Source organism: Pinus tabuliformis, chromosome 2_1, assembly GCF_031772625.1.
Source record: "Pinus tabuliformis cultivar Carrire ecotype Pingquan chromosome 2_1, CPIR1, whole genome shotgun sequence".
In the NCBI taxonomy this organism is placed as follows: Eukaryota; Viridiplantae; Streptophyta; class Pinopsida; order Pinales; family Pinaceae; genus Pinus; species Pinus tabuliformis.
This window is the reverse complement of record NC_142299.1, coordinates 201,042,278-201,114,366: the sequence shown is the minus strand read 5'-3', so window position 1 is coordinate 201,114,366 and position 72,089 is coordinate 201,042,278. Positions and strand designations below refer to the sequence as shown.

At 38.9% G+C, this 72,089-nt stretch overlaps 1 long non-coding RNA gene across 6 annotated transcripts; it reads left to right on the top strand.

The window, feature by feature from the left end:
* Nucleotides 1-11,812: 11,812 nt before the first annotated feature.
* On the top strand, nt 11,813-50,212 carry LOC149199431 (uncharacterized). Of its 6 annotated transcripts, XR_016253776.1 has the most exons (8): nt 28,611-34,570; nt 34,768-34,840; nt 34,944-35,011; nt 46,665-46,716; nt 48,396-48,470; nt 49,331-49,432; nt 49,693-49,792; nt 49,893-50,212. It is a non-coding gene; the product is annotated as an uncharacterized LOC149199431 (long non-coding RNA). The 6 variants fall into 6 exon arrangements; XR_016253777.1 differs by lacking the exons at nt 28,611-34,570; nt 34,768-34,840 and adding an exon at nt 11,813-12,252; XR_016253779.1 differs by lacking the exons at nt 28,611-34,570; nt 34,768-34,840; nt 34,944-35,011; nt 49,331-49,432 and adding an exon at nt 11,813-12,252.
* Nucleotides 50,213-72,089: the final 21,877 nt, after the last annotated feature.

The window sequence follows — 72,089 nt, the reverse complement described above, 5'->3', positions numbered from 1 at the left end:
ACAATTTCAGGAGTCTGCTCAGTAATTTCCTTGTCACTGTGGCCTTGTGGTTGTACCATAGAAGTTATATTTAATAAGTCTAGAGGAAGTGTTTCCAATCTCTGCGCCTTGAGCTTATAGAATTCCTCTAGTCCTTATATTCCCAATTTGATTTTGGCCATATGTTTGACTTGAGAAAATACTTCTGAAGAAACAAACAAGTCATCGAAGCTATCCTCCTCATGATCAAATTTGGCGATTTTAGCCTAAGAGGTAACATTGTAGGCAACCTTTCTAGGATCATACTGCCTTTTTGGGATAGTGGCAAGTTTTAACAACTTTATTTTCTCGGCCTCCTTCTCTGCATGTTTAAAATCATGCAGGGTAAAAGCTCCACATCGAAGGGGAAATGTCGGCCACATGTGCTTTTTAGAGTCCCTAAGGGTCCTTGACATCCCTTCAACTGTTATTTGATGTGCTAATTCCCTGGCCAGCAGTTTATCAGGGATGTACAGAGGAAGAACATGAGGGTTGGCAAGGCTGATGAAAAGTCTTATATAGGTGAATCTTTCTTCTCCAAACCAACTGCCAATTGCAGTTAGGTTGACTGATGCTTCCTCGGATAAGCTAGGAGCAGGCTTATTGAATATGGCATAATACACGGGAAGAATAAAACCATGAAAAATTCTATACAGATGATGCTTATAATGGGATTTCCATAGCTCCTTATGATAGATGTGAATGGGATTGGGATTCTGCGGAGTCCATTTCCATCCAAGAACAAGGTATTCAGAATTAAAACAGATAGTTTCCATGATATGGGCACTCATGTAAAAGGGAGGTATCACCCAGGTAGACACAAACCTATTTTTCCTATATTCAAGTATCTCGGTGGCCATTTTATCAGACAGAATATTTGCCTAGTCCATGATATAACCATTAATTGCAGCCTCCATTAATGGGACCATATCTATAGAGAATTTAGCATAATCATGGACTTCGAAGAGTCTACACATCATTACACTAGCATAACAATAAGGAGAAGTCAATGATTCTACAGAGTACATACCCAATGTCTCGTGCTTGTGTTTGGTCGGAAAATGGCTCCATTGTCTAATAGGGTCAAATTCAATGTCGTTCTCCTTGGAAAAAGCCTCCAAAAATGCTTTGTTATACCACTTCTCTAGCTGAGGTAAATGGTACATTTGTCTAAGATCCTCTGCTCTAAACGACCCGAACACTTTTCCATCAGCTGTAGAGAATGTCCTATCTGTGGTCGCAATTCTTTCAACAATCCACCTGACCACATCATTATAGGGTAAAACCTTGGCACGAGTTGTTATTCTGTGTAGATATGAACAGGCTAGTTCCTTAAGAGTATTCCCTTATTTTCTCTTGGAATCTGCTGTTGCTTCTTCTTCGATTTCTTCAGGCTCCTCTGCTTCCAGCAAATTGTAGATACTCTCCCAACTTGCTTTCCCTAAGCTGAGGCAGGTAGTATCTGATATCAACCCTTTCTTATTTGGTTTTGGTTCTTTGACTACGACAAGGGCCTTGGTTTTCTTCACCTTCTTTCCCATTTTCTCTGGATTCATCAGCTCAGAGTAGCTCTACACAGACAATGAAAAACATAACAGAGAAATATACCCGCTTAAAGCTAATATGAAATGAAAAGAGTTAAGGTAATTCACGCATGATAAATGAAATGTAATTAAGTATTACCACAGGTGAAATCCTCGAAGGATTCACCCTTAACTGCGAAATTAATGACCACCATAACCACCAATCGTAGTTAATAAATGTAATAATTATCCGTCGCATCGCACATATGCTTGATGGTCCTTTAAAACGTATCTTTTGATCTTCCCGATCAGTGATCAGCGATAAATCGCAAATCACAATCGGGAGGTTCATCGGTCAGGCTTAACGTTTTGGGCTGATAGCCCCGATTGCGATAAAGGAATATAATAAGGCGGAGGACTAATCAACAGATCGTTTGATTTATTGCTTTTTCATTTATTATTCCTTTTAAGATTTGCACTCGCTAATAATACCCTTTTACGGTCTTTTCTTGAAACGTGCGCCTTACTTTATGATATCGCAATCGGGGAAATTGAAAGGGCTTTCGCTATATGTCATGTGATATGTGTGATCGCCGATTGCAATTACGTTATCGGATCGGAGGTTAAGTATAGACCTTTCGGGATGCATCCTTGTTTAACTTTGCGATATGCAATCTCCGATCGCATTATCGCATCAAAGATTTGCTTATGAGGGCTTCTCAAAGAAGGATATATCATATTATATTACATTTCAACAAAAGGTTTCGAATATTATTTCTATCGAGTTAGACCGTTTGAAAAGGATTTCCATGTGTTATATAATTAAATCCAAGCATGCGATTATTATTGAATCATTGAATTTAACTAAGTCTTAAAAAGGGACCCATTTCTATTTGAAGTTTTTTGATAAAAATTTAGAAATGGGGGGTTGTTGTACAGCACAACACACCTGTAGGTTGCATATTTACTAAGTGTTTGAAAAAATGTCTGTCATGCCTGGTAGGGGTCTAGTCAAGGTCTTAAACAAGTATTTTCTTTAGCACTATCATTTCCATGTTATTTTACTGATTTGAAGAGATGGTTCAATTATGGGTAGTGACCTAGGCTCTGGGCCTGAAAAAGTGGCTCAAATCTCGGAGTCATTGGCATAGCACTAGAAATTTAGGTCTTTGGTCGCTACCAGGCAAGCCTGTGAGAGTGACTATAGGGTTACAGTCACATGCATGCCTTGTCATGGGAGTGACTTTGGGTTTAATTCATCTAAATGCTAGGTTAACTCAAGGGTTGGGCACCTGGAGTGGTGGATTAGCTCCTGGGGGTCCTGAAGCACCTAAGGGAGGTATGTGTGTTGTGTTTCCATCGATTCCATTTCCTTAAGGTTACCTAGGAGGTTGAATAATATCATATTATCCTCTTGTCGCATATTTACCCCGGCTGGCTAGTTGCTTGGGTATATGTGGTAGGAGGGTGTCACAATAGTCCTCTGAATTCTTCTCTAACTTTCATTGAATGGATTTCATCAGATTTGGTGACATCTTCTATGTATACTTCTTGTTTGAGCGCTGGAAAATGGAACAACTCTGAGAGATCATTGTCTACCAGAACAACCTTTTCGTACTTGCCATAGAGATTCTCAGTTTTTGTAATTATTAAGTCTGGTTCAATGTCTGGAATGAATATTATGGTCTTATTTATGGTTGTACTGCGACGATAATACACTGGGAACATGAGAGGCTTGAACTTGGGTTGGGAACAGGGGAAATTTGATACAGACTCCATACTAGGTAATTCGACCACCTCGGCTTTTGATACTGATAAGATTATCATTTCCATGTAAATTAAATAGAAAGGATCGACATGAATTTTTTTATTAGATCACTTAACGAATTAATACGGTAACATCCCTACTCCATCCCAAACGTGGAAGTAGTAATGATGCCTTAGTTGGACCTGACTCGGATGATGCAAAAACTGAAAAGGAGGGTGGAAATAATGGGTGATTATGGTGTTATGATGGTAGGTGCCTAGAAGTTGATGAACGGATCGTGCCATCGATATTACGGGAGATATTTTTCCCAAATTAGAACTGAAACAGGGAATTATTACTAATTATTACTGATATGATGACTAACATGTGCGACTCCCTGACTAAGGGGTGAAGCTACTTCTGCAACTAAAAGGAATTGATGAAAATTTATTCATGGTCGAATTTGACTAGAACAACCGATTAATTAACTAATGCAACTGAAACACTAAAAGAACTAACCAAATCTATCTAGACCTACCTATGATCCCCTTCCGGAGATCAAATTATTTTGATGTAGAACTAGTTGAGTCATGGGAAGGTTTCAATTGTGCGTCATTCACCCATCTAGGAATTAGGACCCCATCCAATTGTGCGAGCCTGAAAACTCCTAATTATTTCACTTTTGCAACTATGAATGGTCCTAACCAATGCATATTCAACTTTCAAGGATGCTTTAATAACTTACAATCATATAGAAGAACATTTCCTCCAACTGTAAAAGATATCCATTTGATGTGCTTATCATGCTGGCATGAGTTTTGCCTCTACTTCTTGACAGTTTGGTGGAAGTCTTCCAGAAACCTAGCTTTTTCCATCTCCCAGAGTTCTTCCAACCATTTTGGAATTGATTCATCCAATGTCATGTGAGTGGTCTGTGTAATAAAAAGGTTGGGGATGGTAAAATCAACAGGTAATACAACTTCTCATCCATAGGAAGGGCGTATACTTGTGTAAGCGCTTGAAAGTTGTATGATAATCCCATATTGTAGCTAGCACCCATTCGTCCTAATCGTCTCTATTAGTCGAACATATCTTGGTGAGTCTCCTCTCTAAGATTTTCTTAAAAGATTCCACGACACCATTTTCTTGAGGGTGATATGGGATGCTCTTATGGTGTTGTATCATGAAGTTTTACTGTAGGTTTTAACCCCGTACAGAAATTACTTGCATATAAATTCTAAAACACAGAAAATAAACAATGCGAGAGCATAACATATATAACACATATACACAGAGATTTTCCCCTGGATCCCAAAACCGGGACTACCAGCTTGATTTTTCATTATGTTCCTTTCAATGTTATAATACATATTTATACATGTCAAAGCATCCAATACCATGGACCGAAAACGTTCACGTCCAATACCATGGACTGAAAACCATCGCGTCCAAAAACATGTGCGAAAATCATGCACAAAACCATAGGTGGGTCCGCCAACCTAACATAGGGTCCAAAACCAAAATTTTCTGGGGCGTTGCCTTGGACCCCATAAAGTGGGGTTACGGGTATGCCTCAAACCCCTTGTGACCCCCCCGCTACATAATCGGTGCAACAAAGGGGGGCTTCACCCCCCCTCTAACCCCCAATTAACTACGTGGGCTAGTCGTGGAAAGAATATAACACAACCCAACATTCTCCCACTTGTTGTATTCTTTCCACAGGGGGCCACAAGAGATCTTAGTCATTTTTCCAGCCCTGAAATGCCCATTGTCTCTCTACACCAAAAGAACTTCTCAGAGCTCACAAATTTTGTCAATGCATCTGCAGTATTCTTCAAAGTGTCCACCTTTACCAGCAACACCTTTTTGTCTTCTATCATATCCCTCACAAAGTGATACTGAACATCAACGTGCTTTGTCTTTGAATGATGTGCGGGGTTCTTTGCCAAGAAAATTGCACTTTGGCTGTCACAGTCTATCCTTATAGCTCCCTGTACTAACCCCATACTTGAACACAACCTCTGCAACCAAACTGCTTCCTTGCTTGCATGAGTGGCTGCCATGTATTCTGCCTTTGTAGTTGATAGTGCCACTACAGATTGTTTCTTACTCATCCAACTGACTGCACAACCAAATAGGTTAAACACATACCCACTTATAGATCTTCTTTGATCCAGGTCTCCAGCCCATTCTGCATCAACAAAGCCACGAATATCCAACATTATGTCCAATCCTGATCTTCCTTGGTAGCACAAACCATAATCACTAGTGCCACACAAATACTTGAAAACCCGCTTCACTGCTGTCCAGTGCTCCTTTCCTGGTTTTGACATAAACCTACTCAATACTCCCACTGCATGTGCAATGTCTGGTCTAGTAGAGACCATTGCATACATCAGGCTACCGACTGCACTTGCATATGGAACACGGGACATGTCCTCTTCCTCTTCTTGTGTCTTGGGACACTGTTTAGCATATAACCTCATACCTACAGGAATAGGAACTTTCACTGGTTTACTATCCTACATATTAAACCTCTACAGTATTGTCTCGACATACTTCCTCTGGTTTAACCAGAGATTCCTCTTTGCCCGATCTCTTTTAATTTCCATGCCCAAAATACAGTTTGCAGCACCAAGATCTTTCATGTCGAATTTGGAGGACAATTGGGTCTTCAAATCCTAGATAATTTCTTTGTCATTTCCAACCAACAACATATCATCCACATACAAGACCAGATAAATAACACGGTCACCAATTAATTTAAAATACACACAGTGATTTTCTTTGCTTCTAGTGAAGCCAAGTCCCCGTATAAATGTATCAAGTTTCTGATATCACATCCTTGGTGACTGTTTTAACCCATACAGAGACTTCTTTAACTTGCATACCAGTTCTTTCTTACCTTTCACCGCAAAGCCTTTAGGTTGCTTCATGTATATTTCCTCTTCTAGATCCCCATGAAGAAATATTGTCTTTACATCCATTTGTTCTACCTCAAAATCAAAAGAAGTAGCAACAGATAAAAGTAATCTAATAGAAGTTACCTTGGCAATAGGAGAAAAAATATCACCAAAATCAATTCCTGACACCTAGGAATAACCTTTTGCTACCAACCAAGCTTTGTATTTCTCCACCTTTCCTTCTGCATTTTCTTCTTCTTGAACACCCATTTGCTGCCAATGGGTTTCCTTCCAGTCAGCAACTCCACCAGATCCCAAGCCTCATTTTTGTGCAAAGATGTCATTTCATCAACCATGGCCTCTTTCTAGAGTTTTCCATCCTCTAAATCTATTGCTTCCTTCACAATTTTGGGATCATCGTCAGTAATAGATAAAGCAAAATTTGAACAAAAAGCAAATGGACTATACCTTTCTAGCTGCCTTCTTTCTCGAACTGATCTTCTCACACCCAGAGTTTGTGGCTCTTCATCTTCTGATTCTTCCTCTGCTGTAGAGTCTAATTCTTCCTCCTTAAGCTCAAACTCTATCTTCTAAGGTTTTTTGTTTGGACTTCATGTTTAATAACATCTTTTACCTCTCTGAACATCACATCTCGGTTGTACACAAATTTCCGTGTGACTGGGTTCCAAAGCTTATAACCCTTTAAACCATCCTTATACCCAATAAAGATGCACTTTTCAGATTTACTATCCAACTTGGTTCGTTTCTCCTTTGGAACATGTATATATGCATCACATCCAAATACCCTCAAATGTGAAAGAGAGGGTTTCTTACCAGTCCATACCTCTTGTGGAGTCTTATCCTCCAACTTTGATGAAGGTGACCTGTTAACCAGGTAACATGTAGTGTCCACCGCCTCTGCCCAGAATTCCTGTCCTAACCCGGCACCACTGAGCATGCTTCTTGCCCTTTCCATCAACGTCTTATTCATTCTTTCTGCAACTCCATTTTGCTGAGGTGTATATGGAGTAGTCTTTTGTCATGCTATACCACACTTCTTACAGAATTCTTCAAATTCCTTGCTGCAAAACTCTCCACCATTATCTGTCCTCAGCACCTTTATCTTCTTCTCTGTCTAATTTTCCACGAGAGCCTTAAATTCTTTAAACCTGTCAAAGGCTTCAGATTTCTTCTTAAGGAAATATATCCATGTATTCCTTGAGAAGTCATCTATAAATGATACATAGTACACAGACTTACCCAGTGATGGAACCTTCATAGGTCCAAACACATCACTGTGCACAAGTTCTAATATCTGTTTCGCCTTCTTACTACCAGAGGGGAAACTCACCCGATTCTGCTTCCCATATACACAATTTTCACAGAAATCAAAATCCAGAGAGCTATTACTCATGTCTTCTACCATACCTTTACCATGAAGTATTTGAAGGCCCTTCTCTCCAATATGTCCAAGCCTTTGATGCCACAACATGGTCTTCTCTCCAAAGACCACTAGATTTTCTGCTCCACTTTCAGGAACCACAAAACTATGGCACCCATCAAGAATAATGCTACCTTGCAGCTTGTACAAAGTTCCAATTTGAACTCCCCGCATCAATACCAGTGCTCCCCAAACCATTTTGGAGGTACCCTTCTCGAACACTATTTTTACACCTGCATCATCTAGCTTGCTTACATAAATTAGATTTATGACCAATGCAGGAATATGCAAAACACCTGGAAGTGTTCTAACTCTTCCACCTTGCAACTTCAACTTTACTTTTCCACGACCAATGATTCTAGCCTTCCTATCATCCCCTAAGAAGACATCACCACCATCATATTTCTCATATTCGCAGAACCACTCTTTATGGGGAGTGAAGTGAAAGGATGCACTTGAGTCAATCAACCATGCCTCATGATCTACAAGTGTACTTGAAGAAGCCAAGTACACATCCACACCTTCATCTAAGGTGGTTTTCACCTCTGCAGAAGGAGCATCATCAGATCCCTTTCCTTTATCAGGAGCTTTAGATTTACAATCCCTTTTGTAGTGCCCTTCCTTTCCGCATTTCCAGCACACCACCTTTACAGGTTTTCTTGGAGATTTTAGATCTCCCTCTAGATTTAGATCTCCCACTCGATGACTTATTTTTGTTTTTGTTCTGGGATCATCCTCGTACAGATAAGGCATCACCATTCTGGCTCTCCATATTTTTTCGTCTCATCTCCTCCGTCAGCAAGGATGAGACTATTTCATCAAACTGCAAGACAGTTGCATTGCTACCTATTGCAATAACGAGACTATACCACGAATCTGGTAGAGAACACAACAAATTGATGCACTTATCTTCATCTGAAATTTTAATATCAACAAATACTAACTGACTTACCACAATATTAAATGTATTCAGATGCTCTGTCACCGAGTCTCCATCTTTCATCCTCAGGTTATACAAATTTTTCCGCAGGAACAATTTATTCACTAGAGACTTAGATTGGTACAAATTCCTTAATTTGTCCAACAAAGCCTTCGCTGTAGCTTCCCCTGATACATTCAACAATATTGAATTTGAGACACACAATCGTATTATGCTCTTTGCCTTCCGATCCAACTTTTTCCATTCTTCATCGGACACTTCCGTTGGTTTAGTACCCGGATCTACTGTGATCCACTGATCTTTATCCACCAACAGATCCGCCATCTTGAGTTTCCACAACTCAAAACCCTGACCATTAAATTTCTCGATCTCTATCTTTCCACTGCTCACCATCTTCTTTCACCACCAGAATCGATCTCACAGATCTCCCACTGAACAGGGTCTACCACAGGCCCGAGCGAAACCCCTCAGCAACAAAGGCATCCCCTTGAAGCCAAAACTGCTTTGAAACCAAATGTAGGTTTTAGCCCCTTACATAAATTACCTGCATACAAATTCTAAAACACAGAAAATAAACAATGCGAGAGCATAACATATAAAACACCTATACACAGAGATTTTCCCCTGGATCCCAAAACTGGGACTACCAGCTTGATTTTTCATTATATTCCTTTCAATCTTATAATACATATTTATACATGTCGAAGCATCCAATACCATGGAACGAAAACCATCGTGTCCAATACCATGGACCGAAAACCATTGTGTCCAAAAACATGTGCGAAAATCATGCACAAAACCATAGGTGGGTCCACCCAACCTAACATAGGGTCCAGAACTAAAATTTTCTGGGGCAATGGGGTACATCTCAAACCCCCTGTGACCCCCCCCGCTACACAATCGGTGCAACGAAGGGGGCTCCGCCCCCCTCTAACCTCCCGGTTAACTACGTGGGCTAGTCGTGGAAAGAATATAACACAACCCAACATTTACATCAATTTAATTGACAATCTCATTAATGAAGTGAGTCCCCTAGTCAGTGGCGAGGCTTCAGGGGAACCCAATCGAATGATAATATTCTCAAAGATGAATCTAGCGGTAGTGTTTGCAGTGAAATCTTTGACTGGCATAGCTTCATCCTATCTGGTAAGATACTATGTTGCAGTAATAATATATCTAGCATGTGAGTGACACATTGATGGGTTAATAGGTCCCATAAAGTTGACTACCCATTTCTCAAAGATCTGAAGTGCTTGTACTGGTTGCAAAGGAATTTCATCCCGGTGTGATGTCTTTCCAACCCTTTGACAAACGTCACATTTCTTTGTGTACTTCTTTGTGTCTCAGAAAAGTGTGTGTCGCCAAAGTCCTGCCTGCAACACTTTCCTCATGGTGGCCTTTCCACCAATATGCCCACCTGCAACTCCTGAAAGAAATTCCCACAATACTTCTTGCCTTTCATGATAAGAAACAGACCTTCGCAATATCTGATTAAGGCCCAACTTGTACAGCGATCCTTTGATCAACTGCTAATCTACAACGCGAACCACCATGTGCATTCATTGTGTTGTTATGTACCCCTCTAGGCATTTACCTATGACTAGAAATACTATAATATCCTCCAACTAGTCTAGAATGGCTTTGACCCTAAATAGGTCATCATATGGCAAATGATCATCTAATGATCCTCCCACTTCGCCTGACTCCCACTGGGAAAGTTTTATCAGGGTCCATGTTTAGTCTTCCTAGCTTGATGATTACATCAAATGTGAACTCTTGGAAAATGGAAGCCATATACAAATCCTTCCTTCAAGTATAGGCTTCTTCACCAAGTACTTCAGGGATGAATGATCAAAGAAAAATTTCAACAGACCCCCCCAGAAGATAGTGCCAAAACTTTTGTAGCAAATACACCCACTAGTAGAAAATGAGAAATTAGTGACTAGGTGACTAAAAATGTTAGTCACCACAACTTTTGCAAGTGAAATACTCAAAAAATGAGCAATCTTAAGTGACCCAACTAAAAATGACTAACATAAATGACTAATTTAGTCTTGAGTTAAAATATATGACTAGCCAATAAGTAATACAACTAAAAATGACTAACATAAATGACTAAGTTAGTCTAGGAACAAAAATATGACTACCTAATGAGTACTACATTAATATGAATCAATCATTTATGTTAGTCATTTGAATTGTGTCACTTCAACAATCTAAACTTACAAGTGATAGGAGATCCAAATGTTGTTATAGATTAGCTGAAAGGTTATAATTCCTTAAACACTTTTTTATTGGATAAGTGGATGATTAGAGTTATGGAGTTGATTAAAATCTTTAGGGTTATATCCATTGATCACATTCATGGTGAATTAAATTCAAAAGTTGACACATCATCCAAAATGGAATTAGTGGGCTTACAACTGGGTCAAATACATTATGAAGAATACCTACAAGGAGAAGTGTTGTCTAATTAGGAGATGACATATTTCCTTTAGTTGAACACTTAAATTTTCATGCATATCTACATTTTTTATTATCAGGGTCATATCCATTGAACTTACGATACCAGTTTTTAACTTGGATATCAAGTTGTTTATCTAGTAATTTGAATGTACATTATGAACATAACAGTACTAGACTTTTATGAAACTGTTTTGAATCCTATGACGTGATTTTGATATCACGTCATATATGTGAAACATATTTAATATATTTTTGATGCTTTGGCTATAAGTTCTAAATTGAATTGTTCCATAGTATTTCATAATTTTACTCAAAAATGTGTGATTTTTATGATTTGGTTATATATTTGGTGATTTGAATAGATTCTACACATAAATGTTATTGTATCCTTTATTTCCCACCAAAACATTTCCACTCTACCTTGCATTTTTTGACGGGAAATGAAATCTTATTTACTAAACTTGATGGAGTTAAAAAAATACATAACTTGATGGAGTTAAAAAGATACATCATAATGAAGTCTAAATATATAATAATTTATTTTAATTTTTGGCTTTCGACCAAGATACCAATTCAGTGAATTTTTTTAAGGAAATATGCTCCAATGGCAACTTTAGATACATAGAAGTGTAAGTGTGCGTAAGTGGAAATGGGTATTTTTTTGTTTTTATTGGGCTCTCATATATTTGACGTTTCAATTATGAAACATTATATTCACATCCTCTTAAATGTAATCATATGAAACATCTCTTCCCCATCCTGCTTGACGATTTGGTTTGGAAATAATGATCTTGTTGTGCAATAACAGTCACATACGTTTCAATTATCTATATTCACATCCTCTTAAATGTAATCACATGAAACATATCTTCCCCATCCGCTGGTTGGCGATTTGGTTTGGAAATAATGATCGTGTTGTGCAATAAGTCACATGGAGGGAGCTATCGTATCACTCATCATTGCTCCTTCAAAAAGTTCATTTGTTGGTATTACATAATTCGAAAAACATCTGTTAGGGTTCAGCGTTTTATCAAGATCTGATGGTTGCAGGTTCAAAACCTTGGAGGCATCTATTCTCTTGTGGTTGGCAATATCTGTCTTCCTGAAGGTCTGATGGTTGCAGGTTCAAAACCTTGGATGCATCTATTCTCTTGTAGTTGGCAAAATATGTCTTCCTGAAGCAGTTGTCCTCCTTTCGATATATTCAAAACCTGGTGAGTCCGTTCCCAACTTTTAGTTCATCTTTAAAAGCGTGAGACTACCATTCTGGTACAGATTAAGGTTTTCTTTAGCCTCTAAAAAAATTCCCATTCTCTCTTCGAGACATGAAGCCACAAATAAATATCAGAGATCACTTTTGTACATTCCATTTGGAGCTCAAACTGGCACTCTCCACTATGATCCATACGGCCCGAGACCTCTTCTCTCTAATAAAATCCTCAAGTTCGCTGAAGGCATTACTATCGCCTCCCCGGAAGAGCGAAAGAAAATTGGTCCCTGCCTGAGGGATAAGTTGAGGGTGCCCCGCATTGAGATGATGTTAGTAGAGGCTTCCGTAGAAATCCCTCAGGTGCATCTGGCCTTTGGTGATCTGAAAACCAAGGAAAAGAAGCCCGACAAGACCACATTCGATATCAAGTTGGAGAAGTTTGATAACATGGTTAGTTCTGAGACATATTAAACGATTGGCAGCAACTTTGATTGTTTTCGGAGATTCAACGGTAGATTTCATTACTACCCTAGTTGGTTTTCCCTTCTTCGTGGACATTCTTTCCATCCTAGTGGGATTTTATTTTTGTGCTTATTTCTGAAGATCTGAAGAGAATTTTGGCACAGAGATTATTGGAATCATAATCTGATTTTACAAGTCTAGTATTCCTTCCTCAACGAAGCACGAGTTTCACTGTTTCCCAAGCCAGAAATAAGTCAAGTTTGTGGGTCGACTTCCCTGAGTTCTGTAGAGGCAGAGATTAGGAATGAAGGGGATCACATTCCTTGCTTTGATATAGAACGTGGGTTGTTATCACTTGTTGGAGGATTCCTAAGGGTGATCGAGTTGAATCCCTTGCCAATACCAATGTTGTGGTAATTTTCTCTTGCAATTGGACATATTTTGGGCATAAAGGAAACGTCCCTCTCTGCCCTAACTAAGTTTAGGGACACCCACAGTGTTGAGTAGTATATAGACACCAATGCCACGAATTTATCAATTTCTGGGCCATCTAGAGCTGCAAATTATTCACCATGGGATACATCTTCTATCTTCAAATCCTTCATAGTGAAAGTAAACTTAGGCCACAACTCCTTCTTACTCTTCCTTAAAGTCCTTGTCACCCCGTGCAAATTTGTCTCCAAAATAAACAAAATGACTGGTATGTATTTCGACAATTTATGGGGAGCAGTAGATACCCTATAGATCCTGATATAGCAGCTTTCTTCTTGCACATACCAATCCCCGATCGATTTCATTACTTTAATATCGAATTGACTAAAAATAATGGACATTCTTCATCATAAATACTTTCATGCAGGAGAGCTAAAACATAGGTACAGATGGCAATATACTCTCGCAAATATTTGGTTTTCCACAAACTCTGGTAATCTACATGCATTGGCTCAAATGTAGGTTCCTAGGTTGGTTTGAAGCCTAAAAAACTAACTGCACAAGCACATATGCAAAACATGAGATATGATGTCATGTAGAAACAGGTTGTTTCACCCTTCCCAGTCACCTTGTCTTTCGGTATATTCCAGCAAGGCTGCTCATAATTAAATCTGCCCAGTTGAACACAATGTTCGTGTTTGAGGACCTCATACATAATTGATATCGAACTCACCCATATGTATCGAGTGTTTGGAAATTCATGCATCCAGTTCATGAGCACCGCCAAGTCCCTCACCTCCTCTTACAAGATTTTCACTAGATATACTCTAATGGTGATTCTTTTTGAAGGTTTGGATGGGATCCACCATTGGCTAACAACCTGATGTACATAATTTTCTTCCACAAATCTGTATGCCCAAGCAAGCTCTGCTCACATAGATTGTGGTCATCGGTCATTTCTCAATAGAAAAGAAAACAAAATGGAGATCAACAATAAAACAATGCTTTCTCTTTCCAATGAATAAATATTTGCCTACTCTTTACTGAATTCACCCATCCACTATTGCACATAATACTTTTATCTCTGCATTGGCCTTGGACTTTCAGTGGTAGTAATAATGACCAAACGAAATTGAAATCCCAGGTGGGCTTCCTGGACATCAAGAACTGTGAACTAGCTCTAAGGATGACATCGCTCTAGTGACTAATCCGGCTCTTGGATAGATATTAATTACAAAAAAGAACCATGACATGGAGCCAACCCCCTTGAAAGTGTTGAACGCATGCATTGAGATATGAAAGATGGGTCGGGATGCAGGAGATCAACCGGTTACCTTTTACTCTGCACTGAAGCAGTGTTAAGAATTCTGGGTGCACTTAGACAGTTTGTGGGCAAAATTTATATGTCATATCAGCCTCAAAGGAAGGGCCACGAGTTTCCCATCTGTTGGATTACAAATCTGTTAATTGTGAACCATTGAAATCCTAGTACCCCGAGGGAATAACACATAGAATATTTCCTTGCTAAAGTTTATGATGTATTGTTGGTCGCATCCCTTCTTCAACTGCCACTCTAGAAGCACACTGTGAGATAGAGGTCACAGGTTCCTTTATTTTCTTATGTCTTTGTGTATTTAGTTGGTTAATGTGAAAGAAGCTCCTCTAGTTTATTTCTCTGTGATGTTCCAGCTATATACGTATGTAAATTTCTGAACTTTCATAAATCTATGTGAGCGCTTGGAGTACTTTATTTTGGTATGCATGTTGGTTTTTATGCACATTTAATTGGGTGAAATTTGTAAAGGTGAACCTATGGCTAAACGTGGCTAATTTGTTGCTAGAACACGTCACTAAACCTCACACACACTCAGAAACCTATTGAAAATTTAAGGCTTTTCCGGAAAGGAACATTACAGTGGTATCAGAGCCTTGGTCTTGGCCAGCTGTGGGCCTAAAGACAAGTGAACTAGAGTTAGAATTCAAGGTACCATGGGAGAGAAGGAGGGGCTAGTAGTTGTTGCTAAAGAAATACCAAGGCAACAAAGGACAACACATGAATTGTTTGAGCAATTATCTACAAATTTCTTGAGGGTGACAGAGGTCATGGAAGCGTGGGTATCATCAAGATGGCAAGGAAAAAATGAAAGTATATACAGGTCTGAAGATGATGATATAAGCAGAACTAAAGACCTAGTGGTGTATACCAAGGCAGGCATAGATGAATACTTGAAGACTGCCAAAGATCAAGGAGCCTTGGAAATTACATCTGAAGGGAGCCAGAAGAAAAGTGATGAATCAAACAAAGGATATGGAGAAGGATATGAAGATCACTTTTCCAGAAAGCATCCTCAGGGCATCAATGAAAATGATTATTTGACAGGTAACAAAGGACCAAAAAAGTCCAAACCTAGTTAGGAAGATTATGGTGATATTGGCCATTCTATAAATAATGTTGGTGATAATATCAATAAGAAATATTCTACCACTGTTGGGCATGGAATCTCCCCACAGCATGTTTTGGGGCTCAAAGCCCAAGTTTTGAATAATATTATTGCAAAGATCCGCGGAGTGCGGGCATGAAGCGCGAATTGTATGTTAGAGTCATAGGGCTGTCCGCCCAAAAGTTTTGAATGTAGTGTCGGCCTACCCATGGTCCGCAGACCATGGGATTGTATAAATAGAGCGAGGCTCTATGTTGTGAAGAGAGATAGACATGGAATAGATTGATTGGATGAAATCTGATGGTTAGCAAAGTGTAGAGGAAGAATCTAAGTGTCTTGGGTCGTAGTAGTAGGAAGAGGCTCTGCAGCTGAGTGCGCAGAGGCCTAGTAGAGTCTGCAGCTGAGTGCGCGGACCCCTGCAGCTGAGTGCGCAGGGTAGAGTCGAGTCTGTAACCGAAGGAAGAAAATAATAAAGAGAAGTTTTATTTGAATTGCATGTATATGTTCTTAAGTTATTTCATGGTTGATATCATTGGCAATTATACTGTTTGTTTATTGCATGCACTTATATGAATTGTGAATATTGTTAAGTATAACTGAAAGCATACACATAAGTTAAGTTAATCAACTAATCTTGGACTGCGAGTAGGAACTTGGGTAATAAATTTGTTTGGGCCCTGAATAGGGCTGCGCGAAGGCAGCATCTCAGGCTGCAAGGTAAGAGTAAGTGTGCGTAGCGATGTGTGCGCTGGGTCAAACCGCGGACCACTTGAAACTATCAGACATCTCCAGGGTGCGGAAACCTGGTTCTAGCACCCTCCCATACTACTTCGGGTGAGACCTCAATCCACGCTCCACGGATTGTTGCCGAAAGGGCTAGTAGTACTGGGATTTGTTTGGCTAAATCACTTCTGAACCTGGGTCAGGCCCCACTAAGCCAACAACCACTAGCAAGGAACAACACATTGAGTTGTCCATCAGATGACTTGGAGTCTTCTTAGAACACGTTAGACGTCAACGGAAGATATTTGAGAGGGATAATCCAGCTATCCCTAATACTCTTAAAGAAAATATTATGGATGCAACATAGAGTAGCAGGACCTTGGGTTTATTGCCATATGTGATTACTTTACAAGGAAGAAGCATTAAATTTACCCAAAGTTCAAACAAGGATAAAATTATGAAGGAGACTCTTTTAAACCAAGGTTGCACGAAACGGGGAAACGGGTACGAGTTTCCGAAACGGGAAGCGATACGAAACGCGACCTCCCCAAATTTTGGAAACGGGGAAATGCGAATATATATATATATATATATATATATATATTAGGAATTTAAGAAATATGTGCAATCATAAAGCATATATGATACATTCTAATTTATTATATTATGATAAAATTGTCAATTGTCAATGCATAGACTATAAGTATCTAAATTTACATCACATTTACTCATGAATAATCACATAATGAAAATAGAAATATCCAAAATCAGCCACGAGAAATTTCTAATTTTTTGTCTCGTGGTTGATTGGGAGTCTCCTCTTACATAGTCGAATGACCTTAGTGCTCTTGATTAAATACAAGTTTCATACCCTAGTACCCTACATTCTCTTGATTATTGGGAGTCTCCCCTGCATAGAGGGCTTTGTTCTCTCGATTAAATACAAGTTCCATACCCTAGTACATGATAAAATCCAATGGAAACATTGAAATCCCCCCAATCCTGAAATCCTGAAAAACAGATAAGTCTGCTGGATTTTGAGTAAGATCTAAAATTCTACTTTCTCCATATGAAATCCAATGACGGCGAAACCACTCTCAAACATCCTGAGTCATTTCATGGTAATGTTAAAAATTTAAGTAAAAGGATGAAAATGAAAAATAAAGGAGAATATCACTTTTACTTTAAGAATTTAACATTACCATGAACTGCATATCAACACTAGGGCAAACAAATGTAAGAGATCTACATTAGAAAAATAAAATAAAAAAACAAATGTTTTTTTTGGGGAAACGTGGCCCTTACGGCCTGGAAATGCGTTTCTGGCCGTACGGCCACGTTTCTGTTTCGGGAAACGTGGCCGTACGGCCGGAAACGCATTTCTAGGCCGTACGGTACGGGGAAACGCGTTTCGTTTCGTTTCCCCTGGCGAAACGCCCCCTAGGGCCACGTTTCCTGCAACTTAGTTTTAAACTCTTGTAAAATGGCAGGTATTGAATTGGGGGATATGTATCATCATCGAGATAGCAACAAAAATACCTCCACTCAGTTACCCAACAACATAGTTATAGTCTTTGATCGAGGTAAGGGGACAATACACCAGAAATGGTGCAGTTCCTTTGGGAATGGCCTAATTGAGAAAATGGTCCATTGGCATACTTTCAATGAATAAGTTGCGGAACCATATCCTCCACTATTTGTTAAGGAAATTTGTAGGCCATAGGGTATTAAGACTTTAAATATGGAAACATCGTTAAAGGAAGGTGTTCTATTACCTTTTTCCCCTTCTCAAATGAATATGATTATCAGTCAACCAGTAGTCTGTCTCCTTTTGAGGCTTTGCAGATTTTGAAATGCAAACCTCGAAAAACCTTGAAGGAATTAGGTGTGACGACTTTAGTAATACAACCAGGTGCATTTATTTTATATTACCTTCCTAAATGTGCACTAATTTCTGATATGACATTTACGCTGAAGAGGATTATTGGTGCCTTTGGAAAGGTCAAAGAATCAAATTCCAGTGGAGCTAAATTCTTGTTACATAATCTATATGTATCAGCTTTTGTGGGTAGGTTCCATTCAATCTCTTTAGGGTCTGCCCCACTCGATGGAGTTATTCAAGAAGAACTTACAATCTATAACCTTGGAGAGTTAGTTGCACATTTGCATAAAAGGAAGCGAGATGATGATCTTTCTTAATATAGAGTTATTTCTCCCTACAAAATCTTCAAGGCTCTATCTGTAGAATGCCTTTTGAGGCATTGGGCTTGCCACCCTTTGAGAAGTACTGGAGAAATTAATGCTATATAAGAACTCATGGCTTGTCTAGAAATTGTTGTTATGGGATTTTGGGGCTCATCAAATAATTTTGGTACCCTTGATGGGGAACATGAAATTTGATCAAGTTTACAATGTTATCAAAAGGCTACAAGATGAGATTGAAGGACCTCCAAAATTGTGCTTGTTGTGGGAAGCTTCAACAGTGCAAAATATAAGTAAGGCTAATACAATACTCAATCGATTGGAACTTATAATGAAAAGGCATTTCTCTTTCAATATGTAATCCCAGAATGTTGCATTTTCCTTCCCGTTGTATAGTCAACTTGTTGAATTCACTTATTATAGAGACACCATGGTCCACACAGTTGTACATGATTTGAAACTTGCTATATATAGAGGTGATGAAAGTGTCAACAAGTTTATCACAAACCACACAATGTTATCATGCTCAGATTTTTAAGTTATGGTATGTTCTATTCTTAGAACAATTTACTTCTTTTCTTCTTATTAACCACTGATTAGCAGTCACATATGCATTAAGTAAAGTGCAGATAGAACATTAAACGATCGACAAAAAACAAGCCAAGACAAGAGACACAAGATGTGGCGGCTAGCCAGGGACAAACCCTAATGTGGGGAAACCCTTTGATCAAATCTTATTTTATCTTCAATAGTTCAGTAGAGAGAAATAGTACAAAATTAGAATTCTGTAATTTTATATCAGTAGCAAACCCTAAATCAGCAACAACAAAATTAGTCAAATGGGATGAAATTGACCTCCAATATGCTTGGTCAATTTCCCGGTCAACTAGTCTTTGAACAGCCTGAAGAATCAACCCTTAAACAACCCTAAATACACAGTCAAAGTCTAGTTGATTGAAGTCAACTTGCTACCCCAAACTAGGGAAGTCAACACTGGTCAAACTTGTGGTTGGATTGCCTTGATTTTCGTGCCAAAAACTACAACTTTCCTAGGAGAGGCAACCACACCAAAACCGCACTTTTCTGAGGTCAATGCTGGTCAAAGAGACCTTTAGCAGCCTTGGTCAAACTTGGTCAATGCAGTCAACTATTTATGCGTCCTTTTTTCCTGCGTCCTCTTACTTCCCACGTGAGAGAAATCTTCTTCCTTGTGTGTACCCAATATGCAAGGAGAGAGAGACGAATGTGAGAGATGAGATGAGTTGAAAATGAATCAACCTCACTTGTATTTATATGATTAGCTGGGCATGTGTGCCACACATTTAGTTGCTCGCCGACCTTGACAATTTGTCAAGTAAATACAAATAAATTCATATCTCCATAAATACTTGTCAGAATCGGATGATCTTTAGATCAATCCTACACCTCTCGAAAAGAGGAATGTATGAAAAATATCAACTACCATAAATGAGATGACCCACATGGAGTTTGGCCTTAGTTGTCAATTTTAACACTCCCTCTCAACTAGGGAAAGCTCCATCAGCTAATCTGCTTGACCGTAGGTACTGTCCCAATGATCAAATGCACAGCCTTGTGTTGCTGGCTCTGCTCTGTTCTGCTCTACTCTGCTCTATTTTGCTCTGCTCTACTGAACTATGAAGAAGAAGAAATGATCAAGGATATACCATCCTCCACTGGCTCGAAGTTAGTATCAGAGTGTGTCATACCACTCTCGCTGATCCCAGATCAGTATCATTGATCCCATATCAGTGGAGGTCATCCTAGCATAGGGAGTACAGTAGATACAACGATGCGTCCATCGATAGTACTACTAATGGTCTCTAATCCCATTTCCCTACTCATTGATCATATGAGAGGTACTTCCCATGAGTCCTAGACTACATGGGTAGGATGCCTCGACAAGAGAACTAATCATCCTGTCCACATGAGAACAAATCATCCTATCCAATAGTCGTCACAGGAGAACTAATCATCCTATTCATAGTCGTCACAGGAGGACTAATCATCCTGGCCCACGGGAGAACTAATCATCCTGTCCTATAGTCGCCATGAGAGAACTAATCATCCTGGCCCACAAGAGAACTAATCATTCTCTCCTACAGTCGCCACGGGGTGTCACAGGGGAAGGTTGAACCGTTCACACTGTACATAGTGCACCACGAGGGGATGGTGAATCACTCTATGGTCGCATGTCGCTCCAAGAAGTACCCCGCGCCCCCCTAGAGCTCCCAGAGCTCAATATATGCATCATACATGACCCTCATAAGAGGGCCTCTCAATGACACCAAGTCGTTCTCAGAAAGTGAGGAATTTGACTTTTCCCAAGGGCTTCGTCAAAATGTCGGTGACATGTTCATTTGTATCGATATGTTGGAGCCTTATTGCTCTCCGCTGTACCATATCCCGGATATAGTGGTACCTGATATCGATGTGTTTGGAGCAATCATGAAATACGGGATTCTCTGATAGATGAATCCCACTCTAGTTGCTACACAGGATCACGGTAGTATCCAATGTGAATCCAAACATCTCACTGAAGAGCTTTTGCAACCAGACCGCCTCATAAGAGGCCATACTAGCAACAATTTACTCTACCTCGGCGGTGCTCAAAGTCACCGACTTCTACTTCCTGCTCATCTAGGATATCGAGGTAGATCCCAAAGAGAAACAACACCCGGAAGTGCTCTTTCTGTCCACTACACTGCCTGCGCAATCAACATCGGTATATCCAAGTAGTCTCACATCTCCGACAATGTATCTCAACCCATGAGTGATTGTGCCACGAAGATATCTCAACAGATTCTTGGCACCAATCCAATGTGTGTTGTGAGGCTCAACCATGTGTTGACTCAACGTGTTGACTGCAAAGCATATATTCGGACAGGAGTTTGCCAAGAACATTAATGCTCTGACGAGTTGACGATACTCGATAGCATTTCGTAAAACAAGTCCGGCAACACTACCGCTTAACTTCTTGAAGTCAAGCTCCATCGGGGTAGTCACGGGCTTGCAGTCCACCATACCGAATCTCTCCAATATTTTCACCACATATTTTCCTTGAGATAGGAAAATCTCCCCTGGTTTCTGCTAGACTTCCAGTCCTAGGAAATAGTGCATCAGTCCTAGGTCTTTCATTTCGAACTCAGAAGCCAACTCCCTCTTACATTTGAGAATGAGAGGGTCTACACCTGTTAGAAAGAGGTCGTCAACGTACAACACCAGTATGAGAGGTTTTTCATCTTCAACCTTAAAGTAAAGGTTAGGGTCGACTTCACTCCTAGTGAATCCCAGCTTCATCAGGTAGCTATCGATCCTCTCATACAATGCTCGGGGTGCCTGTTTAAGCCCATAGAGGGATTTCTTCCAATGTTGCATTAATCGTTATCGGGATAATATCGGTGCGAGGAAAAAATCAGAAAAAATCGTAATTATCGGGAAATAATCGTTTGGTACAAAAATATTCATTTTTTTCAAATTTTTTAATATATAAACCATCTACAACATAAAATAAATACATTGACACATAAATATGATAAAAGAACTAATATATAAGATGTTTAATATCATTTCTAGTGCTAAAATCACACATAACATTAAATCATGTCCTGAATAGTAAGTCCTGACTCCTGAGTCCTAACTCAGCCTCAAAATATCAACAAAAAATATGATAATGTATCTCATCATGTCATAATGTCATATACAATAAAATGACGAAAATAACTAAAGTCTAATCCTATTGATTTCCTCTGCCCCTCTTGCGAGAAAATGCCACAACTTTCCCTTTCCCTTTAGATGTAGATGTTGGTGCTCGTGCTGGTGGATATGGCAGTGGAGTCTGATGTGCTCTAGAAGCTGAAGAACTAGAAGTAGGAGCTATAGGAGGTAGACCACGTCCTCTACTAGTGGCAGTGGTAGCCCAGACAGGTGGTGTCACCTCCTCCTCCTGTTCCTCCTCCTCCTCCTCCTCCTGCTCTTCCTCCATTACATCTTGCACTAACCAATCATCAACAGACTCCATGAGAGGCCTCTCGGCCCCAACCCTCCATGCAGCAGTGGTGTCAATCCCATCCAATGAGATGGCATCCACATCAGGTGTCCTCTCAAGTTGCCTCAACCACAATCGAAGATTGTAGTAGACGTAGACCATGTCATTAAGTCGCTGGGACTCCAACCTGTACAAAGATCATGAAATAATAATTAATAATTAAAAAAAAATATTGTTTAATGAATTCAAAAATTTATTTGGAAATTTGCAATATTTTAAATGTTTAAGTGTTAACCTGTTGCGCTTCTTGTTGTGTATTTTTTCAAATACACTCCAGTTGCGCTTACATCTTGAGGAGCTACATGTTTGGCTGAGGATATGAATGACAAGCTTTTGCAGAAGGGGTACCTTGCCACCATACATTTTCCACCATGCATCTACAACAAAATTACAAATAAATTTTTAAATAAACACAAGAAAAAAATGGAATTTGAAGAGACAATGAAATTTGAAACAAAGTTACAAACTAAAAAATACCTGGCATTTTAATCGTTCTATCAATGACAACCATCTCAAAGCCAAATGTGCCACCTGCCATCCTATATGTCTCAATTTGTTTAGAGATCTTTATACGTTGTTCTGGAGATCGCACCATCTTCTGGACACAGGATAAGAATCCATCCATGATCTCGGCATCAAAATCAAACCCACATGCGTAAGAGAATGCAGGGTTCAGGAAAAGCCTAGCAGTATGAATGGGACGATGGAGTGTGTTGTTCCATCGCTCATCAATCACTCCCCATTAGAGGAGTTGTCTCTGAAACCCATCATCTCCCTTACCATCATTGTAGGCCCGAATGGCTTCTTTGGCCCTGTCCATGACCTCGTACAAATAGCCCATTGCGGGCTTCTGACCATCAACCAACTGAAGAACCTTTACCAAAGGTTTAGTAACGGCACACACCTCCTGCACTCCCGCCCAGAAGTCTTCCTGCTATGAAACTAGTTTGCATACGGCCTCTCCCTCTAGTTTGTGGCTCATTGGCAAAGCATGCCACTCCTTTGAAAGAAACATTCTCTTCACATCCCACATAGAATTCAAGAGGGATTGAAGAGATATGAAACTGGTGGCAAACCGTGTAATGGCGGGGCGCACCAACTCTTTGTTGTTGGTGAATCTTCTCATCAAACTAAGCACAAATGTATGGTTATATATAAATTTTGTAATGCTTTTGGATGAATCAACAATATTTTTGACAAAGGGAATTTTCCCTATGTCCTCCAACATCAAATCAATACAGTGTGCAGCACAAGGTGTCCAAAATAAAGTAGGTTGCCTGTCCATAAGCATCCTGCCAGCAGCAACAGAATTTGCAGCATTGTCCGTTATGACTTGGACAACATTTTCTGCACCCACCTCCAAAATAAACACATCTAGCAAATCTGATAAAGTTCTTGCATCTTTGATTTGTGCAGATGCATCAACAGATTTGATAAACATAGTCCCCTTGGGACAACTAACCAAGAAGTTTATAAGGGTTCTCCCCTTTTGGTTAGTCCAACCATTTGACATAATAGTGCATCCTGTTTGTGCCCATGATGCCCTAAAATCCTCCAATTTTTGGGTGCAGTCACGCTTTTCATTTTGAAGAATCCGGCCTCTGAAATCATGATAAGAAGGGATTTTGTACCCTGGGCCAACACTTGCAATAGCATCAATAGCAGGTTGGAAAAATGGATTATTCCTTACAATGCTGAAAGGAATATCACTCCAGAGTAGAAATTTTGCTAGCAACTTGTCAGCTTGTTCTTTCTCAGTTCTTTTTAGCATTGAACTGATAGATCGCTGTGAACCAAGTGTGGTTCGAGGAACAAAAAATGATGTGGCGGCTATCGGATTGGTTGATGCTGCAGTAGAACCAGTGCCACTTCCTTCAGCTGACCTTTTTAGTTGCCTTTTGATTTCTTCTTTGGCCTCTCTAGTCTGGTCTAAATTTTCCAATGCTCTCATGGCTCTTTGGATGAGTTCAGGATTTGTATTTGTACAAGGCCCCACATCTTTTCCAGGGATTTATGCAAGGTGATACTTCAACTTGTACACCCCCCCGGACATAGGGTGGCCACACAACTTGCAACTCAAGTTTAGTCTATCATTCGAAGCATTAGGTTCACCATATTCCCAGAAAGGATCCAATTTCCTTGGCATGTTTGTTTTTGAACTTTGAAGTTGCAAACTTGAATGGTGTTTCGGTGCAATTGTGAACCTATGGGAAAATAAGGATTACAATTTAGTATTTACAAAATTACAAGTTACAAATTTACAATTTAGTATTTTAATTTTTAATTTTTACATTGTACAATGAAAACCCAAGTTACCCAACCAAAAACAACCATTCCAATGCTCAAACACAAGTTATCCAACCATTCCAAACCCAAGTTACCCAACCAAATGGCAAAAACAATGAAAAAAAACATAAACAATGTTTAAAAACAATGAAAACAAAAAAAATTGGTTCCCATAGTCATACCAAGTTACCCAACCAAAAACAATGAAGAAATACAAAAACAATCTTTAAAAACAATGAAAAAAAAATAAAAATGGTGCCCATACCAAGTTACCCAACCAAAAACAATGAAAAAATACAAAAACAATGTTTTTAAACAATGAAAACAAAAAAAATTTAATCCACATACTGTTTCTATGGAGAAATCAGTGGTCTCCTCTTGATTTTCTCCTCTAAGCACTTCGAATTAGCTTCAAACCCTCTCCAGCTTAGTCTGCCAGCTCTCCTCTGCCCTCCGCACGTGATTGTCCAAATGAATTCATAAAAAAAACCAAAAAAACTATATAAAACCTCGCTGCTGCGAAGCTTCGCGATTTTTTCGGTTTTTATCACGATAAATTTGAATTTATCGTGGTAATTTTAAATTATCGCGATAATTTCATAAAAATCGTGCAAAAAGAATTACCCACAATAATTTCGTATAAAAATCGCAATATTTTCGGCTTATCGAAAAAATTGTGATAAAACGATAAAATCATGATTTTATTGCGATAAAACGATAAAATCGCGATTTTATCGGGATTTTCACAACACTGATTTTTCCAACCTGCACATGTGAGATTCCCAATCATGAATCTCAGATCCTTCAGGTTGTTCCACATAGACTTCCTCTTTGATCGAACCATGCAAGAACGGGGTCTTGAAATCCATCTGATGTAGGTTCCATCCTTGCGAAGCAGCAAGGGCTATGATTGAGCAGATGGTGGTATATCGGGCAACAAGTGCAAATATCTCGTCATAGTCTATTCCTTCCTTCTGAGAGAAGCCACGAGCGACAAAACGAACCTTATACTTTTCAACACTTCCATCAACTACATGCTTTATCTTTTAAAGCCATTTTGAGGTGATAATTGCTTTGTCCTGGGGTTTGGGGACCACATCCTAGACATTGTTTTTCATGATGGACTCATATTCCTCAGTCATAGAATCCTTCCATACTTGGTGCTTGATAGATTCCGCAAATGATGAAGGCTCATTTTGGATGATCGTGCTCATGATGGTCAAGTATCCCTGAGACCTGACCGACTTCTTACTTTCCAGGAAAGTCCCTCTGGGTGCAATGTGTCCTTCAGAATCATCAAGTGTCCCCCTAAGCCATGAAGGCCTTTTCCTAGAAGAGGAAGACTCTTGCAGAGGGGGATCAATAGGATCCAAAGGTTCTTCCACATCGGACATGATCTCATCTTCCTTTTCCTTTGGTTCCCGGGGGTCAGCTTCTTTAGATCCCCTTTGAGTAGGAAGATTGTCAACTTTGCTAAGAGCCACATCTTCGTCAAAGGTGACATCATGGGTAATCTCAATTTCCCTTTGACCAGGCACATAGATTCTGTAGCCCTTAGTATTTTCGCTATAGCTCACGAAGATCCTTTCTTTCCAAATGCACCCAATTTATTCCTTTTCTCCTTCGGAACATGAAAATATACAGGACTTCCAAAAATTCTAAAATGAGATACGTCAGGTTTCTTACTAGTGAACATCTCTTCGGGAGTCTTGGAACCCAATGCTTGATGAGGGCATCGGTTTTGCACATATACGGTGGTATTCGCATCTTTGGCCCATAGAAACTTTGGAAGTCTTTGATCATGGAGCATAGCATGGACAACTTCCACAATCGTCCGATTCTTCCTTTCCACCACACCATTCTGCTCAGGATTATATGGTGTTGTAGTCTCCCTCTTAATGCCAGCCTCTTTGAAAAAGTCATGGAATTCATTGGATTTATACTCAGTCCCATTATCATTCCTTAAGATCTTGATCTTATTTTCGGTTTGATTCTCGATCAAGGCTTTGAAGTGACGAAACCAAGTGAACACTTCATCCTTCTTTTTCAAGAAGTATATCGAAATATTGCGAGAATAATCATTTGTAAAAGTGAGGTAATATAAATATCCTCCCAAGGAGTTCATAGGCATCATACCAAATATGTCTGAGTGAACCAACTGCAATATATCGGAGGTCTTGCTTTGGATTGAGGGGAATGGTCCCCTTTTTAGCTTCCCTTCAAAACATCTAGGACATACACCTTCTTTCTCTGCTCGGAACTCGGGCATCCCTGTCACCATTTGTCTTGCATTGGGTAGAGATTTATAATGAAGGTGAGCAAACCTCCGATTCCATAGTTCAGACTGAAGTGATGTGTCACAAGACATGACACCCAGTGGACTTCCTCCGACCTAATATAATGAATCAACTCGAAACCCAAGAGTGAAAGCTTCTTTAAAATTCTTTTTCCATACACGTACCTTGCCATCGATGAAGGTCACTTTGTAGCCTTTGTCTTCCATTGCCTAAACGGACACCAGGTTCTTTTTGAGATCAGGTACATATATGACTTCTTGCAAATGAATTGTATTACCTTGATTCAATTGAAGAGTGAAATTCCCTATACCTTTCACGAGATATTTTGCGTTGTCCCCAAGGACAATTTCCAGGTTGGTCTCCTTCTCTATCAGATTAGAGAGATCTTCTTTGTAACTAGTGAAGTGCCTTGAGGCACCACTATCAATAAGCCAATTTCCCAGCGAGTCCGGGGGAGCAGTAGTAGAGAGGGCCACTGGTAGACAATATTCATCTTGGTTATTGTTAACAACGTTAGATTCATACCTGGAGTTTCTTGCCTTCTTGAAGGGTTGTCCTTTTCTTTGATTTCCGGCATTTCTTTTACCTTTTCCATTTGACCTGTCATTTCTTTGATTGCCTTGAGAGTGATTTTGATCATCGTCATGGTGTGAGTCCCTTTTATCTAGGCACTCCCTCGCATAGTGGCCCATTTTGTTGCAATGGTAACATCGTCCCTTTCTTCCACCTTTCGGTCCAACCTTTCTTTTGGATTCAGCCCCAGAATGGTTTCTTCTTTTAGCATGAGAAGAAAAGGCAGAGGGATTGCCTTTAAGTGAGGGCATTTCTTGCTCTTCCTTCCTTGTTTCTTCTTGAATACATCTAGCCATCAATTCCTCAAATCCTGGGATGACATTATTGTTGAGAAGAGTAGTCGTGAATATATACCATTCAGGTGGCAGTCCTCCAAGAGTTGTGATAGTCATTTCCCTGTCAGGAACTACTTCCCCAGTAGATAAGAGATCATTCTTGATCTTGGTGATCCTTAAGAAATATGCTTACATACTCTCATCTTTGCCCTTCTTAATTTCATTCAACTTATTTCTAAGGAACAAAACTTGATTTGCATCATTAAGTTTAAATAAACTCACCACTCTATCGTAGATTTCCTTGGTGGTGGTCAGCTTGGAAATATAGGCCACCAGGCGCTTGTCGATAGAGTCGCGGATGATCTTCTTTGCTTTGACTTTTCCCTTGGTCCACTTGCTTCTGGCAACAACGGATGCATTTGATGGAGGCGCAGCAATATTGCCTCTCACATGGTCCAACACTTCCTGATCTTCTAAAGTCAGATCGAGAGACATCTTCCATCTGTGATAGTCAGACTTCTCACGGAGCTTGTCTTCGGCGGGGAAGAGTGTTGAGGACCCCATGTAGTTTTTAGGATAGCCTTGCCAACCTTCGGTGATTGCTCTTGCTTGGGATTTGTCTTCACCTTAGCTTTGATACCATGTTAAGTTATGGTATGTTCTATGCTTAGAGCAGTTTACTTCTTTTCTTCTTATTAACCACTGATTTAGCAATCACATATGCATTAAGTAAAACGCATATAGAACATTAAATGATCGACAGAAAACAAGCCAAGACAAGAGACAGAAGATGTGGTGGCTAGCCAGGGACAAACCCCAATGCAGGGAAACCATTTGATCAAATCTTCTTTTATCTTTAATAATTCAACAGAGATAAATAGTACAAAATCAGAATTCTGTAATTTTATATCAGCAGCAGTAAACCTAAATCAGCAATAGCAAACGTAGTCAAACAGGATGAAATTGACCTCCAATATGCTTGGTCAATTTCAACTAGTCTTCGAACAGCCTGAAGAATTAGCCCTAAATACACAGTCAAATTGCAGTTGACTGAAGTCAACCTGCTGCCCCAAACTAGCGCAGTCAACGCTGGTCAAACATGTGGTTGGATTGCCTTGATTTTCGTGCCAAAAACTGCGGCTTGCCTAGGAGAGGCAGCCACACCAAAACCGCACTTTTTTGAGGTCAAAACTTGGTCAACGCTGGTCAAAGAGACCTTCAGCAGCCCTGGTCAAACTCGGTCAACGTAGTCAACTATTTATGCGTCTTTTTTTCCTGTGTCCTCCTTCAGCTTGCGTCCTCTTACTTCCCACGTGAGAGAAATCTTCTTCCTTATGTGTACCCAATATGCAAGGAGAGGGAGAAGAATGTGAGAGATGAGATGAGTTGAAAATGAATCAACCTCACTTGTATTTATATGATTAGCTGGGCATGCGTGCCACACATTTAGCTGCTGGCCAACCTTGACAATTTGTCAAGTAAATACAAATAAATTCATATCTCCATAAATACTTGTTGGAACCGGATGATCTTTAGATCAATCCTACACCTCGACAAGAGGAATGTAGGAAAAATATCAGCTGCCATAAATGAGATGACCCACATGGAGTTTGGCCCTAGTTACCAATTTTAACAAGATTTGGTGAAATGCCTCAAGGAGAAAAGCTTAAAATTAGATGTTCTTGTTGTTTGTGCAGTACAGGTTGATGATGTTTCTGAGATTACAACAACATTATTCTACCACTATCAAGGAACAACAAGCTGAGTTGTCTATCAGACGACTTGGAGCCTTGTTAGAACACGTTGGACCTGAAAGGAAGATATTTGAGAGGGATAATCCAGCTATCCCTAGTACTCTTAATATTATTGATCCAACCCAGAGTAGCAGGACCTTGGGTTTATTTCCATGTGTGATTACTTTACAAGGAAGAAACATGAAATTTGCCCAAAGTTCAAACAAGGATCAAATTATGAAGGAGACTCTTTTCAACTCTTGTAAAATGGCAGTTATTGAATTGGGGGATATGTATCATCATCGAGATAGAAACAAAAATACCTCCACTCAGTTACCCAACAACATAATTTTAGTTTTTGATCGAGGTAAGAGGAGAATACACTAGAAATGGTGTAGTTCTTTTGGGAATGTCCTAATTGAGAAAATGGGTCATTGGCATACTTTCAATGAAGAAGTTGCAGAACCATTTCCTCCACTCTTTGTTAAGGAAATTTGTAGGCCATAGGGTATTAAGACTTTAAATCTGGAAACATCATTAAAGGAAGGTGTGCCTAGTACCTTTTGGCCCTTCTTAAATGAATATGATTATCAGTCAACCAGCAGTCTATCTCCTTTTGAGGCTTTGTAAATTTTGAAACGAACACCTCGAAAAGCCCTGAAGGAATTAGGTGTGACGAATTCAGTAATACAGCCTGGTACATTTATTTTAGATGCCTTCATAAATGTGCACTAATTTCTGTTATGACATTTACGCTGAAGAAGATTATTGGCGCTATTGGAAAGTTCAAAGAATCAAATTCCAACGGAGATAAATTCTTGTTACATAATCTATATGTATCAGCGTTTGTGGGTATGTTGCATTCAATCTCTTCAGGGTCTACCCCAATCGATGGAGTCGTTCAAGAAGAAATTACAATCTATACCCTTAGAGAGTTAGTTGCACATTTGCATAGGATGAAGCCAGATGATGATCTTTCTTACTATATAGTTATTTCTCCCTACAAAATCTGCAAGGCTCTATTTATAGAAAACCTTTTGAGGCATTAGGCTAGCCACCCTTTGAGAAGTACTCAAGAAATTAATGTTATAAAAGAACTGTTGGCTTGTCCAGAAATTGATGTTAACAGATTTTGGGGCTCATCAAATAATCATATGGTACCCTTGATTGGGAACAGGAAATTTGATCAAATTTACAATGTTACCAAAAGGCTACAAGATGAGATTGAAGGACATCCAAAATTGCGATTGTTGTGGGAAGCTTCAAGGGTGCAAAATATAAGTAAGGCTAATACAATACTCAATTGACTGGAACTTATAATGAAAAGGCATTTCTCTTTCAATATGGAATCTCAGAATGTTGTACTTTCCTTCCCATTGTATAGTGAGGTTGTTGAATTTTCTTATTATAGAGATATCATGGTCCATACAGTTGTGCGTGCTTTGACACTTGCTATATATAGAGTTCATGAAAGTGTCAACAAGTTTATCACAAGCCACACAATGTTATCATACTCAGATTTGGTGAAATGCCTCAAGGGGAAAAGCTTAAAATTAGATGTTCTTGTTATTCGTGCAGTATAGGTTGATGATGTTTCTGAAATTGCAACAACATTATTTTCTATAGTTAAAGAAATCAGAGATGACCTTTATTACTAGAGTGACATAATTTGTGCCAGTATTTCTAATTTGAGCAGACCGATGACACATAATTTTCTTCATTTACTGGTTTTGAAAGATTTGCTACCATCCCTTAATTTATCTCTTCCCAAGTTGAGCACTCTTACATTGTTGTATATACCGTCTCGTCTTTTACAAGTGGTCAATAACAAAGAGTTGGTGAATAATATTTCCACTATTTTTGGTGTCCACAAACATTGGCCACTACAACCTTCAACCTTGAGTGCAATGGTCATTTATTTGTTGGAGACTTGCTAAATGAGAGCACAAAGGTAGCTGCAGGATCTGGAATTTCTATGGTCAGCACTAGTATTCGAATTGAAGAGCAACAAAGTCAGGGAAATGTTCTTGGAACTTTGGAAACACAATTTATGAATATTACACTTCTGGATACAAATAGAAAGACAAGTTCAAGTGGATTGCTATCCTTTGTTTTTTGTGGGAACAACAAATTGGTGTTGGCATCTCCGAGCTTGTTGGGTTTCCAATTGCAGAGTGAAGAACTGGATAATTCATTGTTGGATGTACTGGGTATTCTTCCTCAAAGAGTGCAACATAAGCGCTCACAAGGTGACCCTAGTAAGGAACTAGTATCTAGCGAGAGCATGCCAATGTGCCAGATTCTTGACACACTGATAAGGCTTCTCTGCTGGAGACCTTTGTGTACAGAAACAACATATCATGCAGCCTGGTCTTTTCAAAATCTACTTCCATACAACGAAACAAAATTTAATGTTCATAATTTTAATGTTGCTTATGAGAATGCTCGTGATGATCTTATGAAAGAAGTAAATAGTTCATGTTGTGATCCTATTCCAAATGTTATTTTAGAGGAATGGAAACACTGCAAGAAAGCCTTAGAGATACCCACACATTAGGAAGATTTCAAGTTCATTCTTCTACCTGACTCTTGGCCACATATTCCAGATGGTGACAATTCTTCTTACTTTATCAAAGGAAGGAAGTTGGCAGCAGAAACAAAACATCTGGAAGGTAAAAATTTAATTGGTGAAGGCAAGCATGTTGATTTTGCGGCCTATTCCATGGAATATGGTTGTGTTAGTTTGGAGGGAATTGGGGACTCTAGCCAGAACTGCAATGTTAAGTCTGAAATTCATTATTGATGGACACACATTGCTCTGCCTTAATGGGAATTCACTTTAAGTTTTCAACTATATATGGAATATTTTTTGCTACCTTTCAGGTAATAAGGAGAAGGAATGTGAACTAATTTTGAAGAGAACTTCGGATTATATTTTTCTCTCTGCAGTTCATCCAAATACTACAACATCTATTATTTTGCAGGTAATCCATTGTTGAGAAAAATGGCTGTAAGGTAGCCGTTGGATTTATTATATTTCTAGCCAAAATAATTTCCTGTTTGTCCATTTGACATAAAAAAATTTACTGCAATTTCTTTATACAAGTTATATCCAATGTCCATTTCTTATCTTATAGTCAAGTTATGAAATAAGCATCAACAGTCACCCAACATCCACTTGTTTTTAAACTAATCAACCAAAGTGTTATGTTCATGCTCAACATTCTTGTCATGCACAAACAAGTGTTCTGTCATATCCTTGGTTGTTCCTTTTCCAATTACATTCATCTCAAAAGGTCGGGTTTGTGCAAAGCTTGTTTTTTAGTACAAGTTCATGCTGAATGTGCAAATTATATTTTCCTTTTACATTTAGGGTGGCCTCTTGCACAATAGCATGGAAATGTTGATTTGTTGAGGGACCTGTTCACCCTTTTGGAAGTTAGTTGGCCACTTTCTTTACATTATATGGTCAAAGAAATTTTACATCTCTCATGCTGAGGTATGAACGTTGAGCAACCTTCTTGCTGCTAATATCTCGTCTAGGAAACAAGTTAAGAGCTAACTCTAAATTGTGCATAACAAGAGGTTGGTATCTTACTTCAGCTAAGCTAACTGCTTTATTAAGTCTGAGGCCCATCTTTTTGTCCTCTCCAAATGTTTTGATGTCTTTGATCAGTGGAGTAAGCTAACCCCTGTATCAGCTCCATTCCTATAAACTAGAAGTTATCAGTCTTTGCTTCTTCTCAAAATGTGCATTGCTCAGTCCTGAGAGATAAAAGCTATTAGCCTATTATGAACCTTTGTCATATTCCTATATATATTTTAATTTTAATTTTAACTTTTTTCAAACAAAAAGTGGTAAACTTTATTTGTAAAAAGGATGAGGCTAAAGCGTCCAAAAGATAATACAAAAAGTAACCCATAGATTGCACCAGTGATCTTGAAACATAGTGGCTGAGTAGACATAGAACCCATATAATCTCTTTAAAAAAACAGATACAAATTTCATATCCAGATTGGTACTCGAGAACTAAAAGGAGACTATAAGTTTGCTTATTGACGCCTTCCTTGATCCATGACTATGGGATGGATTGAAATTTTAATGTCATTAATCACCAAATCCCAAAAAATTTCAATGTAGCTTGATTTGCAAAGTGATCAGTGTGTTCATTGTTTTGTCTAAGAACATGTATCCATCGTATGGACTCAATTTTTTGCAAGGGATTTAATTTTAGCCAGGATGACATTGAACCTGTTATCTTTTGGAGAGTTCCCTTTGTGCATAAGCTTGATTATTAAACTGGAGTCTCCACTAACATTTATTTTTGATATTTTACCAGTGGCAGACCTTGAAAACAGGCATAAGCCTCTGCATGATTGTTAGTCTTGCTTCCAAGGTTCCATGCATAGCTGCATTCTAGAATTCCTCCATGGCTATAGAAAGCCCCTGCCGCACCTGCCGTCCTTGGGTCGTCTTCATATTATTTCAGCATTCATTAACGTTGTCTATGTAACACGTCTATTCAAAGACTTAAACGCATTACTAGAATTTCGAGTTCATTCCTTTGTGGTCACCACTATCACCTGCCATGCATTGGATTTTCAAGTTGCAACTTTGTGCCTAGAATATTGATCTGTGACCTAAGCTTAGGCTTTTTGTAAGAAATTGTTACTAGTTGTTTTGTTGTTTGCCTTTTTTGTCTTCCTAAGCATGGAGTAATACAGCTAGTGCTTTTGCTGTCAAGTACATTTATACTTCCCCACTTGCTCTTGATTCTCAAATATGCACTTTTTGATTCTATATTTTGCAGGTTGTCAATGATGATGGACCTGTATTTTTATTTGCTACTATTTCATTATCATTTTTTATAAGTTTTTTCAATTATGATTTGATGCAGCAAGATGAAGGTTATTCTTTTAGTTTAGTTATGGTCTGTGTTATATTTTCATCAAGGATTAGTTTCTTCATTGAGTCACAAATCAAACTAAATATTTGAAAAATAAGAATTCCTTGACAAAGTGAATTCAGTTGCTAGCACGTGTTATCAATGCAGCATGCACTGCTTTGGTGGATGTTGGAATTCCTTTGAGAAACATTATTGGTATTGTTCCTTATTTTCTAAACCGTAAGTTGAATTATGGTTAAAGGTGTTGTTTTGCCTCTGATTTCCACTCCCTTAAAAAAATTAAGTTGTTTTTAATTAGCTGCAATTTGTTGCGACGTGAGAGACAATGGAGAAGTTATTCTTGATCCGACAAAGGTGGAGGTGCAGGTAAGAATTGATATCTTTTATTCAAGATTATAGATCAATGGAATTTTTCGTGTTTTAACTTTTAACTACGTGCTTATCTGATCGAATGACTATGTTCCATTGAACTCGGTTTGTATCATTCTTCTGCTTTGCATTGTGTGACTGTTTGTAGTGGTAACACCTGACAAGGATCCAGAGTAATGGTGATGGTTTATAAATGGTACATGAGTTCAGTTATTGTTAGTATCTTTTGAGGAGAGAAGGATTAGATATGATACTCAAGCATATAAATTTAACATTTCAAATATTTCCATGCCCAAACATTAGAATGTAGTTTTTTTTTTCAATTTTTTTCAAGAGGTTGGTTGATCTTCACTTTGCTTTGATATCAGAAAGTTCTGGCACATGTAAATCTAGTTTTTCCAAGTCGTCCTCTTACTGTGCTTCCCTAGGGACCTCCCACTATTGACAATGAGCCTTTGGAACATGGAATAATATCATTCATCACTTGTGGGGCAATGTCGGGTATTTTGAGAGATTTCTAGGCTATTATTATCCTGGATAACTAGAATTTTATTTGCTTATGGTTCATTGTTGGGTTCTATGATGAGTTTGGGGGATCCAAAATTCATATTTACTCTACATGTTTTGTAGTTGATAATTACCTTGCTTGTTTGGAGTGTGGTCATGCTGCTTGTTCAAAAATTTCAAAGTTTGTAAGATCAACTATTGAACAGGGCCAGGTTAGTTACTATTCCTTCTCCATCACAGTAACCATTGCCTACTTGTAGAATGCCTTTTGAGGGATTAGGATCGCCACCCTTTAAGAAGCACTGGAGAAATTAATGTTATAGAAGAACTACTGGCTTGTCCAGAAATTGATGTTAAGGGATTTTGGGGCTCATCAAATAATCATCTGGCACCCTTGACGGGGAACAGGAAATTTGATCAAATGTACAATGTTATCAAAAGGCTACAAGATGAGATTGAAGGACCTCCAAAATTGCGCTTGTTTTAGGAAGGTTCAAGGGTGAAAAAGATAAGTAAGGCTAATACAATACTCAATCGATTGGAACTTATAATGAAAAGGAATTTCTCTTTTAGAATGTTGTACTTTCCTTCCCATTATATAGTGAGGTTGTTGAATTCACTTATTATAGAGACACCATCGTCCATACAGTTGTACATGCTTTCCCACTTGCTATATAGTATATATAGAGGTGATGAAAGTGTCAACAAGTTTATCACAAGCCAAATAATGTTATCATACTCGTATTTGGTGAAATGCCTCAAGCGGAAAAGCTTAAAATTAGATGTTCTTGTTGTTCATGCAGTACAGGTTGATGATGTTTCTGAGATTACAACAACATTATTTTCTATAGTTGAAGAAATCATAGATGACCTTTATTACTGCAATGACATAATTTGTGCCAGTATTTCTGATTTGAGCAGACCGATCACACGTAATTTTCTTTATTTATTGGTTTTGCAAGATTTGCTACCATCCCTTAATTTATCTCTTCCCAAGATGAGCACTCTTATATCGTTGTATATAACATCTCGTCTTTTACCAGTAGTCAATAACAAAGAGTTGGTAAATAGTATTGCTACTGTTTTTTTGTGCCCACAAACATTGGCCACTACAACCTTCAACCCTGAGTGCAATGATCATTTATTTGTTGGAGACTTGCTAAATGAGAGCACAGAGGTAGCTGCAGGATCTGGAATTTCTATGGTCAACACTAGTATTCAAATTGAAGAGTAGAAAAGTTAGGGCAATGTTGTTGGGCCTTTGGAAACACAATTTAGGAATATTACACTTCTGGATACAAATAGAAAAACAAGTTCAAGTGGATTGCTATCCTTCATTTTTTCTGGGAACAACAAATTGGTGTTGGCATCTCCGAGCTTGTTGTCTATCCAATTTCAGAGTGAAGAGATGGATAATTCATTATTGGATGTACGGGGTATTCTTCCTCAAAGGGTGCAACATAAGCACTCGCAAGGTGACCCTAGTAAGGAAATAGAATCTAGTGAGAGAATGCCAATGTGCCAGATTCTTGACACACTGATAAGGCTTCTCTGCTGGAGACCTTTGTGTACAGAAACAACATATCATGCAGCCTGGTCTTTTCTAAAACTACCATACAATGAAACAGAATTTAATGTTCATAATTTTAATGTCGCTTATGAGAATGCTCGTGACTATCTTATGAAAGAAGTCAATGATCCATGTTGTGATCCTATTCCAAATGTTATTTTAGAGGAATGGAAAGACTGCAAGAAAGCCTTAGAGATACCCACACTTTAGGAAGATTTCAAGTTCATTCTTCTGCCTGATTCTTGGCCACATATTCCAGATGGTGACGATTCTTCTTACTTTATCAAAGGAAGGAAGTTTGCAGCAGAAATAAAACATTTGGAAGGTAAAAATTTAATTGGTGAATGCAAGCATGTTGATTTTGAGGCCTATGAGGCCTATTCCATGCAATATGGTTGTGTTAGTTTGGAGGGCATTGAGGACTCTATCCAGAATTGCGATGTTAAATTTTGCAATTCATTATTGATGGACGCACATTGCTCTGCATTAATGGGCATTCACTTTATGTTTGCAACTATACATGGAATATTTGTTGCTATGTTTCAGGTAAGAAGGAGAAGGAATGTGAGATAATTTTGAAGAGAACTTTGGATTATATTTTTCTCTCTACAGTTCATCCAAATACTACAACATATATTATTTTGTAGATAATCCATTATCGAGAAAAATGGTTGTAAGGTAGCCATTGGATTTATTATATTTCTAGCCAAATTAATTTCTTGTTTGTCCATTTGGCAGAAACATTTTACTGAAATTTCATTATACAAGTTATATCCAATGTCCATTGTTGATCTTACAGTCAAGTTATGAAATAAGCATCAAGAGTCACCCAACATCCACTTTTTTTTAAACTAATCAACCAAAATGTTATGCTCATGCTCAACATTCTTGTCTTGCACAAACAAGTGTTCTGTCATATCCTTGGTTGTTCCTTTTCCAATTACATTCATCTCAAAAGGTCAGGATTGTGCAAAGCTTATTTTTAACTACAACTCCATGTTGAATATGCAAATATATTTTCCTTTTACATTTAGAGTGGCCTCTGGCACAATAGCATGGAAATATTGATTTTTTGTGGGATCCGTTCACCCTTTTGGAAGTTGGTCACTTTCTTTACATTATATAGTCAAAGAAAGTTTACAGCTCTCACGCTTAGGTATGAACATTGAGCAGCGTTCTTGCTGCTAATATCTAGTCTAGGCAAAAAGTTAAGAGCTAGCTCTAAATTGTGCATAGAAATACGTTGGCATCTTACCTCAGCTAAGCTAAGTTCTTTATTAAGCCTGAGGCCCATCTTTCTGTCCCCTCCAAATGTATTGATGTCTTTGATTAGTGGAGTAAGCTAACCCCCGTATCACCTCCATTACTGTAAAGTAGAAGTTACCAGTGTTTGCTTCTTTTCAAAATGTGCATTGCTCAGTCCTGAGAGATAGAAGCTATTAGCCTATTATGAACCTTTGCCATATTCCTATATATATATATATTTTCTTTCAAACAAAAAGTGGTAAATTTTATTTATAGAAAGGTGTTGAAATTTGGTACCGGAGGACAGGTGGTTCCCTTAGGCTTTGATCTTTGGCTTAGGGAAAAGTGTCCAAAAGAATTTAATTTTTCTCCTAAAGTGACTTTATAATTTTATAAAGTTAAATCTAATTTAAAAGTGACTTTAAATGATAAAGTTACTAAGTCTAATTTTAAAGTGACTTTTATAAAGTCAATGAAAAATTAGAAAGGAAAAGTGACTTTGGAAATAAATGACTAAGTGAGTCTTTATTAAAGTGGGGTGAATTAAAAATAAAAAGTGAGATTTAAATGAGCATTTAATCTCAGCCATTGATCTAAATCTATTTCAGCCATTGGATTTAGAGATCACCCAAAAGTCACTTGGGTCACCCAAAAGTCATTTGGAGTTATATTAAGGGAGGAAAAGGAGGAAAAAATCACATTCAATTCAATTCTTTCATGAGTAGATTGGGAGAAGGAGAGCAAGAGAGATTTCTGAGCAGGGAGGAGAAGGAGACAGTAGCTTGGCACACATTCCAAGGCAGCAGTTGAGCAGATTTGTACAGCTGATTCAGCACACAATGAAAGGCAGATTTTGGCACGATTTTCGAGAGGTTTGCACAAAAATCGAGGAGTAATTTGCTGGTTTTTATGCACGCAAAATGAGGGCCATACAGCAGCATTTAATGCTGAAAGTGGGCACGAAAATCGAGGAGACCGTACAGCATTTATTGCTGTCATGTTTGCTGTAATTTCCAGTTTGTTGTGAAGCATGGGAAAATAGATAAGTTGTAAATTTGCTTGCTGATTTTTTGCTGAAAATTTCTCACTGTAAAAGGCAATTTTCAGAAATAAAGAAGAGTTCTCAAACTGGTTTTCCCCAAGAGTTGTAGGGGGTTTTTCCAGGGTCACATTGACCAAAAATCTCAGTGTTTAAATGTGTTTTAATGGCTGTTTATTACTGCTGATTTTTATTTCTGCAATTTCCAGCATTTTGTAAAATTTCCAGAATTTGTGTTTTCAGCAAATTTATTTTTTTTCAGCTTGTTAAATGTATAGTTATGGGAAAGGGAATTTAATTATATGGGAGAAATAAGGAGAAACTGAAAACCGGGGTGGGAAAACAGAAATTTCTACATGGTATCAGAGCTTGAATGCTGAAGGACAGTTTGGGACAACAAAAGGAAAAATTACAGTTGCTGATTTTTCACTTAGAAAATTCCAGCAAGCTGATTTTTTCATAAACAACAGTTTTATCTTTACCACAGCAGTGCTATTTTTCAGTTTTAGGACAGCAAGATGTCATTGGGATTGAGGGTGGAGGATAGGTTGGATGGGCATACAAATTACAGTGTTTGAAAGGAGAGAATGCAGAGTATCTTTGAGGAGGCAGAAGTCTGGGATATCATGGTGCATACCGCACAGAACCCTCCTGTTGTGCCCACTGATGTTACTCAGTTGGCTGAGTATAAAAAGAAGAACAATAAGGGTAAGAGGCTGATTCTAGACGGAATCAAAGACCATTGCATTCCTCATGTGAGAGGAAAGAGCAATGCCCATGAGATGTGGACAGCATTGTCCAATTTCTACCAGAGTACCAATGAGAACCGGAAGATGGTCCTGAAGGAGAAGCTGAAGAACATTAAGATGGGTAATGATAGTGCAGCTGGATATCTCACAAAGATTACTAATGTGAGAGATGAGTTGGCAGCGATTGGAGAGGCCATTCCACCCATTGAGTTGGTGCGGATTGCAGTGAATGGCCTCCCCCGTTCATGGTTGAACTTTGCTGATGGGGTTTGTGCACGTGAGACCCTTCCCACATGGGAGAGGTTTTGGGATGATTGCATTCAGACAGAGATCAGGAAAAGTCAGCTTGGGGCAGCCAAGCCAGTTGAGCAGGATGAGGATGTAGCACTGGTGGCAGGAGGCAAGAAAGGCAAAGGGAAGAAGTAGGCTTCCACAAGCAGTGATGGGGGCAAAGGCAAAGGTAAAGGTAAACAGGGGAACACACAGAAGGACTATTCCAAGGTGAAGTGTTGGAATTGTCAAAAGATGGGACACTATGCAGTTGTGTGTCCGGAGAAGAAGAAGGAGGAGAAGAACCAGGACGTGGCAGCTTCAGCAGAGATTGAGGACTTTGCTGGTCGTTTTGATTGAGAGTTTGCGTTCACTACATGTGAGTCCTCTAGTGCAGGATCACCTGCCACACAGGTTCAGAGGGAGCATGCTTTTCCCTCGATTAGCGGAGCATCTTCAGGTATCTGGTATGTGGACAGTGGGGCTTCACGTCATATGACAGGAGTCCGTGAGTACTTCTCAGAGCTTTCAGAGAGTGGCACTGATATTGAGGTAGTACTCGGTGATGACAGAGTTGTTAGAGCAATCGGGGTGGGGACAGTGACATTTCAGAGGGAGTCCAAACCTCCGTTGAAGGTGTTAGAGGTTCTTTATGTGCCAGGGATGAGGAAGAACCTCATATCCGTCTCAGCTTTGGAGGACAGAGGATATGAGGTACTGTTCAGGGGAGGACAGGTGTTGATGTATCCCAGGGGCACTCCAGCTGATTCAGTTAGAGTGATAGGTGTACGCCATGCAAAGGTGTACAAGTTTGCATTCCAACCCCTTTTGGCATTGAGCAGTAGTACCGACAGCAGAGCTAGCAGTTCTGAGCTGTGTGAGATTTGGCACCGCAGGATGGGACATATGTATCATGGAGCCTTGAGGACATTGCGGGAGATCACTATAGGTGTGCCAGATTTCAGTACTGATCACTTTGATACTTGCAGAGGTTGTGCGATGGGCAAATTTGCCAAATCCCCTTTTTCCAGCAGTGACAGCAGAGCGACGGGGATACTTGATTTGATTCATTCCGATGTGAGCGGTCGGATGTCTCATGTTTCCTTGAGTGAATATGAGTACTATGTTTTATTCATTGATGATCACTCCAGGAGAACTTGGATTTATTTTTTGAAGACCAAGAGTGAGGTCTTCAAGCGGTTTCAGGAGTTCAGAGCTCTTGTGGAGACTCAGACAGGTCGAAAGATCAAGTCCTTGAGGTCGGACAATGGAGGAGAGTACACCCTTGGAGAGTTTGTTGACTATTGTGCGGAGGCAGGCATTAGGAAGGAGTTCACTGTTCCTTACAACCCCCAGCAGAACGGGGTTGCAGAGAGGAAGAACAGATCCATCATAGGGGCTGCCAAAGCCATGTTACATGATCAGGGGTTGCCATTGTTCTTGTGGGCAGAGGCCTGCAACACAGCTGTTTACTTGCAGAACAGGAGTCCGCATCGTGCCTTGGGGCACATGACTCCGGAGGAGGCTTTCTCTGGGAAGAAGCCTGATATTGGTCATCTTCATATCTTTGGATGCATTACATACTCCTATATACCCAAGGAGAAGAGGACCAAACTAGAGCCCACCGCAGAGAAGGGTATCTTTGTGGGCTACAGTGAGACCTCAAAGGCCTTTCGGATTTACATTCCTGCACAGAGGAGAGTTGTTGTCAGACGGGATGTGAAGTTCGAGGAGGACAGGGCCTTTAGGAGGTCACGGGAGTTAGAGTATCTAGATCAGCCAGACCCTCGGCAGCAGTTGAGTCAGTCGCAGGGATCCAGTGGGCTGGGATCAGGAGGATCCGGAGGTACATCTATGAGGATGTCAGGTCCGTCAGTGAGCAGTGGCTCGCCGAGCCAGAGGGGTGGTGCTCCGGGCAGCATGCAGAGCAGTTCACAGAGCAGTTCACTAGGGAGTCCATTGATGGACATTTCACACGGTACCTTAGCTTCTACAGGTTCAGGTGCAGGCAGGAGGACAGCAGACAGACAGTCAGGAGTTCAGGCTACTGATGATGATGATGAGGAGGAGTTTCATTCTCCGGTGGGAGAAGTGCGCTCAGGGAAGAGGAAGCCCAAGTGGCTTCAGGACACCTTGAGAGATGCCACATCTGTTGCTAAGCCGAAGAGGCCGGTCAGAGAGAGTAGACCACCTGAGAGGTTTTGTAGCTATATGGCGATGGTTACCAGCATCCTTGACTCTGAGCCTTCTAGCTATGAGGAGGCAGCTAGCCAGCAGGTCTGGAGAGAGGCCATGCAGGAGGAGTATTCTTCTATCATGAAGAATGATGTTTGGGAGGTGGTGCCGAGGCCTGAGGGCAAATCCGTGGTTACTTTCAAATGGCTTTACAAGGTAAAGCATGATGCAGATGGCAGCATTGAGAAATTCAAAGCGAGGTTTGTGGCTAGAGGGTTCTCCCAGGTAGAGGGAGTTGATTATGAGGAGACCTTCGCTCCCGTGGCTCGATATACTTCGATCCGCTCCATTATATCGATAGCAGCAGAGATGGGTTGGAAGATCCACCAGATGGATGTGAAGACCGCATTTCTCAATGGCTTCATACAGGAGGAGGTGTACATTGAGCAGCCACAGGGCTTTGAGGTGCATGGGAAGGAGTCCCATGTGTGCAGAGTGAAGAAGGCCCTTTATGGCCTGAAGCAAGCTCCCAGAGCTTGGTACTCCAGGATAGATACATATTTGCAGGGGATGGGTTTCACAAAGAGTGAGGCAGATCCGAACCTTTACTTTATTGTGATTGGTGAGGAGCCTCTCATTCTGGTGCTGTATGTGGATAACTTGATCATTACAGGTGCAGAGAGACTCATAGAGCACTGCAAGAGAGATCTTGCGACGGAGTTTGAGATGAAGGACATCGGCTTGATGCATTACTTTTTGGGTTTGGAGGTGTGGCAGGAGGAGGGGCATTTCTTCCTGGGGCAGGGGAAGTATATTGTGGACATCTTTAGCAGATTCCACATGGAGGATTGTAGACCCATGTCGACACCGATGATCACCAACTGGAAGAAGCTTCATGCTTCGGATTCCAAATTGGTGGATCCCACATTGTACATGCAGCTGATTGGTTCCTTGATGTATTTGGTCAACACTAGACCAGATATCTGTTTTGCAGTCAACACGATGAGTCAGTTTATGTGTGAGCCTAGGAAGGTTCACTGGGTGGCTGCAAAACACATTTTGCGGTACTTGCAGGGGACAGTGGATTATGGTCTGGACTACAGGCAGGGAGATGGAGTGAGATTGGCAGGATACACTGATTCTGATTGGGCAGGTTGTGCTTCTGATAGGAAGAGCACTTCAGGGTGCTGTTTTGGGTTGGGTTCAGCAGTAGTGTCATGGTTCAGCCGGAAGCAGCAATCAGTAGCACTGAGTTCAGCAAAAGCAGAGTATATGGCAGCCAGTCTAGCTAGTTGTGAGGCTATCTGGCTTCACAAGATGTTGTTTGGCTTATTTGGTCAGCCGTTGAGACCTTCAGTGATTTACTGTGATAATCAGAGTTGCATTAAACTCACGGAGAATCCAGTATTTCATGACAGGTCAAAGCATATCGGGATCAGATATCATTTCATCAGAGACTATGTTCAGAAGGGAGTTGTGAAGCTTGAGTATATTTCCACTGATGAGCAGGTTGCACATATCCTTACCAAAGCCTTACCACGGGGCAAGCATGTCTACTTCTGAGACAAGACGGGTGTGGTGAGGAACACCTTCCTCGGTAAGAGGGAGTGTTGAAATTTGGTACCGGAGGACAGGTGGTTCCCTTAGGCTTTGATCTTTGGCTTAGGGAAAAGTGTCCAAAAGAATTTAATTTTTCTCCTAAAGTGACTTTATAATTTTATAAAGTTAAATCTAATTTAAAAGTGACTTTAAATGATAAAGTTACTAAGTCTAATTTTAAAGTGACTTTTATAAAGTCAATGAAAAATTAGAAATGAAAAGTAACTTTGGAAATAAATGACTAAGTGGGTCTTTATTAAAGTGGGGTGAATTAAAAAATAAAAAGTGAGATTTAAATGAGCATTTAATCTCAGCCATTGATCTAAATCTATTTCAGCCATTGGATTTAGAGATCACCCAAAAGTCACTTGGGTCACCCAAAAGTCATTTGGAGTTATATTAAGGGAGGAAAAGGAGGAAAAGATCACATTCGATTCAATTCTTTCATGAGTAGATTGGGAGAAGGAGAGCAAGAGAGCAAGAGAGATTTCTGAGAAGGGAGGAGAAGGAGACAGTAGCTTGGCACACATTCCAAGGCAGCAGTTGAGCAGATTTGTACAGCTGATTCAGCACACAGTGAAAGGCAGATTTTGGCACGATTTTCGAGGAGAGGTTTGCACAAAAATCGAGGAGTAGTTTGCTGGTTTTTCTGCACGCAAAATGAGGGCCATACAGCAGCATTTAATGCTGAAAGTGGGCACGAAAATCGAGGAGACCGTACAGCATTTATTGCTGTCATGTTTGTTATAATTTCCAGTTTGTTGTGAAGCATGGGAAAAGAGATAAGTTGTAAATTTGCTTGCTGATTTTTTGCTGAAAATTTCTCACTGTAAAAGGCAATTTTCAAAAATAAAGAAGAGCTCTCAAACTGGTTTTCCCCAAGAGTTGTAGGGGGTTTTTCCAGGGTCACATTGACAAAAAATCTCAGTGTTTAAATGTGTTTTAATGGCTGTTTATTACTGCTGATTTTTATTTCTGCAATTTCCAGCATTCTGTAAAATTTCCAGAATTTGTGTTTTCAACAAATTTATTTTTTTCAGCTTGTTAAATGTATGGTTATGGGAAAGGGCATTTAACTATATGGGAGAAATAAGGAGAAACTGAAAATCGGGGTGGGAAAACAGAAATTTCTACAAAAGGATGAGGCTAAAGAGGCTAAAGCGTCCAAAAGATAATACAAAAAGTCACCCATAGTTTGCGCCAGTGTTCTTGAAACAGAGTCGCTGAGTAGACATAGAATCCATATAATTCCTTTTTAAAAAACAGATACAAATTTCATATCCAGATTGGTACTCAAGCACTAAAAGGAGACTCTAAGTTTTCTTATTGACACCTTCCTCGGTCCGTGACTATGGGATGGATTGAAATTCTGATGTCATTAATAACAAAATCCCAAAAATTTTCAATGTAGCTTGATTTCCAAAGTGATCAGTGTGTTCATTGTTTTGTCTAAGAACATGTATCCATTGGATGGACTCAATGTTTTGCAAGGGATTTAATTTTAGCCAGGATGACATTGAACCTGTTATCTCTTGGAGAGTTCCCTTTGTGCATAAGCTTGATTATTAAACTGGAATCTCCACTAACATTTAATTTGGAGATTTTTCCAGTGGAAGACCTTGAAAACAGGCATAAACCTCTACCTGATTGTTAGTCTTGCTTCCAAGGTTTCATGCATAACTGCATTCTATAATTCCTCCATGGCTATAGAAAATCCCTCCCACACCTGCCATCCCTCAGTCGTCTTCCTATTATTTCATCATTCATTAACATTGTCTATGCAACATGTCTATTCAAAGACTTAAACACATTACTAGAATTTTGAGTTCATTCCATTGTGGTCACTGGTCACCACTATCACCTTCCATGCATTGGATCTTCAAGTTGCAACTTTGTGCCTAGAATATTGATCTGTGACCTAAGCTTAGGCTTTTTGTAAGCAATTTTTACTAGTTGTTTTATTGTTTGCCTTTTTTGTCTGCCTAAGCATAGAGTAATGCGGCTAGTGCTTTTGCTCTAAAGTACATTTATACTTCACCACTTGCTCTTGATTCTCAAATATGCACTTTTTGATTCTATATTTTGCAGGTTGTCAATGATGATGGAGTTGTATCTTTATTCGCTACTATTTCATTATCATTTTTTATAAGTTTTTTCAATTATGATTTGATGCAACAAGATGAAGGTTATTGATTTTAGTTTAGTTATGGTGTGTGTTATATTTGCATCAGGGATTAATTTCTCCATTGAGTCACAAATCAAACTAAATTTTTGAAAAATAAGAATTCCTTAATGAAGTGAATTCGGCTGCTAGCATGTTCTATCAATGCAGCATGCGCTGCTTTGGTGGATGCTCAAATTCCTTTGAGAAACATTATTGGTATTGTTCATTATTTTCTAAATCTTAAGTTTAGTTCTGGTTAAAGCTGTTGTTTTGCCTTTGATGTCCTTCTCTTAGAAAAATTAAGTTGTTTAATTAGCTGCAATTTGTTGCAGTGTGAGAGATAATGGAGAAGTTATTCTTGATCCAACAAAGGGGGAGGTGCAGGTAAGAATTTATATCTTTTATTCAAGATTATAGATCAATGGAATTTTTGGTGTTTTAACTTTTAACTACGTGCTTATCTGATTGAATGACTATGTTCCATTAAACTTGGTTTGTACCATTCTTCTTCTTTGCATTGTGTGACTGTCTGTACTGTTAACACCTGATAAGGATTCAGAGTAATGGTGATGGTTTATAAATGGTACACGAGTTCATTTATTGTTAGTATCTTTTGAGGAGAGAAGGATTAGATATGATACTCAAGCGTATAACTTTAACATTTCAAATATTTCAATGCCCAAACATTAGAATGTAGTTTTTTTTTTCAATTTTTTTCAAGAGGTTGGTTGATCTTCACTTTGCTTTGATATTAGAAAGTTTTGGCACATGTAAATCTGGTTTTTCCTAGTCGTCCTCTTACTGTGCTTCCCGAGGGACCTCCTATTGACAATGAGCCTCTAGAACATTGAATAATCTCATCCATCACTTGTGGGGCAATGTCGTGTATTTTGAGAGATTTATAGGCTATTATTTTCCTCGATAACTAGAATGTTATTTTCTTATGGTTCATGTTGGGTTCTCTGATGAGATTGGGTGGCTCCGAAATTCATATTTACTCAACATGTTTTGCAGTTAATAATTCCGTTGATTGTTTGGAGCATGGCCATGGTGCTTGTTCAAAAATTTCAGAGTTTGTAAGATCAACTATTGAACAGGGCCAGGTTTTTTATTATTCCTTCTCCATCACAGTAACCATTGCCTTAATGAGAAGACTGTTGGAGAAAAAATGTAGTTTATATCTTGGTTCTATTTCTAGGTAGCCAACCACTTGTTGGAGAGGGTTTGCACACACGTGTGCAAAGCGCCTCCAATAGTATCATAATATAGGCTATAGATCTTAAATATATTCCACAATTTCACCGTTTGTATCCTTTTGTGGCTTTTGGGTTTAAATATAATTCCTGAGCTCAAAGCCATAACTATTCATTATATGCTCTTCCTTCAACTTGTTTTTCCTAACTGGTTTGTATTGCCTTTTCTAGAGGGTTCATTATTTTTGTGTTGATAATTCTAATATACTTTTCTAAAGAGGTGAAAGAATAGATTCACCAAGAATTTGATATGATACCACAATTTGCTTGGAATATGCTTTACAAGGCAGCCAAAAGCACACTTTGTGAACAAAGGCTCTCAGAATGAGATTCATTTCGCAAGACTAATAAAATGAAAATAGGAAGGGATGTATCATTTCACATTAATCAATATTCTCCTTTCTTCCATAGGCAACTTCCCTCTTGGTCTTGATTCACAATCATAGATCCTTTGAGAGAGGTGAGATAAGAGTTTTTATGGCTACCTTCACCCACTCCCAGATAAAAGTCTTCCAAATTATCATCTTGGCATTGAATTCCTCTTCTTTATCATTAGCTATTTCCACTTGAGCTTTATTGTAGTTCTCATCTCTGGGATCACTGCTTATTTCCAACTGAAACCTTGTTTTATAAATCAAGAGCAAGGAGTGCAATTTTTGCCTTCCAAATCTTTTGTTGTTATAAATGTTTACATAGTTTGGTGTATTTATTATTTTGTTTTTGTTTTTCAATTTTGGAACACGAGTGGTATTGAATCCACTATGTGCATTGTTTAGTTTGAGGACTTAAGTGAGACAATTTCTTTTGCAGCCATTTGCAGACGCAAAGTGTGTTAACTATCAGGCTATGATTGAACTTCTAAAAGAACATGGTGCAGAATCTTTGGTAAGTTTGTTGATGCAGTGCAAAAAATTTTAAGTACATATTTATTGATGACAATTTGACCCTTGATATGTGTTATGATTTTCAGTTAAGATCTTTCATCCTCTCTCCTTCTCTCCGTTGCTTATGATCAACATCAATTTATTCTGTTTGACATCCGAGGAAAACTTGCCCAATTTTATTTTAAAATTATGAAAGAGTGTAGCATTAGAGAATTATTCCTATATTGATAAATCCAACCAACATGATTTTTTTTTTGGGTTTGAACCTTGCTTAAAAATAAATATTTGGCATTGATCAAGTGTCAAACTACGAAATAAATTATGCTTGGACACCTTTGTAAAACTAAAAAATATATCTGTTGAATATTGGATATATGTGCTTTAGCTATTGCATTATTATTCTATCTTGTTATGAAATTAAACACTGATGTCTGAGCAATTAATACTATAAACATCAAAGGTGCCTTGCGTTCCAATTTTTAAAACTCACTTGTTGCGTTGTACCCAATTTATTACAATTTTTGCTAATTGTTTCATTCCAGTGGGATATTGTTTTATAACACTTATTTTCAATGAAATGAGTGCTAAAAAATATTTAGTGATTGAAAAAATGCTTTTATTTTTTCTTAAACAATAATATGAGTTATTTATCAAATAATTACATAGATATTTGTTTCACATTTTTAGATTTGTGATAAAAAAGGCATAGTGAGAATTTTCAGATTACCATATTTATTAGATTTGCACAAAACTAATTTATTAACATCACAATGCTTTGAATGTATCATCATTATCGAATGCAATTTTGTATCCTTGGTTCTTGTGTTGTTTTCTAAATCTTTGAATAATATGATGTGTAAGGGAAATCATGGTAGTTATTTGGATGCCAAGATGCAACCAGTTAATCATTATGTTAGTAGGAGGTTTACTTCCTCTGGACCCTAAGGATCATGGCATATTGGGGTAGGTTAACTACCCACATATATGGGTAACCATAGGATATTTCTCTTCTTTTATGACGCAATTTTCCAGCAGTTTGTCATATATTATTTATTATATGTTGTCTCCTTCTTTCCTTTTGTTTTGACAAGTTATTTACAACTTGAGCTTTTTGGCATGTAACTTAGTTAGCGTGATTGTGTCTAAGATTTTCCTAAATGTTGATTAATAAGTCCTAAGGTGTTATTTTCTATGGTGACATTTTATTTTCTTTGTTTATATAGGTCCTTTCACCACATAGTGGCCACTATCACCCATGAAGAAAATTTGTTCGAGTTTCTCGCTTTTATGGGGAGAAATGACATTGACATTGTTGATGTTGAGGTATATGTCGTATAATTTTTTTAGTCTACTTTATTATATATTTTAGTGTTCGTTGTCTTTCATGTCTTATACTCTGTATTGTATCTTATCTCATTTTCAGAAGAGGAACTCAGTGTTGATGGTAAGAAGCAAGAATTGAAGAAAGAGGAGAACAATAGCACTGGAGTCACAAAAGCAGAAAGAGAGAGAGATGAGAGAACTAGTCTAACGATACCCTTAAAGTTAATATCTTACATGAGACACACATATACATATTGATGGTCAATTCTTTAGATAATTCCCTTGGAAAGACAATGATAATGTTTTGAAGTGATGAGACAATATTTCATGTGTAAATTGTAGTCCAACCAATATTAAGTTGGAAGTTCATATTGTAATACTTGACATTTTATATAATATAATTTATGTGGTGGAAATTAATTAGAGTTGCACTTAATATCATTTAGTATTGTAATTGACATAATTTTTTTTGGTTTAATTTAATCGCAAAACCATACTAATTAATTTATGCTGATTAATAATGAAGACAAAAAAACAATCTAAAACTACTAAACTAGTAATTTATATTGGTTAGTAATGAACATAAATAAAATGAATATGACTAAATTAGCTGTTTATAATATATATATATATATTTTTTTTACAAATTCGGTTGTTGTATTAATATCTGAAAAGAAAAAAGAAGGAGCTTGGACTCATGAGGTACATGAAATGCTGTGGTATACCAGGATCAGAAGAGTTACAAAAAGGAATTTTCTTCTTAATCCTGCCTTTACTGGCTTTGAGAAAGTCTAAACAGAAATAGACTCTTACAAACTGAAACAACAAAAACTGACATTTGCAAAACATATCTAATCTATATTAATGTAACTAATGTGCCGCACTGTGAATTCCTCTGGTTTTTCATCTACATCGATGTGCTTGGTGCTTGAGGAGCTTGGGGCAACAGTGTTGCGCTTATCCATTATATATTTTAGAACCTCTATGGACTCTTCCGCATGGCTGCACTTGTTAGACAGGTGGTTAAATTGCTCATGTAAAGAAGAAACCCTGTGCAAAAACAGATTGATTTCAGCTTGATACTTGTCGTTGATGATACGGTTTTGATTGTCGATTTTTGCGTCTAAGATCTTCTGTTGATTGTCTAAGATCTTCTGTTGAGTTCTTATTTCCTCCGGCTCTGCTTGAAGATCTGCACAGTGGAGGCAGTCCTTGCTGCGGGCCATTGCAGAGATCGGATAGAAGAGGTTGGACTTCGGAATGTGGTAATGAGGTTTTGCAGATGAGGTTGGACGGAGGAGGAAGTAGAGGACATGTTCAGGGCTTCAAAGATCCAACGAGAATCAGAGGCGAGAGGAAGATAGGACCTCGGGGAAGAATGCCCAGTTCAATAGAACAGGGGGACAGATAAGAGGAAGGGCGCTAAACAGAGGAAGGAGAGGGAGAAATATATAGAAGGGCGGGGACGATGAGGGGCAGTCTCCAGAATGAAGAGAGAAACAGGGATAGGGCGTGGGAATTCTAGGAGGCTATCTTGGGGAGTCAAAAGGGCATGGTTGATAAGATAGAGATCGGCTAAATTACTGATTGAATTCAGAGGAATGAGAGAATTGATTTTGAGCCAAATCCCAATGCTGATCATGATCTCGCTGTATGTTTGAAAGATCTGAATACACTTCCACCTGTCAGAGCTATAAGATTTGTTGCAGGTTGAACTGATACGGTTCATGGCAAAGGCTGCTGAGTCTCCTCGACATTGCATAGTAAATTTCCCCTTGACCTGTCGCAAGCCTTGTTGGCATGCATGTCAGCTTGCTTATTGAGCGAGCGAAGGATATGATGAAAATTCAAATTAGCCATTGTCTGATGCAAGAGTTGACAACGCTGAATGACTTGCTGTAGGAGAACATTAGGTGATTCTTTATTTTGAGCCATTAAACTAATAACAACCGATGAATCTCCAAAGATTTTTGTTGTTCTTATACCAAGTCTGTTGAGCTGGATTAGCCCTTGATATAGGGCCAACGCTTCTGCCCTGTTGTTAGAGATTTTCCCAAGTCCCCATTCATAGAAGAGGATACAGTCCCCATTGGCATTGAAGATCAGTCCCCCTGCTCCAGCAATTCCCGGGTTTGACTTTGATGCTCTGTCGAAAAAAAGATAGTCACTGTTGCAGTTTTGTAACCATTTTGCAAACTCATCCTCTTTTAACCTGATTTTCCATCTGTGGGTTTCCTGGCTACGCTGGTCTTTAGCTACATTGCCATTCTGAATGCTATTATTTTTATCCAGAATATAGCTGATAAAACTCCTTTCTTCAACACTGTACATTGTTACATTGATATTGTTTTGAGATTTCACAGAAATAGTTTCTAGAGCGAGACTCTTTGCCTTCTTGCAGAGAGTTCTTGTAGCCGACTCCTTGTCGTTAAAGATTTTACGGTTTCTAACTAGCCAAATACTCCATAACATGGTGTAGGGGAGTGTATTCCAGACCCTCTTCACTAAATTTCTCTTCTTATTTTTCCAAGGATAGTTCTTTTTCCAATAATGAATCACATCTCCATGGAGTTTTGGGAACTCCAAGGGAAATTATCAATGGGGGATAATTTTTTTCAACATGCAATAGCAAAGGGACAGTCGACAAAGAGGTGATGCATAGATTCTTCAACAACATAGCAGTTGGGGCAGCGAGAGGGACCATTGATACCCCTCTTTTGTAAATTTTCTGTTGCGAGGATTTTCCCTTTTAGAAGGGTCCAAATAAAAAATTTGATTTTTGGAAGAGCCTCTGATTTCCAAAGCATTTTCCAGTGATTCCATATTGGCATAGGGAAAATGCTGTAGCAGATGTGTTGGTGGGCTGCTTGGACAGTGTAATTTGATTCAATTGGATCCCATCGAAATCCATCTGTATCATTCTTTTTGATGGGAGCTTTGCTGTGGAGAAGAGATTGCAGAGTAGACAGGCTTGCTTTAAGATCATTGGGGATATTAGGAAAGGACCACCCAAGCCAGAGATGAGAAAGTGGATCCCAACAAGAGATTTGATCCAAATAATGGATACCAATGCTCTCAAAAAAAGTGAGAATAGGAATGGTTTCTTCATGACTATTTCTTGGCTGCTGTCCCAGTATTTTATCAGCTCCAATATTAATACTGGCTCCTCCCTTAGGAAATTTGGAAATATTCTGAGCCATGAACGAAATAGCTTTTTTACATAAACGCCAAATTTTTGATGAGTCTCTGTTAGGAATATCGAGATCTAGCAACTGCTGTCTGGGGAAGTTCAAGTATTTAATTTCCAGTACCCTTTTCCACCAGGCAAAAAGACGAGTGATAAGCCTCCAAGCAATTTTCCCTCCAAAGGCTAGGTTTAGAAATTTGGGGGATCTAATACCAAGACCTCTTCTGTCCTGGGATTGAATGCCTTGTTTCCAATTGACTAAATTGAATTTCTTTTTGTCGTTTTTCCCTCCTTGTCAGAGGAATTGGCGGAGGATAACTTCCATTTTGTAATGAAAGGAAGCTGGAGCTTGGTAGAGAGAGAAACGATATAGGGGAAGAGAAGAAATACCTGATTTAAAAAGGATGAGGTGGCCTGCTAGGTTGAGCCATACAGATCCCCATTGCTGCACTTTCCGCTTCACCTTGTCAATGATGATGTCCCAAGTTTCTGCCTTCAGAGGTCCTAGACTCACTGGCATGCCCAAGTAAGAGAAATGAGTCCACTCATAGTTGCAAGGGACTCCAAAGATATTTGCAATATTGTGAATGACCTGATTTGTTGCATTCCATCCATAAATACAACTTTTCAACTGGTTGACCAAACCGCCAGAATACCTCATAAATTTGTCTAAAAGAGTCTTGAATCTCCTTGCTATAGTGGTGGAGGCTCCTCCAATTAGCAAAGTGTCATCGGCAAACTGTGAGTGGTTGATATTCTTGACTCCATTCCCAAATTTGATTCTAGTGATGAGACCCACCCTTCGGTTGAAGTCCAAAGCTTGGCTAAAGGATTCAACCATAAGAATAAAAAGATAAGGAGAAAGAGGGCAACCCTGTCTGAGACTACGAGAGGATTGAAAAGCTTCACTTGGTCTACCATTAACCAGAGGGGAAATCCAGGGCCCAGTGATGAGGTTAATAAAGGGCGCCTCAAAACCCATCTTTTTAAAGACAACTATAAGGTAGGAGTGCCTAACTCTATCAAAGGCGTTGGCAAGGTCAAGCTTGAGGATGAACCCTTTCTCCTTTCTAGAGAGGCTCGAATGAATGGCTTCTTGAACTAGGAGTATGGAATCCGTTATTTGTCTGTTGGCCAGGAACCCTCCTTGGTTTTCTGAAATAAGAGAGTGGAGGAGGGGTTTAAGGCGAGAGGCTAAGATTTTGGACAAGATCTTGTAGGAGGAATTGCAGAGGGAAATGGGTCGAAACTGAGAAAAGGAAGTGGGCCGATTTTCTTTAGGAATGAGAGCAAGATAAGTGGCATTGGTATATCCTCCTATTTTACCCTTTCGCTAGATCCATCTGATCATTTTTGTCAAATCTTTTTTGATTGGTCCCCAGAATTCCCTATAGAAGCAAATGGGAAATCCATCAGGGCCAGGAGCCTTATCAGGCTAGAGAGTCCAAATCGTTTTTCTAATTTCCTCCTCATCAATTTTCTTATTCAGGCTGTCATTCATTTCCTTGGTGATTCCATTGGTCAAATATTGAAGAAAATCGGCGTAATCCTCTTCTCCTTTTGTTTCAGTTAGAAGTTCTTTGTAATGTTCTGTGGCAGCCTTTCTAATGGCCTCTTGGGTGATTTGCTGATTGCCCTTAGCATCTAAAATAGAGCTTACGTTGTTCCTGGTTTTTCGTGTGGTGGCCTGTTTGTGAAAAAAGTTTGTATTCTTATCACCACCTTGCAACCAGAGTTGCCTCGACTTTAATCGCCATTTTAGAGCCTATCTACTGCAAGTACTTGTCCATATGACCATACGATGCTCTAGGAGCTTGCTTGAGTCTATATATTGCCCTCTTAAAACTAAAAACATGCATATCTCTCCCATGCATCTCAAATCCCTATGGTTGTTTGATATGCACCTCCTCTTCTATCACCCCATTCAATGAAGTTGTCTTGGTGTCCATTTGGTGAGTCTACCATCCCATCTGCACTGCTAATGAGATCACTGCCATGACAGAGGTATATCTGGCCACTGGTGCAACGTATTTCTCATAATTTATGCCTTGCTTCTATGCATAAACCTTGGCCATGAACCTAAACTTATATTTCTCCGCACTTCCATCTGAAACATACTTGATCTTGTAAATCCATTGAGAGCCAATTACTGACATGTCCACTGGTCTAGGAACGACCTCCCATACATCATTGATTATGATGGATTTGTACTCCACCACCATTCTATCCTACCACCCCGATGTTGTACAACCTTCTGATAACTGGAAGTCTCTTCGTCGACGACCTCTATCACCAACTCCTTGTACCTATCTGACTATGTTTGCTCTCTGGCGCTTACCCTAGGAGCTCCCATGAACTCTTGTGCATCCTTCAATGTCTGAAGAACCTATATATTTATTCTTCCACTAGAACCTCTTTATTTTGATTGGAGCTCCATGCTCAATACCCTATCCCTGTTGCTTCATTTATTGTGAACTCTCTTGACCACCTGCGCCTAAGCTAGTGCTCATCCTAGTAATATTACTAGTGCTCTACTCTCCTTTTGGTTGTTTCTCAACCCTTGGAGCTTCTTCTAGCCCACTCTAATCATTTGTTGGAAACTCAGAAGATACTTTGAAGTATTTCTCCTCCTGGAATTTGACATCCTGTCTCATGATGACCCTCCTGGTACTAGGAATGTAGGTCCTTTATGCCTTGGATGTTTCACTATAACCAACGAAATATCCCTTTTCTGTAGTTTGATCCAATTTGGTGTGCTTTTCATCTAGCATGTGACAATAAGAAATACTGCCAATGTTCCTAAAGTGTCTAAACTCTATCTTCTTCCTTCTAAAAGCCTCTTCTAGTGTCTTCTTCCCCAATTCTATATGAGGAACCCTGTTCTATATGTACACTATTGTGCTACATGCCTCTACTGACAGAAACTTAGGAATATCATGGTCATATAGCATTTCCCTCATTCCTCCAACTGTCATCCTACGCTTATGCTCTGCGACCCCATTCTACTATGGGTTATATGGAATTTTCCACTCTTTCTTGATGCCCTCCTTCACATAGAACCCCATGAAGGCCTTATTTGTGTACCCGTCTCCATTTTCCATACGAAGCACCTTGATCATTCTACCTATAATATTATCCACAATAGCCTTAAACTCTTGGAAGTGACTAAAGATCTCATCCTTTGTCTTCAAGAAATCGATCCAAATTTTCTTGGAGAATTCATTGATGAAGTTTACAAAATATTCATAACCCCCTGAGATATTTTGTAGACAAGAGGCCACAAATATCTGATTGTATTAATTGAAGCACACCAATAGCTCTACTATCACTCCCTGGGAATGTTTCTTTCACAAACTTCCCTAGCACACTCCCTTTGCACACATTGTCATGTTTCATACTCAATTCTGGAACATCTGTCAAGGTCTCCTTGAGCAACTTGAGTGACCCATGATGTAAGTGTCCCATCGTCCTATGCCATAGCTTTCCAAAATCTCTTCTTCTACTACTACTTCTACTAATCAATTTCTTTGGAGAATCAAACTACAACTTATATAACTTGTTTCTTTAAACCCCAATCTGTTTTACCTTCTTCCAACTCTAATTATTAATGTACACCTTCTACCCCACGAAGTAGAAATCATACCCCTTAACATGTAGTGTAGAAAAATTATGTCCATGCCTAAACCTAAAACATGCATCACATATGTAACACTATTTCTCTTTCCCGACTCCCTTTGAATGTTGATGGTACCTCTCCCAAATCGAGAACACTTAGTTTTGTTTCCCATTTGTATCTAGAATTTCATCTCCTCTTCCTTGTAATTGGAGAAATATTCTCCAACTCCCATCATATGGGTTGACACTCCACTGTCAATATACCAGACACCCATGGACATATAGCTAGAGATGCAACCTATGAGATTGAATTTGTCCTCTATCATAGAAGAACAATCCTCAATGTCTGTTGAAGTTATTGTCTGCTTCCCCTTCTTTTATCCCTTCTTTTGGTTTGTTTATTGGCTAACAAAGTGTCCATACTGACCTCTACTGAAACACTTGACCTTAGAAATGTCTTTCTTATTATTTCTCCTTTTGAGCTTGATCCCTTACTAGAACCCTTCTTCACCTTCCCTTTTGCTAATAAGGCCATATTTTCCCGCTCCTTCAAAACCTTTGGTGCTTTATCTTTGTTGTTGCTACTGCCATTTACAAAGCTAAGCTTCAACTACTCCTAAGGGAATTCACTACATAGGCCATTCCATCCTGGTAGTTTATCTCTCCCATTGATCACATTGATGAACACATTCCACTCCTTGGAAAACCCATTTAGAGTTATTCACACTAACTCGTCATCACTTGGTTTCTCTCCTACTACAGTCAACTCGCCCCTATAAAGTCGAACTCTGGTGAGATATGATACTACATATTCATCCTTCTACATCTTGATGGTCCATAATTTTTCTTTGAGAATCAATTTCCTATTCGTTATAGGACTCTAGTACAGAGTAACAATCTCATACCACATATGCTTTATTTTCTTCTTCTTTGCGATATGCAAGACAATATGGTCCTTGACTCCATCAAGGATAATCCTCTTTCCTTTGGAATCCTCCTCTTTATAGGTTTCTAGTTGTTGTTGGTACGGCAATAAAATTCTCCCCATAATCCTTCAGTCCATATTCATCCAAAAGGAATTTCATTTTGGCTTTCCACACGCCAAAGTTGGAGGCTCCATCCAATCTGTCCTGATCTCTTAAACATGTTGTGACTAGTTCTGAAAATTTGGAAATATAGAGAAACTCAAATATATCCATAGAATAATAAATTACGTTATAAACCCTCGACTTTTCTCTTCATGTGCCCTCCATTGATTTATTCCTCCCAACCCTCTACACTGATATGCTTTGATACCATGTGAAATTTCCTTAATTGCAACAATTGGAATTTAATCTTCTACCTACTAGAGATTAATTGTATTTAGAAATTTAATTACAAAAAGTGACAATTAAATCACTACTGTAATTTTCAAAAATAAGTACAAGAACTGAGAAATAAATGCGCACAAACAAAATAATTGACTCCAATATTTTTGGACAAATTTTCCCTAGAAAAACCCTAATGCGGGGAAAACTAGTTCTACAGATGAGGATTTTATTATTAATTCTTCAAAAAATTTGGTAAATAAATTGATATTGCTTCTCACTGAAAAATATTAGGCATATAATATCTCCATTGAAAAAATTGATCTGGAAACCCAAGTTTACCTCCTGCAAATCAACTCAGCCTTTTCAGGGTAATTTTCACTTCCTCATACAATTCACACTGGATGACTGGAGATTTGAATTCTCTTCCCCGGCTATTCACACTACCTCCTCCAACTCAATCTTGTGAGTGAATCTACCCCCTGCAACTCAAACGACCAACTTGCACTGGCTCTGGGTGCTAGTTCCAACAACTGGAAATTGAAACGAGTCTTGGCTACTCACTCTGGACAAATTGGATACACAAACAAGCTGAATCAACCGCCCTCTTGCAGAATATTTCAGCCTCCCTTCCTCTCTTAGAATGCTAGAATCTCTGTGGATAATTTATCTACAATTTCTTTTCCTAATCTCTCTGTTGAAACCCTGTTGTTGGTGTCTCCCTTTGTGCCCTGGCTATCACTGCGAATCACTATTTGGATGATCTCCAATGCCCCCATTTACTTGTTCTTACAATCTCTTATTGAGAAACCAATGAACACAATCTAATCTCAATAGATGGCTAAAAGCATCTTGACCCCATCAAATGAGTTTTCTATAAGTCTCTAGAGAAAAATCGATTACCTCAATTAATTTGATTTAATTAACTAGTTGATTTAGACTTATGCAGGAACACAAAAAAATACATATATACACATAAACACGGAGATGTAGCAAGAATAAAACCTCATTTCATTAATATCAAATAACTGAAATATGCTTACATAAAGAAACAAAAATAAACTAGCTCAGACGATGGTAGATTATCTCTAAGAAGAGATGTGGCGGCTACATGCCTCTAAAATATATAAATTGCAGCGATCAGTGGTCTGTGTGGATAATTGTTTCCTTCCCCATAATATAATGCTTCCATTGTCGATGAGCCAACACAAGAGAATACATCACTTTTTCATAGGTGCGATACTTTCAAACTGTGTCTGAAAGTGTCTCATTGTGATATGCCACTAGATGGCCCTACTAAGTAAGAACTGCACCAATAGCATAGCCGGAGGCATTTGTCTTGATCTCAAATGGTTGTTGCAGGTTTGGTAATGTGAGCATTGGTGCAGAGTAGAGCAACAATCTTCAACAAACTTCATGCAAGTGCTACAACCTCCATAGATCATTATACAAAGTGAAAAATAACTCATCTTGAAGTATTTTATGTTAGCTCAAATGGGGTTTTTTACGGAATTTGATTTTGTTTCCTAGTTTGAGAGATGTGAGCAATTGAAGTTACACATGTATAGAATGTTATGTGGTCACGCGTACCATGAGTTTTTGGAATTATTTTCTCACTCCAAATGTCATCAAAGTTCAAGTGTCTTATATCAATGGAAAGATATTTTCAATCCTCAAATGGGTCTTTGAAGGAATTTGATTTAATCACCTATTTCATAAGTTATCAACAAAGTTGCAACAAGAGGTCTATAATCTGAAAGAAGCCTTTACCATATATCATTGGATAAGAGAATATACCAGAGAGGCCACCACACTTTTACCAATCATATTGACAAGCATCACGGTTATGGGTCACCCACAAAACCAAGGTTATGGGTCAACCACACTAAACCCTTGTCATTGAAGTCCATTTGCTAGGCCATGCACTATCAGTCTCACAGTTGGTCACAAGCATTATAGAGTATCTCTATCCTCGTATCTTCATGTTTCATAGTTATGGGTCATCCACAAACTCACACTTCATCAATTTCCATTTTCTAGGCTGCATACTGTTAGTATCATAGTTGGTCACAAGAATTACATGGCAACTTTATCCTCGGATCTTCGTTCATCACGGTTATAGGTTAACCATGTTGACACCTAATCCGAAACGGATGAGGTGAAGCTGGACAGTGATCTAGAAGATGAACTAATCCGTTTTGTATATGTATAAATAATGTGTTAGCTAATGAATAAAATCAATCAGTGTTTTCTCTGGCTCAATGTGGAGTTACCCTGGCCTGACATGGTATCAGAGCACAGGTCCCAGGTTCCAGAAATAGCGTAACTCCTCTGCTGCCTCTGCTCTCTGGCGCACCAGCGCTGCATACGCTCTCTGACATCCCTTCTGACATCGCTGCATACGCTGCGTTGAGGTCCGTTCAAGGAAGAAAAGGTATTGAAGACTGCGTTTAATGAATTGATGAATGCGTTTAATGTTATGGTATATTGAAACCTGCGTATTGAAGACCTGTTATGGTATTGAAACCTGCGTTTATGAATCCCTAATTTTCATTTGAACTGCCATTCAATCACATTGAGTAAGCATCCATTCGACATCATGTTGGGCCGCTTCATAAACAGACAGGCCCTCTGTAGCTCCCCCTGGTGCATTATGTCAACAACGTGGTTGTTTTGGTCATATGTATGCTGGTATTGAAGTGTTAAAACAAAATTTTTGTGTTGAATTTTCTGAGGACTGAACGCTGCTGGTGTATGCTGGTCGAAACTCCATTGATTGGGTTGTGATATCCGTGGCCTGAAACGTATGGAAGCCAGCATTTAAACGTTTTGAAGAAGCCTGCGTTTTGAAGCTTTGGTGAATGGTGATGGTATATAGAACTGTGGTGACTGCGCCTTTAATGCCTTTAATGTATTGAAGCCAGCGTTTATGCGTATTGAAGCCTGGCGTTTTTAAATGCTGGATGCGTTTATGCCTTTAATGTATTGAAGCCAGCGTTTAACGTTTTTGAATAAGCCTTGCTATTTTTGTAGCGCCCCGTGAAAAGGTTGAGAAACGCTGTGTGATAGATAGAGAGTGTTAATGCTGTCTGCCTTGCAGCTTTGTCCCCGGTGTGATACCTCCGGAGCTGGGGAAACGAGCACAGTTACAGATTGGTAATATTCCGGATTCTGTTGGCATTTTGTCAAACATATTTGTTGGCTATCTGTCGTAGAACGAGGGTCATTTTTGTCTGCTGCTATTTGGAAAGAGTATTTTTTTAATCTCATTCATGTCTACTACTATGTCGTTTTCATGCTGCTGGGATAGTTGAAAGTGTTGAGCATTCAGCATATTACGTTGTCTTTCAAAGCAGTGATATATATGTGCGCCCTTTCAAAACAGTGATATATATATAGCGCTCTTTTTTAAAAACAGTGATATACATTGATATATGTGAGAAGTGATTTGTATATGAGCCCCATTTTTATTGAACAGTGATATATGAACAGTTGTAAGCGGTGAGCGCCATCATTAAACAGTGATATATATGTGAGCAGTAATATATATATGCTATGGAATGTTAGAAGAAAAATAAATGCATAAGGCTATTACATAAAGTTTTTTTTCTATCAGCAGAAGTTTTTTTGTTACAGTATGCCTTCAAGAGAAAGAAGAAGATACTTGAAAGGCAGGGGGGCAGACACCCTCAAGAAGAAAAGGCAGACTTACATTGCATTCGCTGCAAACAAAAAGGATCTCATGATGCTTCTACATGCAAGCTACCATGGGAAAAGATTGAGCAGAGAAGAAATCAGCAGAAAGGTAAAACTGATGACACAGACAAAGGTAAAGCACCTGAATCCGCTCACTATATTGAGGCACAATGTAACATTGGAGTAAATGAAGATCCGTTTAATGCTTCACTTACTTCGTCGAAAAATGACTGGTTGCTTGATTCAGGAGCAACCTGTCATATGACTCATAGGAAAGATTTTTTTGAAGATTTCACTGATAATGTTGATGGAGCAGTATACTTTGCAGATCAGTCAAAAATCAAGCCATCAGGGCTTGGCACAGTCAGGCTTAAACTGCCTGGTCTTCCAGACTTTCTTCTGGATCATGTTCTATATCTCCCACAACTCAAGAGAAACTTGCTGTCCCTGGTCCACATCCGCCAGCAAGGTCACTCCATTCATATGTTTGATGGAAAGCTTGAGGTAAGAAAGGCATCTGACCATTCACTTGTCATGAGGGGTATAGAAGAAGAAAGACTTCTTAAACTGCAAGGAACCTCTGCTCATGCACAGCATTTTTCATATATTTCTCATCATGATGAAGGTACACTTCCATCAAGTTTATTATGGCATGCTAGATTTGGACATCTAAACTATGATAGTCTCCGCTTGTTGAAGAAAAATGGTGTTGCTGGTTTGCCTACAATTCCTAGAAAACATAAACAATGTGATGCTTGCATTCTAGGAAAGCATAGCAAACAGTCTTTTCATGATTCACATTCAAGAGCACATAGGAAGCTTGAACTTATTCATTCAGATTTATGTGGTCCGATGCCTGTTCCTTCTGCAAATGGAAATAAGTATATCATGACATTTATTGATGATTACACCAGAATGTGTTGGGTTTATTTATTGAAGAACAAATTTGATGCTTTTCAAACATTCAAGAATTTTCATAAGTGGATTGAAAATGATGCACAATCTCATATTGGGTCTATTCGCACTGATAATGGAAAAGAATATACATCAAATGAATTTGAACACTATCTTCGCCAACATGGGATTAAACATCAAACAACTGTGCCTTATAATCCTCAACAGAATGGTGTAGCTGAAAGAATGAACAAAACAATTTTGAATATGGTACGATCCATGCTTTTCTTCAAAAATGTAAAGACAATGTTTTGGGCTGATGCTGTTCTATGTGCTGCATATATAAAGAATAGATGTCCATCTAGTGCTATAAGAAACAAGACTCCTTATGAATTGTGGTATGGACATGTTCCTTCGATAAAACATCTCAGGATATTTGGTTCCACCTGTTATGCTTTAATACCAAAGGTACATAGAAACAAACTTGGTGTTAGAAGTCGTAAGTGTATCTTCCTGGGGTATTCAAACACATCTAAAGCATACCGCCTTTATGATGAAGTAAATAAAAAGTTTGTTTTATCTAGAGATGTCATTTTTCTTGAATCATCCAAATCTGACAGTGTTGTTGAGCGGCAACTTGATCGCTTGGATAGATTCACAAAACCGAAATCATTTCAAGAGTTTGATAATCAGATTCCACATCTTGAAGGGGGGATTCCTATACTAGATCAACATGTGGAATCTTCTTCTGAAGAACAATCTCCCCTACATGACACTTCAACAACGGATGATGCTTTAAGTGATGTAATTGATAGAATTGGGAGACTCAATCTTGATTCAGACCCAACTCAATCAACAGAACAGCCTGGACCATCTCAGAAAGGTCCCCCAAAGTGGCTGACAAAGACACTTGAAAGTGTTCATCCTGATGAAATTGGAAAAACAGGAACCAGAAATACAAACCGACAAGATGGAGGTGATGTAGATAACTCTAATTCACCTGTTGATATGGATGTTACTTATGATTGTGAATTGAACTTGTCTATAGATTTTGAACCAACTTCCTTCAAAGAAGCTTCTTCTCATGATGAATGGAAAGAAGCGATGCAGAAGGAGTATGATGCCCTCATAAAGAATGGCACTTGGAAGCTGGTTGATCCTCCATTTGGAACCAAACCAATTGGCTGCAAGTGGGTCTACAAGAACAAGTACAAAGCTGATGGCTCACTTGACAAGCACAAAGCTAGGCTTGTGGCAAAAGGTTTTGCACAGAAGGAAGGGGTCGATTATGAGGAAACTTTTGCTCCCACAGCAAAATGGGCCACAATCCGGACACTCTTTGCACTAGCTGCTCAGAACGGTTGGAAAGTCCATCAAATGGATGTAAAAACTGCATTCTTGAATGGAGATCTAAAAGAGAATGTTTTTATGTCCCAGCCCGAAGGATTTGCTGTGAAAGGACATGAACACAAAGTATGCAAACTTGTGAAGTCCTTGTATGGCCTCAAACAAGCACCACGAGCCTGGTATGCAAAACTAACTGAGCATCTTCTGAAACTCAACTTCAATCATTTTGATCTTGATGATGCAACTTTATTTGTCAAGAAAGTTGGCAAAACAGTTGTATATCTTGTGGTATATGTAGATGATCTTTTAATGACAGGGAACAATGAAAGCTATATTGCATCCATAAAGAAAGAACTAGGAAATTTTTTTGAAATGACTGATTTGGGCTATGTTCATTACTATCTTGGCATTGAAGTAACCCAACACCCAAAGTCCATATTTCTTTCTCAAAAGAAATACATTGGAGATTTGTTATACAGATTTGGCATGACAGAGTGCAATCCCCTTTCTACTCCAATGGAACAAAACTTGAAGCTCACATCTACTGAAGGAAAGGAATTTGAGGATGCAACTAAGTATAGATAGCTTGTAGGAAGTCTCATCTACCTCACTACTACCAGACCAGACATTTCATTTGCTGTTGGAATCCTCTCCAGGTTTATGCAAAGGCCTTGTGAGGGACATTGGTCTGCTGCAAAAAGAGTCCTAAGGTACTTGAAGGGAACTCAAGACCTTGGAATCAAGTATACACAGGTGGACGACTTCAACTTGATTGGATACTCTGATTCAGACTTCGATGGAGACAAAGAAACTGGGGTATCTACTTCAGGATATGCTATGAGTCTTGGATCAGGAGCTGTCTCCTGGAGATCACGCAAACAATCAGTACCAGCAGATTCCACAACAGAAGCAGAATACGTGGCAGCAGCTGAAGCAACGAAAGAAATTGTGTGGCTCAGGAAAATTCTTGAAGATTTGCAGGTAAAACAAATACAATCAACTCCACTCATGATTGATAACACATCTTCAATAAAGTTGGCCAAGAACCCAAAGTTCCATGATCGTACTAAGCACATCAATACTAAATATCATCTGATCCGACATCATGTTGAGGCCAAAACAATCCATCTTCGTCATTGTTCCACAAACGAGCAAATTGTAGACATCTTCACCAAAGCGCTTGGAAGAGAAAAGCTTGAAAGATTCAGAATGATGCTTGGACTCACCAACATCCCTTCAGATTAAGGGGGGGAATGTTGACATCTAATCCGAAACGGATGAGGTGAAGCTGGACAGTCATCTAGAAGATGAACTGATCCGTTTTGTATATGTATAAATAATGTGTTAGCTAATGAATAAAATCAATCAGTGTTTTCTCTGGCTCAATGTGGAGTTACCCTGGCCTGACAAACCACACAAAACCCTTCTCTTCATTGGCTCTTCATATTCAACAAAGGCTTATTAGGAGGGAACTTCATGCAATGCTTCTTAGGGGGGAGGAATGATGCGAATGAAAAGTGACATCCACCCATGGTATTCATTCACCCATGGTATTTATCCACCCATGGTATTCATCCACACATGGAATTTTCCCATGGTATTGTAAGTGGCATCCACCCATGGTATTGTAAGTGACATCTACCCATGATATTCATTCACCCATGGTATTCACCCACCCATGGTATTTACCAACCCATGGAATTTACCCATGGTATTGTAACTAAAAAATGCAATACGTAACACGTCGTATTTTATGAAAGGACAGATTGTCCACCACAATGTAGCTTCTATAGTTATTCTTTGTTTTAATAAAAAGTTTCTTTGTGATTTTGTTTATTGTGTGTTCTCTTCTTTTCTTCTGGCATTTCAATTTTCTAGATCTTGGGGGCCTCCCCCCAAGATCCGGAGGAAAATAATTAATAATTGGCTAATTAATCTAATTAAGGCATTTTCCTTAGAATCTTTTTCTATGTCTTGGAGATAATTATCCTATTGTGTTCCTTAGCCTCTTAGACACTAATAGACACGAGAACACCTATACAAGATACACAAAAAACTAACACAAACTTGAACTTCAATTTGTAATATCTTTTACTCTTGCAAAGATCCATTTAAAGAGTTTATGACATTTAGGATTTCAAACACTTTTTATAAAACATGATATCTTGTGAATGTTCTCTTATGCATCTTATGGTTCTAAATGAATGAAATCATTTAAATCTCTTTGAAATATCTAGGGATTTTTTTCTATGTATGTTGTTTCAGGTCCTCTTCTCTCATAGTATAAATGGATGGATGTGATGGAATGAGTTAGGTATTTCTATTGGAGCATTCTAACTAATAAACAAGATGGCCTTTTTCACCAAAATTCGTCGACACCATTTTGGCTGCGATTGTGATCTCTTGTCATATAAAATGTGTTTTTGGATGTATAATGGATTGAACACCCTAAAAAACCCTTGGGGCACTCCAAACTTGAAGATTAAACAAATTAAACTTATGACTCTTAAAAATCTCTACTAAATTTAGGGAAAATTGACTAGAAAAAATGTCCCAAAAAGGGCCATTTTGTTTATTAGTTAAATTATGCAATTTAAGTTTGTGAATTTACTATATCTTCCAACTATATTTTAATTTATTGTTCCCTTTTAAACCACCTAGTAGACTCATAGATGTAGAGTCTTAAATGGTGTATTTATTTATATGAGCAAATACATTTAAATTCTGAGGTGAAATTCTCTATTTATATGACATAGCTGTGTATAGAGAGTGCTTTCTTGTTCCTTATTCTCTTAAGAGAGGCCATGCTCTTCTATTGTTCTTTGGATGCTGTCTAAGTCATTCTTGATTTTCTTTTTGGTCTCCTCAGGCTCCTTGTAACTAGCTTTTGCCCATTCTTTGATAGCCTGCTTGGTTCTTCTTTGTTTGGTTTCCCATATGAAACCAGGAGAGCCTTCAACGTGCTGATTCCAAGTTTCCTGAAAAATTTCTTTGACAGCTGGAACACAATTCTAGAGGGGACTGTATTTAAACGGTATGGGCCCAAGGGGGCAGTGGGTTTCCAGAGTAAGGGTTATAGGATAGTGGTCAGAGGCTGAAGAGGAAAGGATGCTAGCATACCCCACAGAGAAGGAAGAAAGAAATGAAACATTAATTAAAAGCCCGTCCAGCCTTTCCATTATGTTACCAATGCCCAGCCTATGATTGATCCAAGTATACCTGCAGTTTTTTGGTGCAACGTCCACAAGTTCATGGTCTTGCATGATATTTTCCAAATGGCTTCTGAAGGGATCAGGTGAAAAGCAACCTCCCCGTTTTTCGTTGGCATGTAAAATAAGATTAAAATCGCCTGCAACAATAATATTGGAGTTTATTTCACCATCGATGCTAGCCTTAAGATCATCCCAGCAACATTCCTTTTCTCTGTAGTGGTTGGGGGCGTAAACATTATAAATGATTGCAGTTTTGTTGTCTATTCGATTTTCCAGAATAGTTTTGATCCAATGCTGATGAGAGTTTTCTGATGTGCAGTTCCACTTACTATGATCCCAAAGAGTGGAAATTCCTCCGGATGCTCCTCTTGATTCACTGATACTGCCTTTGTACTGCTTCTGCTGATCTATTATTCCTCTCATTTCTTGCTGGTCTTGCTTTGTCTCTTGAATCAATAAAATTTCTAGTTTTTCACTGTGTATAAGTTCTCTGAGGGCTGAAACTTTGGAGGGGTGCCCTAATCCCCTGCTATTCCAAGACATAATTTTCATCATTGGGTATTGGGTGAACGGAGAGGTGCTCGCCCCCCTTGATCTTTGTGATTTGTCTCTTTCTCATGATGCCCCAGGATGTAAGATTCTATAGGGGTTTGAGTGCCCATGGCTATGTCTTTTTGAGCATTCTCGTCTCTGTGCTGCTTGGTCGATTTTCTACTAGGTCCAAGTTTCTTGTAAGAGTCGCTAGTAGTTCCATGGTCTTTAGAGGAGCTTCTGGTAAGCCTGATAAGAGGGGGGTCTAGAGTAGCCTGAGATGGGTTAACCAAGGGGGGAGAAGGGTCGGAAGCTTCGGAAAGAATCAAGGGGGGGAGAGAGGGATCCACGGAAGGAGGTTCAGGGGGAGATAAGACTAGAAAGGGGTTAGATGAAGAGGGGAGGGTGGATGGTCAGGAGGGGGGTGGGAAGACAAGAGAGGGGAGGATGAAGAGGGACAAGATGCATTGGGAATAGGAGGGCCAGATTCAAAGGAGGCTTTGGACGAAGAGGCAGAATTCTTCTTTTTGACAGTTTCCCATTGGTCTTCTTGAACGCCGTTATCTGCATCAACAAGTTTAGAACATCGATTGGCAAAGTTTCCGTATTCATGACATACCTTACATTTAAATGGTATCTTTTCGTATTCCAATTGCTGGATATGGCTCCACTCGTCCACTTTCAGTTTTATAGCTTCAGGGAGTCCTTTGCCAAGGTCCACATTGACACAAATCCTCGCACAGGCCTGCATGTTTTCTCTCAGTTCGTTGCGATCAATATATTTGCTGACTGCGTTCCCAATGGCATGCACTGATTCATCCCCCAGTAGTGGAGTGGGAGATGGGGGAGACGGACCCAAACAGGAACAACACTGGGGACATCCAGTTCAGGGTCAAAGTCTGGGGTCCATTTGTTGAGGTACAGGCCCCTGGAGTCCATTTAATAGGGCCCGTTTCTGAAAATTAAATCCTTATCCTCTTTGGATTCAAAGTGGAATGTGAAATACCCTTTCCCACAAAACCTGATGGAGATTTTCCTTTGAATTTTGTTAGACCAATTTCTTTCTACCCATCTTTGAACAGTTTTTGGAGAAGGCCAGAGGCCTGTAAATTGACCTATAAGACCTTTTTCTGCAAGAGACAAAGCGGCCATGCGGGGCAATACTGGAGGTAAATGAACTTCTTGAAGCACATCCAACTTCTTAACAAATTTAGAAAGAGCTGGCCGAGGGCGTTGCAGTGGAAGAGATTTCACCAGATCTGAAAAGGCACGTTGTGGATCAACCCCCTCCGAAGGAGGTTCCGAAGGGGCCATGGTAGGAGGCCGAGGCCCAGGCGGCCGCAAAGAAGGAACAACGAGCGCAGCAACGGGTTCTCAGAGGAGAGCACGCGTTGATGTCATTATTTTCTTCTGTTTATAATAATTATTATGAAAGTAAATGAAATGAATATAAACTACTAAATCAGTGATTTATATAATGAATATGAAACTACCAAAAGATGATAAATGATTACCGCAAATGATAAATTTGTGATTACAATTGACGATTAAATTTTGCATATGTACGACTATTAGTAGCTAATTTACAGTATCTTATAACACGACCAAAATTCAGACATATTTATTTGGTTATTAATTGGTTTCAAACGATGGCTAAAATTTGCATATATATGACCATTAGTAGCTAATTTATAGTATCTTATAATATGACCAACATTTTGGTCATTAATTAGTTTTCTTAGGTGATCATATAGTAATATATTTTGTTGTATATTTGGTCATTAATTGTGACAATCACTGACCAAATTTATGACTAAATATACTACTAGACAATAAAATTGAGACAATCAGTTAATGACTAAGCTAAAAACAACTAAAAGTTGGTCGCGTCATAAGATACTGTAAATTAGCTACTATTGGTCACCGACTGAAAATTGGTCATTTATATGTGAATTTTAGTCATTTTTTAGTAACTAATTAGCCATTTTCTATTAGTGACCAATGCGAGGGTTTCATGCTCACTCGTGGTATAATTCCTTTCTATCGTCGATAATTTTTTGCTAGCAAAGTAGATGGAGTGATAAATATTTCTTTCTTTGGGTTGAGCCGCGACAACCCACAAGGCGATACCCGATGCGTCAATATGAACATGAAATTGCTTGTTCTAATTAGGATAAGCCAAGATTAGAGAGCTTTCCAGTTTTTCTTTCAACACATTGAAAGCAACTTCACATTCATTCGACCATGCGAACCTTTCATATTTCTTCAATATCTTCTCAAGTGGTGCAGTGATTGAGGCATAGTTGTGGATGAACCTTTTGTAATATTCTGTGTCGCCAAGGGTGGATCTCAATTGTTTAATGCTTGTTGGCGGGGCCATATTCAACATCAATGCAACCTTAGTGGGATTAACACATACTTCCTCTTTGCAGACTATATGGCCCAGAAGTGTTCCGAAAGGGATAGCGAATATGCAATTTTTCAAGTTTAAGGAGACTGTGATTGTCTAAACCGGTCAAACATGACTCGGAGAAAATTGGAGTGCTTCTATAGTAAAATGTAGATGGTTCAGTCATCCATGTAAACCTTTGGAAACCTATGAATATAATCCCTGAAAGAAGCAACTGCAATTCTTGAGAATATTGTTGATTCATTCTTGAGTCCAAAAGGCATGACATCATACACATAATGTTATGCATAATCTACGATTGTGGACAAAAGTATCTTCTCTAGGCCTGGTGGACTGACCTAGAACAATAAAAAGGAAAAGACACTAATGTTTTCCTTAAATTAAATAGATATCAGGATGAAGCCTACATGGAATATGTCGTATTATTCATTGTTTCTTTGGTTTGAATGCTCAAATCCTAGCTCGATCGCTATTATTAGAACCTATACAGTAAGATAGCACAAGACTGTTGAAAATGCAACAAGATGATGGAGCTTAGTGAAAAGAAGTCGCCTTCACTAAATGTGCCCGCAGGCTATTTTTGGCACAAAGTCTATTTTTAGACATATGGTCATGGTCTATGAGTTGCAGGATGCTATTTGTGGATGATTGGTCATGTTGGTAAAAATACATGAACTTCTATTTTTAGACATATGGGCGGAGTCTATTTTTAGACTGCCAGGCTAAAAATAGAACAGTCGAATATTATTAGCTCTTAATAATATTTAGACTATAAACATTATCTTATCTTCTTGCAGCACTTCAGTTCGAGCTACGGATGTGGCACATGCAACTGCCAGAAGGAAATACGCTTTTCCTATGGGTTAGTTGAGCTATTTCATGATGGACTTCAGTTAGAACTCAAGTGATTGAGTTTTGTTGAGTTGATTGAGGATTTGATGGAGTTGTGTTCAGTTTGACTTAGTTGAACTAGTTGTATTTAGTCTGAGTAACAAATACATTAGTGATGAGTGGTGTGAATTAATTATTAATTAATTCACTAATTATTAACTCATAAATCAACTAAAGAATACATCAGTTAACTCAGTGCATGGACAGTTCAGTGGAGACAAGTGTTAGAGGTGAGTGAACGGGCAAGACAGCTGTCAGTTGTGACTATAATTATGCATGATATTTGCACAATCAATGGATTGAGTATTGCCAATGAGGATTGCGTAGTGCTACACAAGGTAAATATGAGTTTGGATTAGCCATTCTCATCTATTCTCATGTAGGATTGCGCAGTGGAGGTAGGCAAGTAGCGGAGGAGATTTGAACCTGTGATTGATTCAGATCTGAGCTAGTTTGTGTGTAACAGGTTGAGATAGTACTAAGTACTTGCGAGGAGTATTGTGCTATGTATTGTTACATGTTCTCAATCAATATAATATACATATAGTTGGGGGTTTTCAGCTGTATGCTTTCCCCGTTACATACTGTGTTGATATTTGTGATTGATGCTTCAATGTGCGCATGCGATTGTTTCTTAATTCCGAAAAATTGATGATCAACGTAGAGGAGGTTATGTATTATGAATGATTCCGCAAATAGTGTATAATCAGGATAATCTCTGTGAATAAGTGTCATATTATTCAAAATTTCTACATGGTATCTGAGCTGGTTGATTTGTAGAAAAATTTCTACAGAATATCAAAGCGAGGATTGATCATCAGATCTATTATTCAGAAAGTGATTACGTTTTATTTCTTCAGGCAGAGTCTGTAATCGGGCCAGGTAGCCTCTAGATTCATCCTTCTTTTAGAAGGTGAGATATCCGGTGAATGCCCATACAGTTGATCTCTGTACAAGAAATACTTTGTTCTCACGAATTTTAGATCAGAAGCGGTTGAGTTTTGAGCTGGTGGAATGGCGCTCAAGGATAAACTCAGAAATATCAAAGCTGAGAAAGGAGATGCCACAAATTGTCCGCAGAAGAAGAAAAATAAGCAAGCTGCTGGATTCGCAGCGGGAGAGGCCTTAGCCTCACAGTTTGAGCTGGATTTTTCACTGATCACAGGCTTGGTATCAAGTGTGATGGGATCGGTATGGTTCTTGGACA